The sequence below is a fragment of the Bos mutus genome, chromosome 4 (genome assembly GCF_027580195.1).
Source record: "Bos mutus isolate GX-2022 chromosome 4, NWIPB_WYAK_1.1, whole genome shotgun sequence".
Classification (NCBI taxonomy): domain Eukaryota; kingdom Metazoa; phylum Chordata; class Mammalia; order Artiodactyla; family Bovidae; genus Bos; species Bos mutus.
This window is the reverse complement of record NC_091620.1, coordinates 272,013-342,538: the sequence shown is the minus strand read 5'-3', so window position 1 is coordinate 342,538 and position 70,526 is coordinate 272,013. Positions and strand designations below refer to the sequence as shown.

General features: G+C 45.2%; 3 protein-coding genes and 1 non-coding gene across 10 annotated transcripts in view; 1 reads left to right on the top strand and 3 right to left on the bottom strand.

Annotated features, from left to right (window-relative positions):
* The window catches only part of AOC1 (amine oxidase copper containing 1), a 12,713-nt gene extending 8,743 nt beyond the window's left edge, over positions 1-3,970 (bottom strand). Inside the window, exon 1 of the mRNA XM_005910594.3 lies at positions 3,731-3,970. The gene's annotated coding sequence lies outside the window, so the exon portion shown is untranslated. The remainder of the gene's footprint in view (positions 1-3,730) is intronic.
* A 37,264-nt stretch (positions 3,971-41,234) lies between these two features.
* TMEM176A (transmembrane protein 176A) lies at positions 41,235-45,954 on the bottom strand. 2 transcript variants are annotated; one of them, XM_005908883.3, is made up of 7 exons: positions 45,662-45,954; positions 44,681-44,891; positions 44,103-44,213; positions 42,936-42,992; positions 42,551-42,760; positions 41,892-42,002; positions 41,235-41,537 (listed from the first exon to the last, which is right to left on the bottom strand). In XM_005908883.3, the coding sequence occupies exons 2-7, from the start codon at positions 44,873-44,875 to the stop codon at positions 41,496-41,498; spliced, it is 726 nt and encodes a 241-aa protein (XP_005908945.1). In that variant the 5' UTR covers positions 44,876-44,891; positions 45,662-45,954; the 3' UTR covers positions 41,235-41,495. The 2 variants fall into 2 exon arrangements, with proteins under 2 accessions (XP_005908945.1, XP_014338106.1); XM_014482620.2 differs by having other exon boundaries at positions 45,657-45,934.
* Positions 45,955-46,102: 148 nt separating this feature from the next.
* Positions 46,103-55,009, top strand: TMEM176B (transmembrane protein 176B). 6 transcript variants are annotated; one of them, XM_070368879.1, is made up of 8 exons: positions 46,103-46,235; positions 47,086-47,152; positions 48,563-48,794; positions 51,037-51,147; positions 51,774-51,830; positions 52,068-52,289; positions 53,175-53,294; positions 53,813-55,009. In XM_070368879.1, exons 3-8 carry the CDS (start codon positions 48,603-48,605, stop codon positions 53,903-53,905), a joined length of 795 nt encoding a protein of 264 aa, XP_070224980.1. In that variant the 5' UTR covers positions 46,103-46,235; positions 47,086-47,152; positions 48,563-48,602; the 3' UTR covers positions 53,906-55,009. The 6 variants fall into 6 exon arrangements, with proteins under 6 accessions (XP_070224980.1, XP_005908946.1, XP_014338105.1 ...); XM_005908884.3 differs by having other exon boundaries at positions 53,810-55,009; XM_070368881.1 differs by lacking the exon at positions 46,103-46,235 and adding an exon at positions 46,237-46,259.
* A 13,161-nt stretch (positions 55,010-68,170) lies between these two features.
* TRNAC-ACA (transfer RNA cysteine (anticodon ACA)) lies at positions 68,171-68,242 on the bottom strand. Its single transcript has one exon. It is a non-coding gene; the product is annotated as a tRNA-Cys (tRNA).
* Positions 68,243-70,526: the final 2,284 nt, after the last annotated feature.

The window sequence follows — 70,526 nt, the reverse complement described above, 5'->3', positions numbered from 1 at the left end:
TAAAGGATCATGTGATCCAGGATTAACTTTTAATGACTAAAAACCAGTTTAAATTGGTAGTTTGATTAATACAGACATGTCTTTAGAGTCTCACCATTAAGTATAACACTTTCATTGTACCTTGGTTTACTGAAAATCGATAAACACATATTATTTCTGTTCCAAAATTTGTAATGAGATAATTAATGGTATGATGATATTTTCATAAGTAATAGAAGAGAGATAAGGGGAACTGAACTGAACTGAAGGGGATAAAGCCTTTTGGGTAAACTTTCTTAAAATAATATGTTTTATGGTGTGTCCACCTAAGAACACTCTTGATGAAAGTGAAAGAGGAGAGTGAAAAAGTTGGCTTAAAGCTCAACATTCAGAAAATGAAGATCATGGCATCTGGTCCCATCACTTCATGGCAAATAGATGGGGAAACAGTGAAAACAGTGTCAGACTTTATTTTTTTGGGCTCCAAAATCACTGAAGATGGTGACTGCAGCCATGAAATTAAAAGACGCTTACTCCTTGGAAGGAAAGTTATGACCAACCTAGATAGCATATTGAAAAGCAGAGACATTACTTTGCCAACAAAGGTCCATCTAGTCAAGGCTATGGTTTTTCCAGTAGTCATGTATGGATGTGAGAGTTGGACTGTGAAGAAAGCTGAGTGCCGAAGAATGACGCTTTTGAACTGTGGTGTTGGAGAAGACTCTTGAGAGTCCCTTGGACTGCAAGGAGATCCAACCAGTCCGTTCTAAAGGAGATCAGTCCTAGGTGTTCTTTGGAAGGACTGATGCTAAAGCTGAAACTCCAGTACTTTGGCCACCTCATGCGAAGAGTTGACTAATTGGAAAAGACTCTGAGGCTGGGAGGGATTGGGGGCAGGAGGAGAAGGGGACAACAGAGGATGAGATGGCTGGATGGCATCACCAACTCGATGGATGTGAGTCTGAGTGAACTCTGGGGGTTGGTGATGGACAGGGAGGCCTGGCGTGCTGTAATTCATGGGGTCGCAAAGAGTTGGACACGAGTGAGTGACTGAATTGAACTGATTGTCTTAATCTGATGCTTTTCAAAAATGCCTGTAGGGAGATTTTCTGCTCCCAAAATAAGTTAGACTCAGTAGTGAAAGGACTTCCACCTTGTATGAGGGTTATTTTAGAAACAGCTCTCTCATGTAAGCCTGCTGAAGATGTAGTAATAGGATCTCCTTTAATTGCTTATGTCCCACATTCGGTTGAGTCTCTTCTAAACTGCCACATGCCGCACAATTCTGTAAGCCAGCTAACTTTTTAAGAAGTTGTTGCTTTCTCTTCCCAATACTACCTTGATTTGATGTAATAGCATTAACATTGCAACTTTGCTTCCAGTACCACAGGAAGAAAGCAACTATGATCACATCTTGTTAGCAGTTTATCTTCTTGCTCCCAGGAATGACTTATAAGAAGCCTATTGATAAGGCTGATCTAATTTACAGATGGGTCCTACTTATGGGATGAATGGGACATTATCAAGCCAGATATGCAATAAGATCCACAGTGGACATAACTGAAAACTTTCATTTGCCAGAAACAAAGTCAGCACCACAAGCCAAATTAATTACCTTAACTCTAGCTTGTCAGCTAGCTAAAGGCCAGGTAACAAATATTTATACTGATGTTCAGTATGCTTTTTGAGTGGCACACAACTTTGGAATGCTATGAAAGTAATGAGGTTTTAAACCTCATCATGACATCTTATACCAAAAATAGAAAACAGGTTGAAGAGTCATTAATCACGATCAGTTCAATTCAGTCGCTCAGTTGTGTCTAACACTTTGTGACCCCATGGACTGCAAGATAATGGATTAATGGTTAAATGGATTAACCATGATACAACTGCCAAAACAGCAATTATGAAAACAACAGAGCATTTCAAATTTGGCACTGTGGAAGCTGAAGGAAATCAACTTGCTGATGTTGCAGCCAAATGGGTAGCTTTAAATATTCATCCCGTCCAGCCTCCAGAATGTCCACTGCTCTCTGTTAACCCGGCAAACTCAATGAAAAATTTATTTCTATGAGCTCAAGAAATTACCACTAAAGAAGAGAGACAGATTAAGCAACAAAAAGGGGAAATTTTGACCCCACCACACAAATACGGGTTAGACCCGATAAAACAAAAAAAATAGTTTCGATAGACATGTGCGTGGTTAGTCACTCAGTTGTGTCCAATTCTTTGTGACCCCATGGACTTCAGCCCGCCAGGCTCCTCTGTTCTTGGGATTTTCCAGGCAAGAATACTGGAGTGGGTTGCTATTTCCTTCTCCAGGGGATCTTTCTGACCCAGGAATCAAACCTGTGTCTCCTGCGTTTCAGGCAGATTCTTTACCTCTGGGCCATCAGGGAAGCCTTGTGCCTCTCTATGTGTGTTCAAAATTCCTCCTAAAATAATGATGCCTGAATGACTATTGATCATATCTATTATTTGATATAAAATAGTGACCATGCATAGTGCACATATAAAGCAAAATTGGCGTAAGTCCCCCTGTACCACTTAGAGTTGACTGTCAGTCTGTGGCAAGCATTCTACTAGCTTAACCCCTTAAAAGGTAAGAAAGAACTGGGGTATTAAGATGGGGCATTGGGGGACATGATAGATCCAGGGCAGGTAAGCGACCACCATGGCATTGGGGGACCAAATACTGGTTCACCTAATGCTTTCTATCAAAAGATTAATGATCAAACCGGGGTGGGGATGATGAAATAAAACGTGCATTTCAAACCAGGACAAGAAAAAATTAAACATAGAAGTTGCTATCTGTGTTTTTTTTTGGCCTCTTCCCTCTGTCCCCCACTCCCTAATGTGCCAGATATGTCTGCATTACTCATTAACCAGAGTTCCTCAAAGATGGGGGTGCCCACTGGACTGTAAAGATCCATTTTCCCCCTTCTTCTGATGCTAGCAATGTAACTTCTTAAAAGATCAATGTTCTTTCCTAGCTCTGTAGGGGCCATGGTGACTTGCACCTTGCTTTATATGTGCTTACCTGGACTATGTATCTTTGGTGAACTTTTAGTAAAATATATTATTTTGATGGATGATCCCTTTGTCTTGAGGATGTATATGACTGTGCGTTCGATTTCTAACAAGTAGAAGAGTTCTCAGAGCTTTCTGAGAATCTGCTTCCTGGGTTATAATCCTTGGTTTAGCTCAAATAAAATCCTCCTCTTTTTCTTCTTAACTTGATAGTTAACTGAATTTTCATCCACAGTTCTTATCCCCAAATTGCCTTCTGCTCTGCTAAGGAGGGAGATGTGGAAGAGACCTGAGGTCCTGTAACCTGAGCTTGGCTATTCATTTAACCTTTCCCGGTACAATCCTTGGTTGCAGTGTCCAGATGGGCGGCGGCCGAGGTAGACTATAGCAATGAAGCCATGGCAGAAGGGAGAACTCAGTGGCCAGTGAGACCTCCACGCTGGGAGATACAAAACATACCCTCTCCTGCCCATGGCTCATCTCCAGTGCTTGGAGAACAGCGGCCACCTCCTGGCTGCACCTGTCCCATTTCAGCCCTGGGTGGTGTGTGCCTTGGAGTGATCCTTCTGGGCTCTCACCCCTCCCTTTGGCCCCCTACCTCTTGTGTCTTTGTTTCTTCTGACCCTCCACTCCATGTCCACCTTCCCTCACTGCCCCCCTCCCCTCCCCAGTTCACCGCTGCTTGGCTCTCCCTCAATACCCTCCCCTGCCCAGAACATACCTGTGTGCTCAGCTCCGGGCTCACCTCTGCTGCAGCCTTTGTCTCTGACTCCTTGAACTTTACAGCTGGACCTTGCCCCAGGGGGAGGGACGGAGTGAGGCTTGTGCTGACCAAGGTGGTGACCTACGGCTCAGGAAGCTCCACAGTGGGCAGGGGCAGTGCACGAGGAAGTGTGTGGGTCTCTCGTGGCAGTGGCCCAGCGGGCTCCTGTTACCCCAAGTTCCGAGTATGGAAACTCCCCAGTCTTTCACCACTTCAGCAGCTGTGTCCACTTCTGTTTTTCCCCAAACACCCATGCCGTCTATAATTCCCTGTCATTCCTTCTGCTGAAGCAGCACTTTTCACAAGAGTTGCCTGTGTATTCTCCACTATGATCTGCATTGGCATAGTCTGTTCAAGTAGGTGGTGAGTTTCTGAGGTCAGAGATAAAGATAAGGAGAAATTTCCTAGCAAGTACTTGCCAATGTGGACTTCCCAGGTGGTTCAGCGGTAAAGGATCCTGCGATGCAGGAGACTTGGGCTCGATCCCTGGGTCAGGAAGATTCCCTGGAGAAGGAAATGGCAACCCACTCCAGTATTCTTGCCTGGAGAATCCCATGGACAGAGGAGACTGGTGGGCTACTGTCTATCGGATTGCAAAGAGTCAGACATGACTGACTGCCTTTCACTTTCATACAGTTCGTGAGGTTCCCACGGCAAGTATACTGGGGTGGTTTGCCATTCTCTCCTCCAGTGGATCACATTTTGCCAGAATTCTCTGCTATGATCCGTCCATATTGGGTGGCCCTACATGGCATGGCTCATAGCTTCATCAAGTTACAGAAGCTCCTTTGCCACGACAAGGTCTTGATCCTTGAATGGGGTTAAGAAGCAACAGTTAGAACCCTGCATGGAACAACTGATTGGTTCAAGATTGAGAAAGGAGTGTGACAGGGCTGTCTGCTGTCACCCTGTTTTTTTTTTTTTTAACCTATATGCTGACAACATCATGAGAAATGCCAGGCTGGATGAGTTACAAGCTGAAATCAAGAAAGGTGGGAGAAACATCAACAACCTCAGATATGGGGATGATACCATTCTAATGGCAGAAAGCGAAGAGGAACTAAAGAGCCTCTTATGAGGGTGAAGGAGGAGAATGAAAGAACTGGCTTAAAACTAAATATTAAAAAAAGTAAGATCATGGCATTTGGCCCCATTCAGTTCAGTTCAGTCGCTCAGTAGTGTCCGACTCTTTGTGACCGCATGAATCACAGCACGCCAGGCCTCCCTGTCCATCACCAACTCCCGGAGTTCACCCAAACTCATGTGCATCGAGTTGGTGATGCCATCCAGCCATCTCATCCTCTGTCGTCCCCTTTTCCTCCTGCCCCCAGTCCTTCCCAGAATTAGAGTCTTTTCCAATGAGTCAACTCTTAGCATGAGGTGGCCAAAGTATTGGAGTTTCAGCTTCAACATCAGCCCTTCCAATGAACACCCAGGACTGATCTCCTTCGTTGCAAATAGAAGGGGAAGAGGTGGAAATAGTAACAAATTTCCTCTTCTTGGGCTCTAAAATCACTGCGGATGGTGACTGCAGCCATGAAATCAGAAGACAAACCTAGACAGTGTGTTGAAAAGCAGATACGTCACTCTGCCGACAAAGGTCTGTAGTGTTGAGGCTATGCTCTTCCTGGTGGTCATGTAAGGTTGCGAAAGCTGGACCGTAAAGAAGGCAGAGTGCCAAAGAATTGATGCCTTTGAACTGTGGTGCTGGAGAAGACTCCTGAGAGTCCCTTGGACTGCAAGGAGATCAAACCAGTCAATCTTAAGGGAAATCAGCCCTGAATACTCGTTGGAAGGACTGATGCTGAAGTTGAAACTCTAGTATTTTGGTTATCTGATGCAAACAGCTGACTCATCGGAAAATTCCCTGATGCTGGGAAAGATTGAGAGCAGAAGGAAAAGAGGGTGTTACAGATGAGATGGCTGGATGGATGCAATGGACATGAACTTGGGCAAACTTCAGGAGATAGTGAGGGGCAGAGAGGCCTGGCGTGCTGCAGTCCACGGGGTTGCAAAGAGTTGGATATGACTGGGTGACTGAACAACAACAAAATTAACTATCCAGAATAGGCAAATCTAGAGAGACAAAAGCAACTACAGAAGTAGCTGGTTCAGGCTGGGGAGCACAGGTTATATAAATGGTGCTACCTAGTGGACATGGGATTTCTTTTAGAAGTGATGAAAATGTTCTAAAATTGACTGTGGTGAGGTCTGCACATATTTGTGAATATACTAAAACCCATTGAATTATTCACTTTGTGGGTGAATTGTACAGTATGTGAATGATATCTCAAAAGGTGGTTTTTTAAAATAGCGAGAGGGACTACTATCTAGAAACACACACAAAACCCCTAAAAAATCAGCGAGAAATAGAAAATCATTCCTATTTCTTTACGTGAGTGAAGAATCTCAAGGGCATGTGATAAGCTTCCCATATGTAGTAGTTATTGGTGGTTTAGTTGCTAAGTCGTGTCTGACTCTTGTGACCCCATGGACCCGCCAGGCTGCTCTGTCCATGGGATTCTCCAGGCAAGAAGACTGGAGTGGCTTGCCATTTCCTTCTCCAGTAGTAGTAGTTATTAGAGTAGTGCAAATTATTCAACAATGAGATGTAGTTTTGTACCCATTGCTGGCAGGAATGAGAAAGCCACATGGCATAGAGGATGCCACGTGTTGGGAGATGTAGGGAAATAGGCTTGTGGGAGGGAACGCTGATCTTACAGGCCTTCTGGAATGCCGTCCCCAGTACATGGGCACATCACAGAGTAGAAACAGCCTCGGGAGCAGGTACCACTGCAGGGCTCACTCCTGGAGGGTGAAGAATGGTGAGGCTACCACTTACTTTTGTGTGGGCAAGGAGGGAGGGTGAACAAGTGTGCATTTCACATATTTATTTGAAAGAGTACACAAAATGTCCATAGAAAGATAATAATCTTGCAGAGTAGCACAGAACAGTGGCTTCCCGGGTGGATCAACAGTAATGAATCTGCTGTCAGTGCAGGAGATATAGGTTCAGTCCCTGGGTCAGGAAGATCCCCTGGAGAAGGGAATGGCAACCCACTCCAGTATCCTTGCCTGGAGAATTCCATGGACAGAGCATTCTGATAAGCCACAGTCCATGGGTCGCAATGAGTCAGACACGACTGAGAGACTAACACTTCCCCTCTTCACCACTTTTCCCCAGTTCACCGCAGTCTCTGCCTGCTGGTCCTTCCTGTACGTGACCTTGACTTCTGAGGTGCGGTTCCTCCCCTCTTGGTGTTAATGATTGGTGACAACTACAGATAACACTTGAGCAAAGATCCTGTCCTCTAAGTTCTGGGCTGCCCTCCCCTTTAAAGGGGCAGAAGCAATGGCTTTGGGAATGACGATGTTGTAGGAACAGGATGTCTGATCTTGGGGAGGGGCAGTGTGACAGGTGAGGCTGGATTCGGTGTCTATGATTACTGGGCCAGAGCTCACAGCTCACAGCTTTCCCCTTGCTCACTCTTGACAGTTTGTTTTCAGAGGAAAAAGTACACATCAGCCATCATGTGAGATAACCCGGGGTGTTTCCATAGAACCAGCAGAAAGAAATTGTTTGGCAGGGGCTGCCCCAGCTAAGTCACCAGGTTAGCTCTCTAGACTAATGAAGCCACCGTCACAGGTTTCACCCTGGTTAGGGAAGACTGGTTCACAAAGAGAAAAGTCTACTGTTTTCATCGGGAGTCCTGGCACTATTTGGTCTCCCAAATCACTGCAGACGGTGACTGTAACCATGAAATTAAAAGACACTTGCTCCTTGGAAGGAAAGTTGTGACAAATTGTTTTGCTGTTGTTCAGCTAAGTCATCTCTGACTCTTTGCGACCCCATGGACTACAGCACACCATGCTTCCCTGTCCTTCACTATCTCCTGGAGTTTGCTCAAACTCCTGTCCGTTGAGTCAGTGATGCTATCCCACCATCTCATCCTCTGTCGCTCTCTTCTCTTGCCCCCTATCTCTCCCAGCATCAGGGTCTTTTCTAATGTGTTGGCTCTTTGCATCAGGTGGCCAGTGTATTGGAGCTTCAACTTCAGCATCAGACTTTCTAATGAATATTCAGGATTGATTTCCTGTAAGACTGACTGGTTTGATCTCCTTGCTGTCCAGTGTTAGTCACACAGTCGTGTCTGATTCTTTGTGACCCCAGGGACTATAACCCACCAATCTCCTCTGTTCATGGAATTCTCCAGGCAAGAATACTGAGTGGGTTGCCATTTCCTTCTCCAGGGGATCTTTCCAACCCAGGGACTGAACCTGGGTCTCCTGCATTGCAGGCAGACTCTTTACCGACTGAGCCATGAGGGGGAGGATGGACTGGTTTGATCTTCTTGCAGTCCAAGGGACTCTCAAGGGTCTTCTGCAGCACCACAATTTGAAAGCATAAATTCTTTGGCCCTCAGCCTTCTTTATGGTCCAATTCTCACATCTGTACTTAACTACTGGAAAAACCATAGCTTTGACTATGCAGACCTTTGTCAGCAGAGTGATATCTTTGCTTTTTAATATACTGTCTAGTTTACTCATAGCTTTTCTTCTAAGAAGCAATCATCTTTTAATTTCATGGCTGCAGTCACCATTCGAAGTGACTTCAGAGTCCAAGAAAATAAAATCTGTCACCAGTTCCACTTTACCCCTTCTTTTTGCCATGAAGTGATGGGATTGGATGCCATGATCTTAATTTTATGAATGTTGAGGTTTTTTTTTTTTTAATTTATTTTTAAACTTTACATAATTGTATTAGTTTTGCCAAATATCAAAATGAATCCGCCACAGGTATACATGTGTTCCCCATCCTGAACCCTCCTCCCTCCTCCCTCCCCATACCATCCCTCTGGGTCGTCCCAGTGCACTAGCCCCAAGCATCCAGTATCGTGCATCGAACCTGGACTGGCATCTTATTTCATACATGATATTTTACATGTTTCAATGCCATTCTCCCAAATCTTCCCACCTTCCCCCTCTCCCATAGAGTCCATAAGACTGTTCTATACATCAGTGTCTCTTTTGCTGTCTCGTACACAGGGTTATTGTTACCATCTTTCTAAATTCCATATATATGCGTTAGTATACTGTATTGGTGTTTTTCTTTCTGGCTTACTTCACTCTGTATAATAGGCTCCAGTTTCATCCACCTCATTAGAACTGATGCAAATGTTTTCTTTTTAATGGCTGAGTAATACTCCATTGTGTATATGAACCATAGCTTTCTTATCCATTCATCTGCCGATGGACATCTAGGTTGCTTCCATGTCCTGGCTATTATAAACAGTGCTGCGATGAACATTGGGGTACACGTGTCTCTTTCCCTTCTGGTTTCCTCAGTGTGTATGCCCAGCAGTGGGATTGCTGGATCATAAGGCAGTTCTATTTCCAGTTTTTTAAGGAATCTCCACACTGTTCTCCATAGTGGCTGTACTAGTTTGCATTCCCACCAACAGTGTAAGAGGGTTCCCTTTTCTCCACACCCTCTCCAGCATTTATTATTTGTAGACTTTTGGATCGCAGCCATTCTGACTAGGGTGAAATGGTACCTCATAGTGGTTTGATTTGCATTTCTCTGATAATGAGTGATGTTGAGCATCTTTTCATGTGTTTGTTAGCCATCTGTATGTCTTCTTTGGAGAAATGTCTATTTAGTTCTTTGGCCCATTTTTTGATTGGGTCATTTATTTTTCTGGAGTTGAGGTGTAGGAGTTGCTTGTATATTTTTGAGATTAGTTGTTTGTCCGTTGCTTCATTTGCTATTATTTTCTCCCATTCTGAAGGCTGCCTTTTCACCTTGCTAATAGTTTCCTTTGTTGTGCAGAAGCTTTTAAGTTTAATTAGGTCCCATTTGTTTATTTTTGCTTTTATTTCCAATATTCTTGGAGGTGGGTCATAGAGTATCCTGCTGTGATGTATGTCGGAGAGTGTTTTGCCTATGTTCTCCTCTAGGAGTTTTATAGTTTCTGGTCTTACGTTGAGATCTTTAATCCATTTTGAGTTTATTTTTGTGTATGGTGTTAGAAAGTGTTCTAGTTTCATTCTTTTACAAGTGGTTGACCAGATTTCCCAGCACCACTTGTTAAAGAGACTGTCTTTAATCCATTGTATATTCTTGCCTCCTTTGTCAAAGATAAGGTGTCCATATGTGCATGGATTTATCTCTGGGCTTTCTATTTTGTTCCATTGATCTATATTTCTGTTTTTGTGCCAGTACCATACTGTCTTGATAACTGTGGCTTTGTAGTAGAGCCTGAAGTCAGGTAGGTTGATTCCTCCAGTTCCATTCTTCTTTCTCAATATCGCTTTGGCTATTCAAGGTTTTTTCTATTTCCATACAAATTGTGAAATTATTTGTTCTAGCTCTGTGAAGAATACTGTTGGTAGTTTGATAGGGATTGCATTGAATCTATAAATTGCTTTAGGTAGTACACTCATTTTCACTACACTGATTCTTCCAATCCATGAACATGGTATATTTCTCCATCTATTAGTGTCCTCTTTGATTTCTTTCACCAGTGTTTTATAGTTTTCTATATATAGGTCTTTAGTTTCTTTAGGTAGATATATTCCTAAGTATTTTATTCTTTCCGTTGCAATGGTGAATGGAATTGTTTCCTTAATTTCTCTTTCTGTTTTCTCATTATTAGTGTATAGGAATGCAAGGGATTTCTGTGTGTTGATTTTATATCCTGCAACTTTGCTATAGTCATTGATTAGTTCTAGTAGTTTTCTAGTGGAGTCTTTAGGGTTTTCTATGTAGAGGATTATGTCATCTGCAAATAGTGAGAGTTTTACTTCTTCTTTTCCAATTTGGATTCCTTTTATTTCTTTTTCTGCTCTGATTGCTGTGGCCAAAACTTCCAAAACTATGTTGAATAGTAATGGTGAAAGTGGGCACCCTTGTTTTGTTCCTGACTTTAGAGGAAATGCTTTCAATTTTTCACCATTGAGGATAATGTTTGCTGTGGGTTTGTCATATATAGCTTTTATTATGTTGAGGTATGTTCCTTCTATTCCTGCTTTCTGGAGAGTTTTTTATCATAAATGGGTGTTGAATTTTGTCAAAGGCTTTCTCTGCATCTATTGAGATAATCATATGGTTTTTGTTTTTCAATTTGTTAATGTGGTGTATTACATTGATTGATTTGTGGATATTGAAGAATCCTTGCATCCCTGGGATAAAGCCCACTTGGTCATGGTGTATGATATTTTTAATGTGTTGTTGGATTCTGATTGCTAGAATTTTGTTAAGGATTTTTGCATCTATGTTCATCAGTGATATTGGCCTGTAGTTTTCTTTTTTTGTGCGATCTTTGTCAGGTTTTGGTATTAGGGTGATGGTGGCCTCATAGAATGAGTTTGGAAGTTTACCTTCCTCTGCAATTTTCTGGAAGAGTTTGAGCAGGATAGGTGTTAGCTCTTCTCTAAATTTTTGGTAGAATTCAGCTGTGAAGCCATCTGGACTGGGGCTTTTGTTTGCTGGAAGATTTTTGATTACAGTTTCAATTTCCATGCTTGTGATGGGTCTGTTAAGATTTTCTATTTCTTCCTGGTCGAGTTTGGGAAAGTTGTACTTTTCTAAGAATTTGTCCATTTCTTCCACGTTGTCCATATTATTGGCATATAATTGTTGATAGTAGTCTCTTATGATCCTTTGTATTTCTGTGTTGTCATGATCTCTCCATTTTCGTTTCTAATTTTATTGATTTGATTTTTCTCCCTTTGTTTCTTGATGAGTCTGGCTAATGGTTTGTCAATTTTATTTATCCTTTCAAAGAACCAGCTTTTGGTTTTGTTGATTTTTGCTATGGTCTCTTTTGTTTCTTTTGCATTTATTTCTGCTCTAATTTTTAAGATTTCTTTCCTTCTACTAACCCTGGGGTTCTTCATTTCTTCCTTTTCTAGTTGCTTTAGGTGTAGAGTTAGGTTATTTATTTGACTTTTTTCTTGTTTTTTGAGGTGTGCCTGTATTGCTATGAACTTTCCCCTTAGGACTGCTTTTACCGTGTCCCACAGGTTTTGGGTTGTTGTGTTTTCATTTTCATTCATTTCTATGCATATTTTGATTTCTTTTTTGATTTCTTCTGTGATTTGTTGGTTATTCAGCAGCGTGTTGTTCAGCCTCCATATGTTGGAATTTTTAATAGTTTTTTCCTGTAGTTGAGATCTAATCTTACTGCCTTGTGGTCAGAAAAGATGCTTGGAATGATTTCTATTTTTTTGAATTTACCAAGGCTAGCTTTATGGCCCAGGATGTGATCTATCCTGGAGAAGGTTCCATGTGCGCTTGAGAAAAAGGTGAAATTCATTGTTTTGGGATGAAATGTCCTATAGATATCAATTAGGTCTAACTGGTCTATTGTATCATTTAAAGTTTGAATTTCCTTGTTAATTTTCTGTTTAGTTGATCTATCCATAGGTGTGAGTGGGCTATTAAAGTCTCCCACTATTATTGTGTTATTGTTAATGTCTCCTTTCATACTTGTTAGCATTTGTCTTACATACTGCAGTGCTCCCATGTTGGGTGCATATATATTTAGAATTGTTATATCTTCTTCTTGGATTGATCCTTTGATCATTATGTAGTGACCTTCTTTGTCTCTTTTCACAGCCTTTGTTTTAAAGTCTATTTTATCTGATATGAGTATTGCGACTCCTGCTTTCTTTTGGTCCCTATTTGCATGGAAAATCTTTTTCCAGCCCTTCACTTTCAGTCTGTATGTGTCCCCTGTTTTGAGGTGGGTCTCTTGTAGACAACATATGTAGGGGTCTTGTTTTTGTATCCATTCAGCCAGTCTTTGTCTTTTGGTTGGGGCATTCAACCCATTTACGTTTAAGGTAATTACTGATAAGTATGATCCCGCTGCCATTTACTTTATTGTTTCGGGTTCGAATTTATACACTGTTTTTGTGTTTCCTATCTAGAGACTATCCTTTAGTATTTGTTGGAGAGCTGGTTTGGTGGTGCTGAATTCTCTCAGCTTTTGCTTGTCTATAAAGCTTTTGATTTCTCCTTCATATTTGAATAAGATCCTTGCTGGGTACAATAATCTGGGCTGTAGGTTATTTTCTTTCATCACTTTAAGTATGTCTTGCCATTCCCTCCTGGCTTGAAGAATTTCTATTGAAAGATCAGCTGTTATCCTTATGGGAATTCCCTTGTGTGTTATTTGTTGTTTTTCCCTTGCTGCTTTTAATATTTGTTCTTTGTGTTTGATCTTTGGTAATTTGATTATTATGTGTCTTGGGGTGTTTCGCCTTGGGTTTATCCTGTTTGGGACTCTCTGGGTTTCTTGGACTTGGGTGATTATTTCCTTCCCCATTTTAGGGAAGTTTTCAACTATTATCTCCTCAAGTATTTTCTCATGGTCTTTCTTTTTGTCTTCTTCTTCTGGAACCCCTATGATTCGAATGTTGTAGCGTTTAATATTGTCCTGGAGGTCTCTGAGATTGTCCTCATTTCTTTTAATTCGTTTTTCTTTTATCCTCTCTGATTCATTTATTTCTACCATTCTATCTTCTAATTCACTAATCCTATCTTCTGCCTCTGTTATTCTACTATTTGTTGCCTCCAGAGTGTTTTTAATTTCATTTATTGCATTATTCATTATATATTGACTCTCTTTTATTTCTTCTAAGTCCTTGTTAAACCTTTCTTGCATCTTCTCAATCCTTGTCTCCAGGCTATTTATCTGTGATTCCATTTTAATTCCACGATTTTGGATCAATTTCACTATCATTATTCGGAATTCTTTATCAGGTAGATTCCCTATCTCTTCCTCTTTTGTTTGGTTTGGTGGGCATTTATCCTGTTCCTTTATCTGCTGGGTATTCCTCTGTGTCTTCATCTTGTTTAAATTGCTGAGTTTGGGGTGTCCTTTCTGTATTCTGGCAGTTTGTGGAGTTCTCTTTATTGTGGCATTTCCTCGCTGTGTGTGGGTTTGTACAGGTGGCTTGTCAAGGTTTCCTGGTTAGGGAAGCTTGTGTCGCTGTTCTGGTGGGTGGAGCTGTATTTCTTCTCTCTGGAGTGCAATGAAATGTCCAGTAATGAGTTATGAGATGTCTATGGTTTTGGGGTGACTTTGGGCAGCCTGTATCTTGAAGCTCAGGGCTGTGTTCCTTTGTTGCTGGAGAATTTGCTTGGTATGTCTTGCCCTGGAACTTGTTGGCCCTTGTGTGGTGCTTGGTTTCAGTGTCGGTATGGAGGCGTTTGATGAGCTCCTGTCAATTAATGTTCCTTGGAGTCAGGAGTTCCTTGGAGTCAGGGTTTGGACTTAAGCCTCCTGCTTCCAGTTATCGGTCTTATTTTTACAGTAGTTTCAAAACTCCTCCTTCTATACAGCACCATTGATAAAACATCTACATTAAAGATGAAAAGTTTCTCTACTGTGAGGGTCACTCAGAGAGGTTCACAGCATTACATGGAGAAGAGAAGAGGGAGGAGGGAGTTAGAGGTGACCCAAATGAGATGAGGTGGAATCAATAGTGGAGAGAGTGGGCTAGCCAGTAGTCACTTCCTTATGTGCACTCCACAACTGGACCACTCAGAGATGTTCATGGAGTTATACAGAGAAGAGAAGAAGGAGGAAGGAGACAGAGGTGGCCAGAAGGATAAAAGGGGGGAATGAAAGGGAGGGAGACAGATCCAGCCAGTAATCAGTTCCCTAAGTGTTCTCCACCATCTGGAACACACAGAAATTCACAGAGTTGGGTAGAGTAGAGAGGGGTTAGGGAGGAGACACAGGCGACCTGGTGGAGAAAAAGGAGAGTCAAAGGGAGAGAGAGCAGTCAAGCCAGTAATCTCGCTCCCTAGTGAAAAATGGGTCCTGAAGATTGGGTTCTTAAAGGTACAAAATTGGTAACAAATACATAGAAGCAAAAATTAAAAATCTAGAGTAGAGTTTGGAATTTCAAAAATACGATGTTGTAGAAAAGAAGGAAAAGAAAGAGAGAAAAAATGAACAAAGAAAAACAAACAAGGTCGCAAGAATTATAAAGAAAATACAGGTACAAAATTGATAACTAATACCAAAAAGCAAAGATTAAAAATCTAGAGTAGAGTTTGGAATTTCAAAGATACAATGTTAAAAAAAGGAAGAAGAAAAATAAAGAGAGAAAACAAACAAACAAACAAAAACAATGTCGCAAAAATTATAAAGAAAATACAGGTACAAAATTGATATCAAATACCAAAAAGCATAAATTAAAAATCTAGAGTAGAGTTTGGAATTTCAGATATACAATGTTATATAAAAGAAGAAGAGAAAGAAACAGAGGAAAAAAAAGTCACAGAAATTATAAAAAACTATAGGTACAAAATTGATAACATATACCAAAAAGCTAAAATTAAAAATCTAAAGTAGAGTTTGGAATTTCAAAAATACAATGTTAAAGAAAAGAAGAAGAAAAAAAAAAGGTCAAAAAATTATAAAATATATATATATGAAGTTTGCTGAAGAAGAAAAAAATAGGGTTTTTTTTTTTTTTTTGCAAAGTAGTAGGTTATAAAAGTGAAAATTAAAGAAACAATAGAGGACTTAAAAATTTTTTTTTTAATTAAGAAAAAAAAAGAAAGAAAGAATGATCGTAAAAATAGTAAAAATATATCTAGGACTTTCTCTGGTTTTGTTGTGAGTATTGTGGGTTCAGTTCATTTTTGGCTAGTTCCTTGGTCCGACTTATATTTCTCAAGATCTATAGGTCCCTTCCTATGTAGTCCGTAGTAACCACAGGGTTTTAATCTCCTAGGCGTTTCCCTCTGTTATAACTTCTTCTGTTTGCTGGTCTCTTCAGTGTCTGGTTTCCGCTCTGACACAAGAGGGACGGTGGAGGACACTTTTTTTTTTTAGGCTTGTTCAGTCGCTCTGTGGGGAGGGAGGGAGGGATGCTGCGAACAAATAATACTGGCGTGCGCTTGCAGTGCCTCAGCCACACTGGGTCTGCCCCTGCTCACAGCGGGTGTAGCCACCCTGCCCACACTGCTCGGGCTCTAGGTTGTTCCGCCGGGCACAATCCGAGGCCGGCCCTGGGCTGCATGTACCTCCCAGGTCCAAGCCGCTCAGGTTCAGGCACTCGGGTAGTCCTCAGAGGCTCAGACTCAGTTGGGCCTGCGTTTTGTGCTCTTCCCAGGTCCGAGCAGCTCAGGTGATGAGGTGTTTGGCGAGTGCCAATGCTGCGACTTATCGCCTCCCTGCCACTCGGTTATCTGGGTGTAAAACGGGCGCACCTTCTCAGGCAGATGTTGACCATCCAGACCCTCAAGAAGTTTTGGTTAGCAAAGAAGCCTGCTTACAGTTTTATAGATAATGTCTCTCTGGGGCTGCGATTGCCCCCTTCTGGCTCTAGCTGCCTGTCACCGGAGGGGGAAGGTCTGCAGCCGGCTATCTCTGTTCAGTCCTTTGTTCCGTGCGCGGGCCTGGTGGTGTCTTAGGTTAGGGCTGGCTTTTCGCGTGGTAGATATCCCACAGTCTGGTTTGCTAGCCCAAATTATTTCGCTCAGATAGCACTCAGGGTATTCAGGCCAGATTCTTATTCTAAGCGATGCAGCCCGCGCCGCGCCTCCCTGCCCAGCCCCTGCTTGTCAATGGCGTGTGCAGGCATCTGCGCTGCTTCTCCACTGGGGGAGTTACCATAGGGCTTGCAATCTGCGAGTTTTAATTGTTTATTTATTTTTTCTCCCTGTTAAGTTGCCCTCTGTGCTTCCAAAGCTCGGCACAGATTCGGCAGTGAGAAGGTTTCCTGGTGTTTGGAAACTTCTCTCTTTTTAAGACTCCCTTCCCGGGACGGAACTCCGTCCCTCACTCTTTTGTCTCTGTTTTTGTCTTTTATATTTTTTCCTACCTCCTTTCGAAGAGTTGGGTTGCTTTTCTGGGTGCCTGATGTCCTCTGCCGGCATTCAGAAGTTGTTTTGTGGGATTTACTCGACGTTTAAATGCTCTTTTGATGAATTTGTGGGGAAGAAAATGTTCTCCCCGTCCTACTCCTCCGCCATCTTGGCTCCTCCCTCGAATGTTGAGTTTTTAAGCCAGCTTTTTCACTCTCCTCTTTCACCCTCATCAAGAGGCTCTTTAGTTCCTCTTTGTTTTCAGCCATTAGACTGGTATCATCTGCATATCTGAGGTTGTTGATATTTCTCCTGGCAATCTTGATTCCAGCTTGTGCTTCATCCAGCCCGGCATTTCACATGATGTAATCTTCATGTAAATTAAATAAGCAGGGTGACAATATACAGTCTTGGCATACTCCTATCCCAGTTTTAACCAGTCCATTATTCCATGTCCAATTCTGTAGCTTCTTGACCTGTATACAGGTTTCTCAGGAGGCAGGTAAGGTGGTCTGGTATTCCCATCTCTTGAAGAGTTATCCACAATTTGTTGTGATCCACACAGTCAAAGGCTTTAGCATAGTTGATGAAGCAGAAGTATATGTTTTTCTGAAATTCCCTTGCTTTCTCTATGATCTAATGGGTATTGGCAATTTGATATCTGGTTCCTCTGCCTTTTCTAAATCCAACTTGTACATCTGGAAGTTCTCAGTTCCAGTACTGCTGAAGCCTAGCTTGAAAGATTTTGAGCATTACCTTGCTAGCATGTGAAATGAGCACAATTGCACAGTAGTTTGAGCATTCTTTGGCATTGCCTTTCTTTGGGACTGAAATGAAAACTAACTTTTCCAGTCCTGTGGCCATTGCCGATTTTTCCAAATTTGCTGACATATTGAGTGCAGCACTTTAACAGTATCAGCTTTTAGTATTTGAAATAGCTCAGCTGGAATTCTATCACCTCCCCTAGCTCTGTTTCTCATAATGCTTCTTAAAGCTTACTTGACTTCACCCTCCAAGATGTCTGGCTCTAGGTAAGTGACCATATCATTGTGGTTATCTGGGTCACTAAGGCCTTTTTCATATAGTTCTTCTCTGTATTCTTGCCACCTTTTCTTAATCTTTTCTGCTTCTGTTTGGTCCTTACCATTTCTGTCCTTTATCATATCCATCCTTGCACGAAATGTTCCCTTGATATCTCCAACTTTCTTGAAGAGATATCTAGTCTTTCTCTAGTTATAAGTTTCAGTGAAGCTATGAGCTACACCATGCAGAGCCACCTGAGATGGACAGGTCACAGTGGAGAGTTCTGACAAAACATCTCCGCTGAGAAGGGAATGGCAAACCACTCCAGTATTCTTGCCTTGAGAGCCCCATGAAGGATATGAAAAGGCAAAAACATATGACACCAGGAGATGAGCTGCCAGGCTGGGATGTGTCCAATATGCTACTGGGGAAAAGCAGAGAAATAGCTGTTGAAAAAATGAAGAGGCTTGGCCAAAGAAAAAACAGCACTCAGATGTGGATGTGTCTGGTGGTGAAAGTAAAGTCTCATGCTGTAAAGAACAATATTGCATAGTGACCCGGAATGTTAGGTCCATGAATCAAGGTGAATTGCATGCAGGCAAGCAGGAGATGGCAAGAGTGAACGTCGACATCTTAAGAATCAGGGAACTAAAATGAGATAACTGAGTTGCCTGTAAAATGGGGAAATCCCTTTGACTCTAACTGCACAAGGAAAATGCATGCTTGGTTCACTGGTGGATCAACTGTTGGAAATAGAATCCGCTTGCTATTAGAAAGTGGTGGCATATAATCTTGTCACTGCTAAACTGCTGACAATTACTAGGGAAGGTAAAAGTTGTCAATTTGCTGAGTCATATGTAGTATATCAGGCTCTAAAACAAGAGAATTTAACTGAATGTCATATATACACAGATTCTTGGTTGGAAGCCAATGGATTGGCCACTTGACTTCCCCTATGTGTAAAGGATAACTGGCAAATTCACTCCAAGGAGCTGTGCAGAAAGGAATTTTGGTCTGACATTTGGGAAATTGTTCAGATTTCCTGGGTGGCTCAGATGGTAAAGCATCTGCCTACAATGCAGGAGACCCCAGTTCAATCCCTGGGTCAGGAAGATCCTCTGGAGAAGGAAATGGCAACCCACTCCAGTACTGTTGCCTGGAAAATCCCATGAATGGAGGAGCGTGGTAGGCTACAGTCCATGAGGTTGCAAAGAGTTAGACATGACTTCATTTTCACTTTCACTTCAGACTACTAATGTTTCAGTCTTTCATGTAGATGCTCAGTCAGTCAGTCAGTTCAGTCGCTCAGTCGTATCTGACTCTTTGCAACCCCATGAATTACAGCACGCCAGGCCTCCTTGTCCATCACCAACTCCCGGGGTTCACTCAAACTCACGTCCATCGAGTCAGTGATGCCATCCAGCCATCTCATCCTATGTCGTCCCCTTCTCCTCCTGCCCCCAATCCCTCCCAGCATCAGAGTCTTTTCCAGTGAGTCAACTCTTTGCATGAGGTGGCCAAAGTACTGGAGTTTCAGCCTTAGCATCATTCCTTCCAAAGAAATCCCAGGGCTGATCTCCTTTAGAATGGACTGGTTGGATCTCCTTGCAGTCCAAGGGACTCTCAAGAGTCTTCTCCAACACCACAGTTCAAAAGCATCAATTCTTCGGCTCTCAGCCTTCTTCACAGTCCAACTCTCACATCCATACATGACCACAGGAAAAACCATAGCCTTGACTAGACGAACCTTTGTTGGCAAAGTAATGTCTCTGCTTTTGAATATGCTATCTAGGTTGGTCATAACTTTCCTTCCAAGGAGTAAGCGTCTTTTAATTTCATGGCTGCAGTCACCATCTTCAGTGATTTTGGAGCCCAGAAAAATAAAGTCTGACACTGTTTCCACTGTTTCCCCATCTATTTGCCATGAAGTGATGGGACCAGATGCCATGATCTTTGTTTTCTAAATGTTGAGTTTTAAGCTAACTTTTCACTCTCCTCTTTCACTTTCATCAAGAGGCTTTTGAGTTCCTCTTCATTTTCTGCCATAAGGGTGGTGTCATCTGCATATCTGAGGTTATTGATATTTCTCCCAGCAATCTTGATTCCAGCTTGTGTTTCTTCCAGCCCAGCATTTCTCATGATGTACTCTGCATAGAAGTTAAACAAGCAGGGTGACAATATACAGCCTTGACGTACTCCTTTTCCTATTTGGAACCAGTCTGCTGTTCCATGTCCTGTTCTAACTGTTGCTTCCTGACCTGCATACAAATTTCTCAAGAGGCAGGTCAGGTGGTCTGGTATTCCCATCTCTTTCAGATCCAGATTCTACGGAATGATGGTATAACTCTGTTACAGATGAGCAAACCTGAATCCAAGCAGTAGAAGTCGATCTAGACTCCAGCGACATAAAAGGTTTGACTTTGTGAGCACACCAAAAATGTGGCCATCTGGGAGAAAAAGCAACATACAGGTGACCTCTGGATCAAGGTATTTCCTTAACTATGTTGCTGTGTTCAGGTGCTCAGTCACTCAGTCGTGTTCGACTCTTTGCAGCCCCATGGACTGTAGTCCACCAGTCTCCTCTGTCCACAGGATTTTCCAGGCAAGAATACTGGAGTGGGTTGCTCCTTCCTATGGCAGGGGATCTTCGTGACCCAGGGATGGAACCTGAGTCTCCTGCATTGCAGTGGAATTCTTTACCATTGTGCCACTTGCCTTAGAAATCTGAACACAGACTTACTAAAAGATTGATATGTGCTATTTCACCTGGTATTGGTATCAATACCTCCCAGACACTTTGGATTAATCGAGGAATGCTCTAGTCTAGTTTTAAAAGGGATCTGTGTCTGTGGGGGAGTTATAGAACCAGACTGCCGAGGAGAAATCCAAACCCATTTTACAAAATGAGGGAAAGGATAACTTGTTTATTAACAAACATGATTGAACTGCCCAACTGCTGATTCTTCCCTGTGTAACTGGCAAAGTATAAAAAGGAGAACTCTGCACCCTACTTACAACAGAGGTGATGGAGGGATTGGGTCCACAAATGAAATACATGCAATTGGAGGTAAATTCTGGGTGAAGCTGCCTGGTGGTCCTCTCATACCTGCTGATGTCACTGCACAGGGGAGAGATAATACCATATTGGTCATGATTTCTGGACAGGAAAATGGAAATATGTGCTGTTAACCCATTATTATTCTCATGAATAGATTATTCTTGGAAGCCTGACTGTAAGGTGGACTGTCATCCATGCCTCAACCTTCAAGGATATGATACAATTAGAAAACTATTGGGAGATCTTCAGCTGGAGAAACATGTTGTTCAGTTGCTCAGTTGTGTCCAACCCTTTGCGACTCCATGGACTGCAGCACTCCAGGCTTTCCTGTCCTTCACCATCTCTTGGAGTTTGCTCAAACGCATATCCCTTGAGTCAGTGATTCTATCCAACCATCTCATCCTCTGTCGTCCCCTTCTCCTCTTGCCCTCAATCTTTCCCAGCATCAGGGTCTTTCCTAATGAATCAGCTCTTCACATCAGGTGACCAAAGTATTGGAGCTTTGGCTTCAGTATCAGTCCTTCTAATGAATATTCAGAGCTGATTTCCTTTAGGCTTAACTGGTTTGATTTCCTTGCTGTTCACGGGACTCTCAAGAGTCTTCTCCAACACCACAGTTCAAAAGCATCAATTCTTCAGTGCTTAGCCTTCTTTATGGTCCAACTCTCACATCCATCCATGACCACTGGAAAAACTATAGCTTTTTCAACTCCCATTCTGTAAGTTGCCTTTTTATTTTATTGATTATTTCTTCTGCTGTGCAGAAACTTTTCCCTCTGATATTACCCTTCAGTCAGGTCGCTATTAATATGACCACACTGATGGAGCCTGGGGTGGGTTCCTTGGGGCAAGGACAGCTGAGTGTGGTGTGAGTCAGCTTGGGCTTTGATGGCATGCAACCTGTGTGGTCTCCCAGGCCCCCAACTCAGGAGCACCCTGCCCTCCATTTAATGCTCTGCAGCAAGAGCTGTCTTGAAGTTCTTAACTTCTGAAAAGGGATCCCACATTTTCATTTTATATAGGACTCTGCAACTTCTGTAGTTGCTCCGATCTGTATAAGGACAAGATTTAGACCTGGCTTTAGGAGGCTAGACTTCCCTGGTGGCTCAGATGGTAAAGTGTCTATCTACAACCCTGGAGACCCGGGTTCAATCCCTGGGTCAGGAAGATCTCCTAGAGAAGGAAATGGCAACCCACTCCAGTATACTTGCCTGGAAAATCCCATGGACGGAGGAGTCTGGTAGGCTACAGTCCATGAGGTCGCAAAGAGTTGGATACAACTGAGCGACTTCACTTTAGGAGGCTAAGGAGGGGTAGGACAGGGACACAGGGTGGGGGGCAGTCAGGCTAGCCCATTGATGGTATCAATAGATGAACAGAGTTGATAAGACAAAGGCATGAGGCTGAATTGCAGAGGGATCCACATCAGGGATCAGGAGAAGCTCCAGAAAGACTGGTGACAGCAGTAAAAGTGTAACAGTTAATTGAGGCCAAAGTCTCAGATGTCTGGTTCTAGGCTTAACCCATGCTGACTCCTATTTCTTACTATTGTGTGCTCAGTTGCGTCTGACTCTTTTTGACTCCATGAACGGTAGCCTGCCAGGCTCCTCTGTCCATGGAATTTTCCAGGCAAAAATATTGGAGTGGTTTGCCATTTCCTACTCCAAGGAATCTTCCTGACCTAGTGATCAAATCCATGTTTCCTGCATTGCAGGTAGACTCATTACCACTAACACCATCTGGGAAGCCCATTTCTTACACTGATCAATGCTCTTTTAATCCTATTCTTCTCACATCTCTTTCTGTCTCTATTTTTTTTTAATTTTATTTTTTGGCTGTGCAGCACGGCATATAGGATCTTATTTCCCTGACCAGGGATCTAGCCTATGCCCTCTGCATTGCAAGCTCAGCGTCTCAAACATTGGACCACCAAGGAAGTCTCAGTCTCATTAATGCTTCATATACAACTCCCCATTTGCTGGAGTGCTGGACAAAGGCTTATTTCTCTCAAAGCAAATGCTGCTGCTCAGTTGCTAGGTCATGTCCAACTCTTTGTGACCCCATGGACTATATCCCGCTAGGTTTCTCTGTTCAGGGGCTTTTCCAGGCAAGAATACTGGAGTGGGTTGCCATTTCCTTCTGAAGGGAATCTTCCAGACCCAGGGATCAAACCTGTGACTCCTGCTGTGTCTCCTGAATTTCGGGTAGATTCTTTACCTCTGAGCCCCTCGGGGAAGCCCACTTGCAATGTTGATAGCCCCTGGTTCTGGAGGGAGATTGGAGGCTGAAGGAACAAGATTGGAGAGCCCGCTCTGAGCTGCTGACATTCGTGCTGGAAGCCACAGGAAGCCCCCCGGGGCTATTGGGAACCCACACTCCAGTCTGCAGCCAGCACCCGAAATGCAGACACCCTCGACAGACTCCTCCCCCACTGAAGCCGCTCCCTGGCTTCTGCTTCTCCTCTCCTCCGCCTTCCTGCTGGAAGCTGTAGGATTTTATAAACAGCAAGATAAAGAAACATCTATTATCATACATTATCCACATCACTGGAGGGATGAACGGGGTCCCAGCAGAGCTCGGATTAACAGACAGAAAATCAAGCTGTCAGGGCGGGGGTGGGGAGAGGACACAGTGAGAAAGGCTTCTCCAGCCCTGGCTCTGCTGGATCCACAAGCCCAGTCCCCCCGCACCATGCTCCATCCTTGCTATCCCTTTGATTTGTTCTCTGCTTGGTAGAGTTTTGTTTCACAGGTTTTTGAGGGTGAGGCTGGGCATGCTCATTAAAAGAAGGTGCAGTCCAGGGGCCCACAGGGGTGACATTCAGCGGGGCAAACAGGCTGCTGCCCAGCTTCTCTCTGCAGTGAGGAAGTTCTCTTCCATGTTACTGTGGAAGCTTCTGGGTTTCACTAAGGAGTGAATACCTCCATCAGGCCCACCACTCACCCAGGCCCAGGTGCCATTGTGCCAGGGACTCTGTGCAAGGCCTCAGGTAACCCCAGAGGTGGCCCTGCAAACAGGCCTCGTCCCTGAGGACACACTGTGGGTCAGTGGCAGAACTGGGATTTGCACCAGGGTTTCTCTGCCTCCCAAGGGCTTCCCAGGTGAAGAACCCGCTCAGCAATGCGGGAGACATTAAGAGACATGGGTTCCATCCCTGGGTCAGGAAGATCCCCTGGAGAAAGGCATGGCAACCCACTCCAGTATTCTTGCCTGGAGAATCCCATGGACAGAGGAGCCTGGCGGGCTACAGTCCATGTTGTTGCACAGAGTTGGACGTGACTGAAGTGACCTAGCACTCTCTGGCTCCCAAACCTGCAGCCATCCCTGTTCCCTGGTATCCAGTCCTGCAAGGGGCAGGGCAGGTGGGCGCCCTCCTTACAGAGGTGTGAATGAGCCTCTTTATGTGTGTGGGCAGTCCTTCCTTGTGTGTCTCAGGAATGGGGCTTTTGTGTCTAGGCCAGGATGGGTGTATGGGAAAAAAAGACCCACTGCTAGGATGCAGACACTTCTGCTCACATAGACTTAAAAAAATCTTCAAACAAATAGAGCATCTCTAGGATATCTTTTCGGAAAAGGCAATGGCACCTCACTCCAGTACTCTTGCCTGGAAAATCCCATGGACGGAGGAGCCTGGTAGGCTGCAGTCCATGGGGTCACTAAGAGTAGGACACGACTGAGCAACTTCACTTTCACTTTTCACTTTCATGCATTGGAGAAGGAAATGGCAACCCACTCCAGTGTTCTTGCCTGGAGAATCCCAGGGATGGGGGAGCCTGGTGGGCTGCTGTCTGTGGGGTCGCACAGAGTCGGACACGACTGAAGCGACTTGGCAGCAGCAGCAGGATATCTTTTACCACCTCGATGACATTATAACTTATCCTGGAAGGTAGAGCCTAGGTTGGAGAAATTCACTTCTTTGGTAAAGACTTTTGCACATAACAGGTGCTTAAATCTGGTGTTAAGCTATTGGAATCTGTCCAGGATTAACCCGGATTCCATACCCTGGAGGCTTCCTCTGACAACTCTGGATCCTGTTCTGGATGAGGAAGGACCCTCTTCAGTGGTTCAGCCATCCTTCAACCAGAAGGATGGCCTAGTGGGCCACACGTGACAAGGCTGCATACTGATGGAAGTTGGAGGAGTTCCCTGTCCCTCTCCCCCCTTCCCCTCCCCTAGGAAGGCACCGACTTCTCAGAGGAGGAGCTGAGTGGCTCTGCCCCTCATGGGCACTCAGGACTGTTAGCAGGCTGCCTTTGCTGTGGACGCAGTAAAGTAAAGGCTTCTTGAGAACTGTAGGAGCCTATGAACCAGTGTTTTTTATAGCCTTCAAGGCTTTGGAGATTTGTGAGCACCCAGGGTAGAAAGAGCTTTTCAGCCTTGGGGCTCTGATAACTTGCTCAAAGAAGCAAGATCTTGGCTCTTCTACCTCAAAGAGGCGGGAAGAAGAACTGAAAACAAATATGGAGTGCTAGTTCATGATAGTTCAAGTGTGCTAAAGTGTCTAGGGTGATGGGAACAGACGTCTATGCTTGCCTTAAAATGCATTAAGAACAAAATCCGTAAAGCGAGGGAGATATAGGCAGGTATGTGATGGGATCAAGTACATATTGGCAAAATGATAACTGTATAGTCTAAGTAATGGATGCATGTAAATTACCTGCCTCGGCCCCCATCCCCCTGCTTTTCTGTGGGCTTCCCTGGTGGCTCAGATGGTAAAGAGTCTGCCTGCAATACAGGATATGTAGGTTTGATCGCTGGGTCAGAGATATCCCCTGGAGAAGGGAATGGAAACCCACTCCAGTATTCTTGCCTGGAGAATTGAATGGATTTTCTACATGTTATGTTTGAAAAAAAATGTTTGCAGTAAGATGTTAGGCGGAAAAGCAGAAGCTCCCTTGGTGGTGGTTAGAGGCAGACAGCTGCTTTACACAGCGATGTTGTTTGTCTTGTTGAGGGAGCAGTTGGCACAGCCAGTAAAAATGCCAAAAAGTTGGGCGGAGGTCAGATATGGACTTTATCCCGGAGACAAGGAGTAAAATGTTTGAAATGGGAATCTTCAGACCTGGATTCTCATTTTCACCTCTCAATTCGAAAGTCATATCCCCAGATTGAATTTTCCCAACTGCTGGTGACTTGATTTGAAATGCAAATCATCTGGAATGGAGTTAGGAGATAATTCTGCAATAGTCAAAGCATTGCTTCCCCCGGTTTGCTTTCTCTTTAGTGGGTGGGGGCAAAGTCCAGGCTCTCTCAGGAACACATACAGATCGTTCTGAAGAGCTCAGGGTTGGCAGACAAAGGGCAGTGAATTCTCATTTTATCTTTAAGAACAGGTTCTTGGGTGTAAACAACATGAAGAAAAAAACAAAGCCCGAGTGTAGATCGAGCAGCTGAGGTGCTCATTCAGTGAAATGATTAACAAAAAGCCCCAGGTTAGGAGGCGGACTTTCTGGACGCAACTATTTTTTATGACGTTTTTCTAGCTGTGTGCCCTTTGGCAAGTTATGTACCTTCTCTGAGCCTTAGTTTCCTGTTTGTAAAATGAGGATAACACTAGTCAGTGCCTCAGAGGGTTGCTGTGAGGATTATAATAAGTGGTAAAGGTATTCATTTCCATAACATACTTGGTATAGTGCCGGGCATGTAGCCAATGCTAAAGAAGTGTTCAGCCTTATAATTATTGATCACGGGTCTGCTTCTCTACATGCAGCTTAGCTGTAGAGAAGCCATGCCATCCCTCCTATGTCTTTAAAATGATTGTTAAGGCAAGTCCCTGGTGGTCCAGTGGTTAGGACTCTGCGCTTTCACTGCTGAGGGTCTGGGTTCAATCCCTGGTTGGGAACTAAGATCCCACAAGTGGCCCAGTGAGGCCAGAAAAGAAAAAAACAGAAGATTATTAAGTGCCTATCTTTAGTCCAGACTATTTGGAGCTCCAGACCTATGGCTTCCTTCTCATGGGAATGCCCCTTCCACTCCAGCTGGGTGTCTGATGGGCTGCCAGCCTTGGGCTTCTTGACCTCTCAGTAACCCCCGCCCCACAGCCCACTGGCCAGTTCTGTTCCCAAGCAGCTCCCCAATCCATTGACTGCTCTTTACTCTTCCTGCTGTTGCCCTTGTTGTTGTTTAGTCCCTAAATTGAATCTGACTCTCTACGGTCCCATGGACTGTAGCCCACCAGGCTCCTCTGTCCTTGGGATTTCCCAGGCAAGAATACTGGAGTGGGTTGCCATTTCTCTCCAGGGGAAGCTTCCTGACCCAGGGATCGAACTTGAGTCTGCTGCGTTGGCAGGCGGATTCTTCCCGCTGAGCCGCATACATGTCACCTAAACTCCTGCAGTAGATGTGCCTCCCTGCTCCCAAACTTGCCTCCTCCGGTCTGTCTCCGCCAGACAACCTTTCCACATGGAAGGGCCCTTGCCTCCATTCCAGTCTTGTCCAAGTCCTCTAGAGACCCCCTGCTGAGGTACGAGGGCTTTATTGGGTCTCCCATTCCCGTGGCAGTGACTGCCCCCACCTCAGTCCCTGCAGCACTCAGCTCCCTGTGGTCCCCTCCCTCCTCTGTGAACCATCCTCTGCTTGGAGCATTTCCACCCTATCTCCCTGCCTTATCCACGCTGCCTTTAGACTCTGTGAGGCCCCCTTGACCGTCTCCCTTCTGAGGCCATGGCCCTGCCTGGTGCTGATCCAGCCAGCCTACTCCTCATGGTCTCAGACATGGGGGGACTGTCCTCTGCCTTCTGCCCCTGCTCCCCGAGTGCTTAGCTCATAACCAACAAATGGCAGAGTCTATGTTTGGACAGCGGGTGAAGATGATGGCAGGGTCAGAGAAGAGTAGAGCTGAAGAGAAGGAAAGCTCAGTGTGTCAGTTAGGGTCCTGTTGGGAGACAGATGGCATTCTCACAGCGGGGTGCAGGGAAGAGAGTTTAAAGAAGGGACTGTTCAGGGGCTTCCTTGGTGGTCTAGTGGTTAAGAGTCCGCTTTGTAATGTAGGGGAAAACCAGTTTGATTCCTGGTCCAGGAAGATCCCACATGCCAAGGAGCCCATGCACCACAACTACTGAGCCCACGTGTCGAAATTGCTGAAGCCCAAGCACCCTAGAGCCCATACTCTGCAACAAGAGAAGTCACTGCAATGAGATGCCCGCATGCTGGAACTAGAGAGTAGCCCTGCTCTCCAAAACTAGAGGGAGTCCACGTAGCAATGAAGACTCAGCACAGCCGAAAAGTAAATTTAAAAAAAAAAAAAAAAAGGAAGGGACTGTGAGGCTGGGGTAGGGGATGGGAGTCAACCCACTCCGGGGCCTGGCCCCGCAGAGTCACTGGGGTCATGAGAGACATACGACATCCAGTCTCTCCTGGATGGTCTCAGCTGAGACCAAGGCCTTTCCACGGTGAACCACGGTTCTCTTCTGAAAACATCGGAAAGCTGGAACAAGTTTCCCTCACTCGCAGAGGTCAGAAGTGAGTATAATCTTTTGCTCACTTGAGTAAACTTGAAGAGTGAACTTGAAGCACCTCTCTGTTATTTTTGTCTTCAGGTCTGGCCACATATGCTATGTTAGGAAAAAGGCTCATAAATTAAGTCTCTAGGGAAGAACCTAATTGGTTTCCATATTTTCTATTCTCAGCATCCAAATTCATCCCATGTGCCTCCAGGCAGAAAACATCATGCCCAGAATCATGGGCAAGACTAATCTAAAGAGTTTGGAGTCCTAAAGGAATTCGATGTCACCTGCCATCCTGCAGTTGTCTTCCCTGGGAGTGGAGTGATGGGAAAGTCTCATTCTATTCTGCATAGGCAAAGCGAACTGGCATTGCCCTAGGAATTAGATTGACCTGGGTAAAAAAAATTTTTCTCATGATGAAAACTCTTAAGATTTACTTTCCTAGTGATTTTCAAATTTGCAGTACAATGCAGGAGATGGAAGAAACCAGGCTTTGATCCCTGGATCAGGAAGATCTGAAGGAGGAAATGGCAACCCACTCCAGTACTCTTACCTGGAAAATCCCATGGACAGAGGAGCCTGGTGGGCTACAGTCCATGGGGTCGCAAAGAGTTGGACACGGCTGAAGCAACTAAGCATGCACACACGTTAGATTGAATCCTATGAAGGTGCTGGTGTTTGACCATTTTTGACTTACCCAAAGTGACACTTTCATATGGTTCAATGTGATACATTCTGAATACTGGTCCTTTGTTAATTACTCATGCCGACAAGTGTTTTATCATGGCTTATCTAAGTTTTATCATGGCTTATCTAAGTTTTCTATGTTTTTGAGGGTCAGAAGTTTTTAATTTTAACTCATTCAAATGTACCAGTCTTTTCTTTTATGGCTGGTGATTTTGGGGTCTTGTTCAAGAAATCCTTCTTGTCTTTTGTGCTGAGGGTGGCCAGAATGTGTTAGAGGCTGCAGCTGAGCTCTCGAGGTGTCCACCTTGGGGTCTGGGTCACACTGCTTCCACTGCAGCCAGGTTCCTCTGAAACCCCAGATTTGGCTGAGTGGGGGGAGGGAGAAGCCATTTCTGGGGACCCTGTACTGGGGAGCCCATTTCTAACAAGAGATTTTCCATGGACTGTTTCCCCATTACTCCTGTGAGCATGGAAGGTCTTCCCAGTGGATGGGCACATGCGTGTCCCCCTGTGCCAGGGTTTGGGCAGGTCGGGCTAACACCTCTGTGGATGCTTCAGGCTGGGTGGGCTGGGAGGGAGGCTGATTCCAGCTCAGAACTGGGATCTCTGGTTCCTGAACTATGTGTCCCTGGAGTGCATGATATGGGGTGGGGAGACAGCTGGCTGGAGACAGTGGAGCAATAGGAACTCTCCCATCTGTGCTGTAATTTTGGTTCTGGGGGGATGTCATTGCATGAATCTAACCAATTGACTCAAGCAGAGCGGGTGGTGGGGGCATGCCTGCAGGGGGAGGGGGAGGATAGCATGGTGTTTGGCCCTTATTCTTCAAGGTTGCTTGGGTTTCGGCGAGGCAGAGGACTGTCCCACTATTCACAGTTCCCTTCCCAGGACCCACAGTGTCTGCGACACGGAAAGTATTAGTAGATGTTTGGTCAATAATGCATTGGCAATTTTTAAAGAATTGTGTGAAAAAATTAATTTTTCTTTTCCAGTTTCTTCTGAAGAACACTGTTTGTAGCCACTAGCTGGCGGGGTCAAGCAGGTTTGTCAGGGAATTCTGATAGGAAGCAGATGCTCCTGTGTGCTAAGTCGCTTCAGTCATGTCTGACTTTTGGGGACCCTATGGGCTGTAGCCCACCAGTCTCCTCTGTCCTTGGGACTGTCCAGGCAAGAATACTGGAGTGGGTTGCCATGCCCCTCTCCAGGAGATCTTCCTGACCCAGGGATCGAACCTGCATCTTTTATGTCTCATCTCCTGTATTGGCAGGTGGGTTCTTTACCAGAGAAGGCGATGGCATCCCACTCCAGTACTCTTGCCTGGAAAATCCCATGGGCGGAGGAGCCTGGAAGGCTGCAGTCCATGGGGTCGCTGAGTGTCGGACACTACTGAGGGACTTCACTTTCACTTTTCACTTTCATGCATTGGAGAAGGAAATGGCAACCCACTCCAGTGTTCTTGCCTGGAGAATCCCAGGGACGGGGAAGCCTGGTGGGCTGCCGTCTATGGGGTCGCACAGAGTTGGACACGACTGAAATGACTTAGCAGCAGCAGGGCCACCTGGGAGGCCCAAGGAAGCAGGCAGGAAGCAGGCGTTTGAATTTAAATTCCATCTTGTTCTAATTCTATTTTTGAACTTGTTAATCACTAAGTTAAAAAAACACATTGTCATAAGAAATATTTGCAGAGTAAATCCAAGATAGAGACCCTGGAGGATTACTTTCTTCCTCAAGCTAAAGATGGTATGAGTTTCTCTTCTACAGTGTTTCTAAATTCAGTCCTTTTAGGGCTCCACTGAATGTAAATTCTTTCCACTCTTCATTCAGATAAATGAAAGTCAACTCAGTTTGCCCTTCTGCTCAGAAGCAGTCTTTTACTGTCCAAATGTGACAGTCTTCTTTGTTTATTGCATCTGGCAGGTCTGAGTCTCTGGGACGGATCCCTTCCCAAGGTCCCCCCACCCCCACCCTAGGTCCTCTTCTGCTTCCATCCCCCTTGGTTGCTCTCCCTTCCTTCCAAATACCTTCAGAGAATCCTGGGTCTTTGGTTTCCTTCTCTGTAGGAAATCAGATATCTCGGCAGCCCTGACTTTTGTTAAAATTTTTTTTTCAAAAGCATATTGTTTATTTGAAAATACAGCTAAAGTCACAGGCTTGCATTAAACAGGTTCCTGTTTTGGGGTAGGGATGAATATATTCAGTTAAGTTCAGTTGCTCAGTCCTGTCTGACTCTTTGTGACCCCAGTGGAATGCAGCACGCCAGGCTTCCCTGTCCATCACTAACTCCTGGAGCTTGCTCAAACTCATGTCCATTGAGTTCGATGGCAAGTTCAGTGATGCCATCCAACCATCTCATCCTCTGTCGTCCCCTTCTCCTCCAGCTTTCAGTCTTTCCCAGCATCAGGGTCTTTTCAAATGAATCAGTTCGAGGCGGTCCTAAAATGGCAGAGGAATAGGATGGGGAGACCACTTTCTCCCCCAAAAATTCATCAAAAGAACACTTGAACGCTGAGTAAATTCCACAAAACAACTTATGAATGCCGGCAGAGGACATCAGGCACCCAGAAAAAAGAAAAATGAATTAAAAGAAATGAGGACATTCTCAGAAACCTCTGGGACAATGTTAAACGCCCCAACATTCTAATTATGGGAGTCCCAGAAGAAGAAGACAAAAAGAAAGTCCATGAGAAAATACTTGAGATAATTGTTGAAAACTTCCCTAGAATGGGGAAGGAAATAATCACCCAAATCCAAGAATCCCAGAGAGTCCCAAATAGGGTAAACCCAAGGTGAAACACCCCAAGACACATATTAATCAAATTAACAAAGATCAAACACAAAGAACAAATATTAAAAGCAGCAAGGATGGGGAGGGAGGTGGGAGGGGGGTTCAGGATGGGGAACACATGTACACCCATGGCGGATTCATGTCAAGTATGGCAAAAACCACTACAGCATTGTAAAGTAATTAGCCTCCAATGAAAAAAAAAAAAAACAAAAAACAAAAAACAACAACACTAAATTCTTTTGCTGAAAAGAAAAAAATAAAAGCAGCAAGGGAAAAACAACAAATACCACACAAGGGGATTCCCATAAGGAAAACAGCTGATCTTTCAATAGGAACTCTTCAGGCCAGGAGGGAATGGCAGGACATACTTAAAGTGATGAAAGAAAATAACCTACAGCCCAAATTACTGTACCCAGCAAGGATCTCATTCAAATATGAAGGAGAAATCAAAAGCTTTACAGACAAGCAAAAGCTGAGAGAATTCAGCACCACCAAACCAACTCTCCAACAAATGTTAAAGGATCTTCTCTAGACAGGAAACACAAAAAGGGTGTATAAACTCGAACCCAAAACAATAAAGTAAATGGCAATGGGATCATAAAGTGAAGTCACTCAGTCATGTCCAACTGTTTGAAACCCAATGGTCTGTAGCCTACCAGGCTCCTCAGTCCAAGGGATTTTCCAGGCAAAAATACTAGAGTGGGTTGCCATTTCCTTCTCCAGGGGATCTTTCCAACCCAGGGATTGAACCCAGGTCTCCTGCATTGCAGGCAGATGCTTTACCCTCTGAGCCACCTTAAATGTAAATGGGTTGAATGCCCCAACCAAAAGACAAAGACTGGCTGAATGGATAAAAAAAAAAAGACCCCTATATATGTTGTCTACAAGAGACCCACCTCAAAACAAGGGAACACATACAGACTGAAAGTGAAGGGCTGGAAAAAGTTATTCCATTCAAATAGAGACCAAAAGAAAGCAGGAGTAGCAATACTCATATCAGGTAAAATAGACTATAAAATAAAGGCTGTGAAAAGAGACAAAGAAGGATACCACATAATGATCAAAGGATCAATCCAAGAAGATATAACAATTATAAATAATATGCACCCAATATAGGAGCACCACAATATGTAAGGCAAATGCTAACAAGTATGAAAGGGGAAATTAACAATAACACAATAATGGTGGGAGACTTTAATACCCCACTCACACCTATGGATAGAACAACTAAACAGAAAATTAACAAGGAAATACAAACTTTAAATGATAGAATAGACCAGTTAGATCTAATTGATATCTATAGGACATTTCACCCCAAAACATTTCACCTTTTTCTCAAGTGCACAGGGAAACTTCTCCAGGATAGATCACATCCTGGGCCATAAATCTAGCCTTGGTAAATTCAAAAAAATAGAAATCATTCCAAGCATCTTTTCTGACCACAATGCAGTAAGATTAGATCTCAATTACAGGAGAAAAACTATTAAAAATTCCCACATATGGAGGCTGAACAACACGCTGCTGAATAACCAACAAATCACAGAAGAAATCAAAAAAGAAATCAAAATATGCATAGAAACGAGTGAAAATGAAAACACAACGACCCCAAACCTGTGGGACACTGTAAAAGCAGTGCTAAGGGGAAAGTTCATAGCAATATAGGCATACCTCAAGAAACAAGAAAAAAATCAAATAAATAACCTAACTCTACACCTAAAGCAACTAGAAAAGGAAGAAATGAAGAACCCCAGGGTTAGCAGAAGGAAAGACATCTTAAAAACTAGGGCAGAAATAAATGCAAAAGAAACAAAAGAGACAATAGCAACAATTATCAAAGCCAAAAGCTGGTTCTTTGAGAGGATAAATAAAATTGACAAACCATTAGCCAGACTCATCAAGAAACAAAGGGAGAAAAATCAAATCAATAAAATTAGAAACAAAAATGGAGAGATCACGACAACACAGAAATACAAAGGATCATAAAAGACTACTATCAGCAATTATATGCCAATAAAATGGACAACTTGGAAGAAATGGACAAATTCTTAGAAAAGTACAACTTTCCAAAACTCGACCAGGAAGAAATAGAAAATCTTAACAGACCATCACAAGCATGAAAATTGAAACTGTGATCAGAAATCTTCCAGCAAACGAAAGCCCAGGTCCAGACGACTTCACAGCTGAATTCTACCAAAAATTTAGAGAAGAGCTAACACCTATCCTACTCAAACTCTTCCAGAAAATTGCAGAGGAAGGTAAACTTCCAAACTCATTCTATGAGGCCACCATCACCCTAATACCAAAACCTGACAAAGATGCCACAAAAAAAGAAAACTACAGGCCAATATCACCGATGAACATAGATGCAAAAATCCTTAACAAAATTCTAGCAATCAGAATCCAACAACACATTAAAGATCATACATCATGACCAAGTGGGCTTTATCCCAGGGATGTAAGGATTCTTCAGTATCCACAAATCAATCAATGTAACACACCACATTAACAAATTGAAAAATAAAAGCCATATGATTATCTCAATAGATGCAGAGAAAGCCTTTGACAAAATTCAACATCCATTTATGATAAAAACCCTCCAGAAAGCAGGAATAAAAGGAACATACCTCAACATAATAAAAGCTATATGACAAACCCACAGCAAACATTATCCTCAATGGTGAAAAATTGAAAGCATTTCCCCTAAAGTCAGGAACAAGACAAGGATGCCCACTCTCACCACTACTATTCAACATAGTTTTGGAAGTTTTGGCCACAGCAATCAGAGCAGAAAAAGAAATAAAAGGAATCCAGACTGGAAAAGAAGAAGTAAAACTCACTGTTTGCAGATGACATGATCCTCTACATAGAAAACCCTAAAGACACTACCAGAAAATACCAGAAAATACCATTACAAGAGCTAATCAATGAATATAGTAAAGTTTCAGGATATAAAATCAACACACAGAAATCTCTTGCGTTCCTATACACTAATAATGAGAAAATAGAGAAATTAAGGAAACAATTTCATTCACCATTGCAATGAAAAGAATAAAACACTTAGGAATATATCTATCTAAAGAAAGAAAAGACCTATATATAGAAAACTATAAAACACTGGTGAAAGAAATCAAAGAGGACACTAATAGATGGAGAAATATACCATGTTCATGGATTGGAAGAATCAATATAGTGAAAATGAGTATACTACCCAAAGGAATCTATAGATTCAATGCAATCCCTATCAAGCTACCAACAGTATTCTTCACAGAGCTAGAATAAATAATTTCACAATTAGTATGGAAACACAAAAAACCTTGAATTGCCAAAGCAATCTTGAGAAAGAAGAATGGAACTGGAGGAATCAACCTGCCTGACTTCAGGCTCTACTACAAAGCCACAGTCATCAAGACAGTATGGTACTGGCACAAAGACAGAAATATAGATCAACGGAACAAAATAGAAAGCCCAGAGATAAATCCAAGCACCTATGGACACCTTATTTTCAACAAAAGAGGCAAGAATATACAATGGAGAGAAGACAATCTCTTTAACAAGTGATGCTGGGAAAACTGGCCAACCACTTGTAAAAGAATGAAACTAGAACACTTTCTAACACTGTACACAAAAATAAACTCAAAATGGATTAAAAATCTAAACATAAGACCAGAAACTATAAAACTCCTAGAGGAGAACATAGGCAAAACACTCTCTGACCTAAATCACAGCAGGATCCTCTATGACCCACCTCCAAGAATATTGGAAATAAAAGCAAAAATAAACAAATGGGACCTAATTAAACTTAAAAGCTTTTGCACAACAAAGGAAACTATAAGCAAGGTGAAAAGACAGCCTTCAGAATTGGAGAAAATAATAGCAAATGAAGCAACTGACAAAGAATTAATCTCAAAAATATACAAGCAACTCCTGCAGCTCAATTCCAGAAAAATAAATGACCCAATCAAAAAATGGGCCAAAGAACTAAACAGAAGTTTCTCCAAAGAAGGCATACAGATGGCTAACAAACACATGAAAAGATGCTCAACATCACTCATTATCAGAGAAATGCAAATCAAAACCACAATGAGGTACCATTTCACCCCAGTCAGAATGGCTACTACCCAAAAGTCTCCAAGCAATAAATGCTGGAGAGGGTGTGGAGAAAAGGGAACCCTCTGACACTGTTGGTGGGAATGCAAACTAGTACAGCCACTATGGAGAACAGTGTGGAGATTCCTTAAAAAACTGGAAATAGAACTGCCATACGACCCAGCAATCCCACTGCTGGGCATACACACTGAGGAGACCAAAATTGAAAGAGACACGTGTAGCCCAATGTTCATCGTGGCACTCTTTATACTAGCCAGGACATGGAAGCAACCTAGATGTCCATTGGCAGACGAATGGATAAGAAAGCTGTGGTACATATATACAATGGAGTATTATTCAGCCATCAAAAAAATACATTTGAATCAGTTCTAATGAAGTGGATGAAACTGGAGCCTATTATACAGAGTGAAGTAAGCCAATACAGTATACCAATACAGTATAATAACACATATATAAGGAATTTAGAAAGACGGTAATGATAACCCTGTGTGCAAGACAGCAAAAGAGACACAGATGTATAGAACAGTCTTTTGGACTCTGTGGGAGAGGGCGAGGGTGGGACGGTTTGGGAGAATGGCATTAAAACATGTATATTATTATATGTGAACGAATTGCCAGTCCAGGTTTGAGGCATGATACAGGATGCTCGGGGCTGGTGCACTGGGATGACCCAGAGGGATGGTATGGGTAGGGAGGTGGGAGGGGGTTTCAGGATGGGGAACACATGTACACCTCTGGCAGATTCATGTCAATGTATGGCAAAACCAATACAATATTGTAAAGTAAAAAAAAAAAGTTCTTCTAAAAAATAATAAAATAAAAATAAAAAGCCTCGTAAAAAACAAAAACAAAAACAAATGAATCAGTTCTTCACATTAGGTGGTCAAAGTATTGGAGCTTCAGCTTCAGCACCAGTCCTTCCAATGAATATTCAGGGCTGATTTGCTTTAGGATGGACTGGTTGGATCTCCTTGCAATCCAAGGGACTCTCAAAAGTCTTCTCCAACACCACAGTTCAAAAGCATAAATTCTTTGGTGCTCAGCTTTCTTTATAGCCCAACCCTCACATCCATACATGACCACTGGAAAAACCATTGCTTTGACTAGATGGACTTTTGTTGGCAGAGTGATGTTTCTTCTTTTTAATATGCTGTTTAGGTTGGTCATAGTTTTTCTTCCAAGGAGCAATGCCTTTTAATTTCATGGCTGCAGTCACCATCTGCAGTGATTTTGGAGCCCAGGAAAATAAAGTCTGTCACTGTTTCCATTGTTTCTCCATCTTTTTGCCATGAAGTGATGGGAAAAGATACCACGATCTTAGTTTTTTGAATGTTGAGTTTTAAGTCAACTTTTTCACTCTCCTCTTTCACTTTCGTCAAGAGGCTCTTTAGTTCCTCTTCACTTTCTTCCATAAGAGTGGTGTCATCTGCATGTCTGAGGTTATTGACATTTCTCTCGGCAATCTTATTTCCACCTTGTGCTTCATCCCAGCCCAGCATTTCTCAACTTTGAGGTACTATTTTCCCAATTTTGAACTGGTCTGTTGTTCCACGTCCAGTTCTAACTGTTTCTTATCGACCTGTGTACAGGTTTCTCAGGAGGCAGGTAAGGTGGTCTGGTATTCCCATCTCTTGAAGAATTTTCCACAGTTTATTGTGATCCACACAGTCAAAGGCTTTGGCATAGTCAATGAGGCAGAAATAGATGTTTTTCTGGAGTTCTGTTGCTTTTTCTATGATCCAATGGATGTTGGCAATTTGATCTCTGGTTCCTCTGCCTCTTCTAAATCCAGCTTGAACATCTGGAAATTCTCAGTTCCAGTACTGTTGAAACCTATCTTGGAGAATTTTGAGCATTACTTTGATAGTGTATGAGATGAGTGCAATTGTGTGGTAGTTTTGAACATTCTTTGGCATTGCCTTTCTTTGGGATTGGAATGAAAACTGACCTTTTCCAGTTATGTGGCCACTGCTGAGTTTTCCATATTTGGTGTCATATGAGTGCAGCATCAACTTTTAGGATTTGAAATAGCTCAGCTGGAATTCCATCACCTTCACTAGATTTGTTCGAAGTGATGCTTCCTAAGTCCCACCTGACTTTGTGCTTGAGGATGTCTGGGTCTTGGTGAGGAATGTATGCACATCTGGAAATGACCTGGAAATGCTGAGATAGGGATGAACAAATAACCCCAGATTTGTCTCCTTATCATTATGAATTATCATGAGAATAAAACTGATATTTGTTTCTCTGTGTGTGGATCTTTGCATTTTAATACATTCATGTAACCAGTACCACGATCAGGACAAAGATCTAACCATCACCACCCCCTCCACCCCCACCCCCTGCCAAACTCCTGTGTGCCGGCTTCTTTTTTACTCACACTGGAATGTTGCTGCACAAAATTGTTCATATGTTAAATATAATTGTGTGTTAGTTGCTCAGTCATGTCTGACTCTTTGTGACCCCATGGACTGTAGCCCACCAGGCTCCTCTGTCCATGGAATTCTCCAGGCAAGAATACTGGAGTGGGTTGCCATTCCCTTCTCCAGGGAATCTTCCCAATTGAGGGATCGAATCTGGTTCTCCTGCATTGCAGGCAGATTCTTTACCATCTAAGCCACCAGGGAAGCCCAAATATAAATACAAATATAAATTTTAAAAATATTGTGCCACTTGGCTTGCCATCATGGTTTCTGATGAGAAAAGTCATTTGGTTTCTCTATAGGTAATAGGTCATTTTTGCCTGGCTTTTTTCAAGATTTTTCTTTGCCTTTAGTTTTTAGCCACAAGACAGCTCCTCCAGTGCAAGGTATGGGGTCCTGATTCCAGGAGGGAATGAGTGCAAGCAATGTGAGAAGGAAGGAGATCCTGACTGTACAATGGCCACAAGTGGCCTCTTTATCTCTAGGAATGCTCTTGGCTGAAAGTCTGATTTTAATGGCACTGTGTCAATCTAATTGTTAGATCTTTTCCCCCATCCTCTTATTTGCAATCTTTCCATACCCTTGTTTTAGATATGCTCCTTGTAAATAGTATATGGGTGAATTAAAAAAAAAAACCACAATCTATCTATGTGCTTTAAATGGACTATTTTGCCCATTCATATTTATTGCAGTTCCTCATATAACTTAATTTATAGTCATTTTCTATTTTTTGCTTCACTGATTGATTTTTTTCTCCAAACTGAAAGTTAAAATTGTAAGATTATTTCTGTTCTTTTTTTTTTTTTTGGTCTATTTTATTTTTATCAAACTCTAGTTGATTTACAATGTTGTGTTAGTTTCTGGTGTACAGCAAGCTGACTCATATATATATACATGTATAGTTTATTACAAGATACTGAATATAGTTCCAGGTGCTTTATAGTAAGACCTGGCTGCTTATCCATATTATATACAGTAGTTTGTATCTGCTAATCCCAAACTTGTAATTTATCCCTCTCCACCCTCTTTCCCCTTTGATAACTGTAAGTTTGTTTTCTATGCCTGTGAATCTGTTTCTGTTTCGTAAATAAGTTCATTTGGATAGTTTTTTAGATTTCACATATAAGTGATATCATACGATATTATCTTTCTCTGTCTGACTGACTTCACTTAATATGATAATCTCTAGGTCCATCCGTGTTGCTGCAAATGGCATTATTTCATTCCTGTTTGTGGCTGAGTTATATACATATATATGTATATATGTATGTACATATATATAAACATAAATATTATATATATATATATATATATACACACACCACATCTTCTTTACCCATTCATCTGTCAATGAACATTTAGGTTGCTTCCATGTGTTGGCTATTATAAACAGTGCTATGAATATTGGGGAGCATTTATCATTTTGCATGTGTGTAGCTTTTCTTTTTTATTGGCATGTATGATTTTGAATTAAAATTTTCTCCAGATATATGTCCAGCAGTGGGATTGCTGGGTCATATGGCAGCTCTATTTCTAGTTTTTTAAGAAAACTCCATACTGTTTTCCATAGTGGCTGGACCAACTTAAATACCCACCAACAGTGTCGGAGGGTTCCCTTTTCCCCTCACCCTCTCCAAAACCTATTATTTGTAGACTTTTTGATGATATCCATTCTGACTACTTTGAGGTGATATCTCATTGTAGTTTTGATTTACATTTCTCTAATAATTTGCGATGTTGAACATCATGTGTGACAAAGGTTAAATGTAATCAATATCTTTAGTTCTTTTCTCAACTAGACTCCAGGATTGTTTGCCTAGAGAAACCCGTGGACAGAGGAGTTTGGTGGGCTGCTGTCCATAGGGTTGCACAGAGTCGGACATGACTGAAGCGACTTAGCATGCACGCATGCATTGGAGAAGGAAATGGCAACCCACTCCAGTGTTCTTGCCTGGAGGATCCTAGGGACTGAGGAGCCTGGTGGGCTGCCGTCTATGGGGTCGCACAGAGTCGGACATGACTAAAGCGACTTAGCAGCAGCAGCAGCAGACAAAAGGGAGTCATGTAATGTTGCAATTTCTTTTTAGTTAATGCCATTTGACAGATTTAAGACATTCTCTTTGTCTTTTTTTAAAATTTACTTTGATGTGTTTAGATGATAATTTCTTTCTATTTACTCTGCTTTGTATTTGTCGTGCTTCCTTTCTCTGAGAATTCTTTCCCCTTGTTGACATTGTTGTGTATCCTTTTGCTCTAATAAAACTCAGCCGTGAGTACGACTAGATGTGGAGTTCGTTCCTCCAAGCGGAGCACTGAGGGTGTGGGTGGCTGTGGGGGTCCAAGTGGGCAGATGCTGGTTTCAAGACTCAGTTCTCTGAATTCATGCTCCTGCTTCTATTATGGCTTATTCAGGTTGGCCATGAATTTAAAAACACATGACTCCTATTTTATCCAGAAGTTATAGGTATCTTTTTTTGTGGGTGGTAGTGATTTAGTCGCTAAGTCATGTCAAACTCTTGCAACCCCATGGACTGTAGCCTGCCAGGCTCCTCTGTCCATGGGATTCTCCAGGCAAGAATACTAGAGTGGATTGCCATTTCCTTCTCCAGGGGATCTCCCTGACCCAGGAATCGAACCCTGGTCTCCTGCATTGCAGGCAGATTCTTTACCGACTGAGCTGTGAGGGAAGCCCCCCACTTTTTTTTTGTGGGACAAGTATCCAAGGTTTGTATTTCATCACACTGTTGGATGTTCTAGCTTTATAAAAAAGATTTCTGAAATGATTGCATCTCAGTGTTATCTTATCTAATTCTTAATATTTCCAAACAGTCAAAATAAAAAAAAGTACAACTCTCAAATAGTCAAGGATTTACCCTCTTAACTCTGAATTGTAAGTAGCTGGGCTCAGAGTCTCCATTCCTTTCATCCATCCCTGGGTATTTGGACCCACAGTTCCCGGTACCAGCCTTAAAGAGACTCTGTTTTCAGGGATGGCTACTCTAGCCCCAGAGAGGGGTTGTGAGCGGGAGGATCTTCCTAGCTTTGCTGTTGGCTCATTCTCCTCTGTCTCCCTCCAGCCAAGAGAAATACCCTAGGCAAGAAGCTGGGAGCAACAACACGGGAGTTTATTATCATCAGTGCTCAAGAGGGGCATGAGGCAGGCAGGTGGTGAAGGTGAGCCGGAAATAGGCAAGAACAGCTGAGACGGTGGAGCAGGCGGCGGCTGTGGCCATGAGGGAGGATCACTGGGTCAGACAGAGCCTCTCTTCCTGGCCTGGCTTTTCTCTCATGAGGCAGACGCTCGGACACCCAGTCCAGGCAGAAGCTCCAGGCACAAGTCCTCTGGAGAGGCAGGGCTGGATCTCACTCACTCCTGACAGTTTCTTCCAAGGGAAGGTCTCTTTTCTAAGGGAAAAGGAGAGGGTGAGATGGCCCACAGGGGAGAGACAGTGTAAATGCTCTCCTCCAGGGCAGCTCAGTTCTGGAGTCAACTGGATCTGACATCAGCCTCGTGCAAAGAGCCCTAGGTCCCACCATGGACCTGTGCATCCCTGGCTCCATGGGGTCTTTGGACTGGGTACCACTTAGTCAGGGATAGGAACTCCCTGGGCTGGGCCACCACGGGGGTAGCAAAACAGGAATCATGCCTGTTGAGACTCTCTGTAAGGACCCTTTTCTCCTCCCCAAACCACCCACTCTCCATTCCTGTTCCTGCCGGACAGTCTTGCTGCCCCCACCATGCAAGCTTTAGGGACTCACCTCCTTACGTCTGTATCTTCTCCAGCAGCACAGACACAGGGGCAGCAGAGATGCCAGAAGCAGTAGAACCCAGACCCCTAACAACATGGCATTGATGCTTATGAACAGGGCCTGGGGACAGAGGACCAAAGCTGTGAGCCCCCAGAGTGACTGTTGCCACGTGGAGTCTGTGTCCCCCTTCCACATGGCACAGGGTCACTCTCCACCCCATTTGTCCTGTTCCCCATGTCTGAGCTTCCAGGGTTGGGGGGTGGTGGGATGAAGAATGAGCCCTGTGTTGGGGGGTCTGTGAGTGTAGCATGGAGAGAGCAGCCAGAAGCCCCGTTGGTGTCCTCATCAGAACAGGGACAGGCTTGGGCTGTGACCCGTTTCCCTGACAACCCCGAGACCTGAACAGGCATCGAATCCCTTCACACCTCATCCCGTATGTGCAATATTAGCTCTATCGGCTCATTTATTCTGATTTCGAAGTTTGTATTTCCCACAGATCTGTAACTGCCCACAAACTGCAGGGACTGCTTGTGTTTTGTTCACTGCCACGTCTGTCTTTTGGGGCAGAACAGGGCACACCCTCTTCGATGGACGGCCTCCCTCCCATCCAGGGTCAGACTCCCCCCACCCCTTCCCCTGCCTGCTGCCCTGTGTCCCCGGCTGGCTACCTTCAGCATGTTCACGTAGGCGGTGCACTGTTGCAGCCTCTCGAGGTCTGGACTCAGGGTGGGGGCCCCGGTGGGCCTCCAGGAGGGGGAGACATTACAGACGCCCTTATAGAAAATAAAGTGGTACTCATAGAATCTTCCAGCCCCGATTATGGTGGCAGCAGTGGCCGTGGAGAAGGCTGCCAGGGCGAGCAGGGTCCTCAGCAGGGCCTGGTGAGGAGCAGATGCAGAGAGAGACCTTGGAGACTCAGTCTCTCTGGTGCCCACCCTGGGGCCAGGGGTGGGAGGGGGGGAGCCCAGGGGAGGGGCGTGTGATGGAGCCGGAGGCTTGGGAAGGCCTCCAGCTTGTGGGCCTGGTGTTCACCCTTGCCCTTCCCCAACTCACCCAGTAGATGCCACCTCGTTTCTCGTAAATGAAGGCGACAGCTCCAGCCAGCACAGCCTGGGGAGAGGTTGAAGCTGCACGGTTTGTGCAGAACCCCCAACTCCCGCATCCCCCGCCTCCTCCCCAGCTGCCCGCTTCCTTTTTCCTTCATGACTCCCGCAGTCGTCTAGCTGGCCCTTCCCCACAGCACTCCACACAGGCCCAAGGTCTGTGGTCTGTAAGGTCACGGGGAGAGTATTGAGGCCTGAATTAAAACTCCTGAGGCTGTAGGACCCTCTACTTAGGGGACATCAGACAAATGCTCATGGTCAAGCCAGGAGTGAGCCCTCTTTCCCTTCTCCAAACCCTCTCTTTCGAGGCAGCACCAGGGGCTTTACAAAAGCTCCAGGGTGGTGGGGTGGAACGTCCAGGTTGTTGGAGGAGCTCTCGGTACAGGATGAGGGTCAGCTGCCTCTGGGTGGGTGTGGGCGCCCATTCTAACAGCGCTCAGGCTCCCACCCAGTGAGCCTTCCAGGACAGGAAGCCTGGTCAATCCCGGAGGAAAGATGGATCAGGATCCTGTTTGGCTGTAGCTCACCTCAGTGTTTTTGCCATGGGGTGGATGAGGATGGTTACTTTTGGCTCCTCTCTTCATACGTGCGCTTTGTTGTTGTTCTGTGAGTGTGGGCAGGACACGGGGTGCCTCGGTCCTGCCATGACCCGCCCCCCCCATCTCCTGCTGCAGGTGGCATACCCTCTTCTGCTGACATCACCACTGTGGTCCAGGGGTCCCCCCTCCCCTGAGAGCCCGGTGTGCAGGACCCGCAGAGGATCATGCGAAGCCAGCAGGAGGTGCCCCTGGCTCATACACCCTCCTGCACGTCCTGCCTCCCCATCTCAAAGCAGCGCTGGAGTCTAGAGATGAGCCCGTCCAAGATCCTCAGCTGATCTGTTGAAGGTGGGAGAAGCGGTGGGAGAGGCCCCGGGCAGCAACCTGGGAGAGCTGACTGGTGGCCGTGGCCATCGCAGCCCTTGGCTTGCTGGTTGCCTGTCGGTAGAAGCAGGGCATCGGCCTGGAGGAGCCGGGGGTGTGTTCGGGTGCCAACAGTCCCTGTTTTGCTGGGGGCGATGGCAGTGGCCTCTCTCTCCTCGCATCCATTCTGCCTACCGTCCTCCTGTCCCACTCACCACAGCCCCTGTCCAGATGGGAGCTCCCGAGTTCCGCAGGGTGGTAGAGGAGAAGATGTAGAGGAATCCTCCCAGGACCCCACTCAGCAGCCCCAGCACGATCTGCATCACCTGAAAGATGAGAAACCTAAGCACACGGATCCTGGATCCCAGGAGCAACCCTCTGTGCCTAAGTCTCAGGGTAGCTTTGGAGACCTGCCACTCCAGCTATTAACAGTTAGAACCTCAAGAAAGAGAGAGAAAAAGAGGGGGGAAGGGAAGGCAGAGGAGAGAAAGGGAGACAAGGGGAGGGGAGAGAGAGGATGAACTCAGGGCTCCCCCAGCTGGGACTTTAAATGGTCAGGGGCTCCTTTGGCCTTTCAGCCCATAGCCTACCCTACCCACAGCTCTCATTGAGAGGTAAGTGGGGGGGAAAAGCAGGAACTTGATCTCCGGTTGGAAGATAAGACTGGCTTAGCCTCCTGTTTAGAGAGAGGCTGCCAGGGAGGGTGCATAGCGACAGAAGAGGGGCTTCCCCTTCCAGGTCTGGGGAGCCTGGGCATCAGTCTGTGCCCCTTGTGGCCAGCAGCCTTACTCACCCAGGAGGTCGCCAGCAGCCGGTGGCGGCCCAGGGCCCGGGAGGTGGCGCGGGGCCTGGGCAGGAGGAGGGGCTGCAGCAGGGAGCACCCGCCTAGCAGGAGCTTGGCCAGACCTGACTCGTGGTGGAAGTGCACCTGGATGCTGGCGGGCTGGGGAGCCCTGGGGGCTGCCTCCCCGCAGTCCACTGTCTCCATGCCTCTGGACACCCACCTGGCGGGGAGGAAGGGAGCGTCAGGGGCGAAGAGTGGGCAGGAGGAGGTTGGTATGGATTTCACAGGAGCTGGTGGAGACCCCCTACACCACTTCGGGTCACAGAGCAGCACCCAGGACCTGTCTTGAGGGGGCATCTCGTGAAGGATGCTTGAGTCTCCTGAGGCTGGGACCACTGCTCGGTCTATGGGGCCTCCCCTTCCCCCCAGACCTTCCCTTCATCCTCCTCCCACTGCCTTGGGGGCTGGACCAGGCTGTGTCCCAGAGTTCTCACTTCTCCCCTTTGCCCCCAGCAGGCTTGTGCCACCCCAGCCCCCCTGCCACCGGCTCCTCTCTCTGCCTCTTCCCCTTTGGAGCCCCCAGGCTGCTGGGCAGAACCGAGTCCTGGCTGCCTCCTGAATTTCTCTGGAAGCAGCTGTTCCCTAGCTGAGTCTGGGGACCCTCCAGCAACCCCTGAATATTCCTCTCCCCACCAATGGCTCCTCAGTCCTCCTGTTCTAACTGTGCCCCTCCCTTCAACCCCACAAACCCAGTGTGAAGGATGAAGCCATGGGTGGAGATGGAGACCAAAGGTGGGAACAACTTGGCATCAATGCACCTGGCCCCCCACTCCTGTACCTTTCTGGAGGCCCCTCCTCTGCAGGGGAGGTTGGTCCCTGCCCCTCCCTCCCTGCCCAGCAAGTTCTGGAGGGCCTGTGGCGGCAGGGTGGGGCCTCCTCTGAGAAGGGTCTTGGGGGAAAGGGCCCCCCCAGGCTATGGACCTACCTTACCTGCTCTCCTCAGGGACCGGCAGTGGAGAGTGGTGGGCAGGGCTGGGGAGACCCGAGCAGGCAGAAGCGGGAGGTACTTGGTGGAGTGCCAGCGGGGAAGGATGAGGCAACTTCCCAGCTGGAGCACAGGGCCCCTCCAAGGTTTTCCAGCTGCTGGGGAAAGCTGGGCTCTGGCATCCGGGAGAGCGCAAGGGCCAGGTGGGTGGCCTGGGAGACTGAAGAGCTGACCAGCCCTGGGAAACCCTAAGAGGCCATTCTGTCTCCTGTCCCCACCAGGGCAGGGGCTTTCTGATCAAGAATTCCCCCAGTGTGTGTACTGTCTGAGTAGGTATGGGCGTGCTGGAGTGTATGTGTGTGTGCCTTCTCCGGCCAGCCTGACTGTCTACTCAAGACCAAACCCCCCTAGAGGGGCCCCTTTGGCCCAGCTTCTTTCTGGGAAGTCAAGATGCTGAAGGTCAGGTCCTTATAACTCCATCCCTTCCTTCTGCTTTCTCCCACCCCCTGGTGGGTCTCAGCTCTGGGCAGCTCCTCCCAGCTCTGCCCGGCTTGGCCACTGGCTCCCAGAGGACAGCAGGTGAGAAGAGCCTTCACAGCCTAGGTGATCCCCCCTTCCAGGAGACACTCACTGCCAGACCCCAACCCCCAACTCTCTCTAGGAGGCTCCAAGACCAGTCCCCAAAGCCCCCATCCTGTCTCACAGGATGCCATTCTCCCCAGTTCCTGGTTCCCCTGGACCTGCTTGGAAGGCAGGGATACATTAGCGAGAGGAAGGGACCCTAGAAAAATGCCTGGGGAGGGCCGGGAGCCCACGTCTGGCCACATCAACTGGGCGGCTGTTCCTCCCTAGTGCCTCATGCCTCTATTCCAGGGGTAAGGCGGCTGAGGCTAAAGAGGGTTTGCAGTGAGAGGTCTTTTGGTAGGAAAGGTGGAAGGTGGAGGGCCCAGGGTATAGCATGGGCCCTGGCCCTTTCTCTCCAGCTTGAGGCGGTACTGGGAGGAGCCGGGCAGACAGGAGGATCCAGGGCTGCGAGGAAGAACTCCATAACCTGGAGTCAGGGTGGCGTGAAAGGGAACCTTCATGGGGATGGCCTGGCTCAGAGGAAGAGCAGGAATCTAGGCTGATCTGGGGACTGGAGTTGGGAGGTGGGGTAGAGGGGGGAAGTGGTGGTACCCAGAGGAATTGGAGGGAGTAGGGGGGAAGTGCTGGTACCCAGAGGCTTGGAGGAGGGTGGAGGGGGGAGGTAGCAGTACCCAGAGGACTTGGGGGTGGGGTGGGGCGGGGGGAAAGAGGTGGTACCCAGAAGACTTGGAGGCAGCTGGAGCCTAAGGCACATTCTGGGCCTTAATATGATGCTGATTCCTGGAGCCCAAGGATGATCTGGCTGGAATTCTGACTGCGCTTCCTGGGGTGGGTCTGTGAACAGGTCTGAACCTCCTTGTGCATCTGCAGAATCGCTGGACACCTGACTTGTATCCTTCACAGGAGGCCAGGTAGGTGAAGCGTGAAGCTGCTCTGAGAAGCTCATACAATACAGATGGGAAGACTTTAAGTTTATCGTCCTCGCCGATGTTATTAGAATCATTATTAATAATGCTATGATTTAAACAGTGATCATTAGGATGACCATGAGAATTGCTTGTAGGGGATTTCTTTTGGAATGAGGCAAGTTGATTCCAAAATATGCAAGGTGAAGTAATTCAGCAAAAGTGGCCATCAAAGAGAAAAGTAACATGGTGAGGGGGTCAATGAAATAGCTCAACTGAATATTAAACTCTGTATTTATAGTTAAAATTTATGGTCATGGTGCATGACTCATCAGATCCACCAATGGGCCAGTTAAAGACTCAAACAGGCTTGGTTTCCTATGGGAATTTCATTTTTGCTCCAGGGAGCATTTTAAATCAGTGGGAGAAAGATGATGCATTCCATAAACAGGATATATTTTCAAAAGTTTAGAATCTTAAAAAAAAAACAAAAAACAATTTGGATCCATTTTTTCCCAGCTTACAAGGTAAGTTCCAGACAGATCAACATTTAAATGTGAAAACTGAAAACATAAAAGCACTTAGAAGAAAACAGGGAAGAATTATTCTTTTATGATCTTGACATGGCAAAGTCCTTTTTAAGTATGATATAAAACTCAGAAATCATGAAAAATGAAAATTTTGATTATATAAAAATACAAGCTAAGTCAAAAATAAACTGCAAATATTAAAGCCCTATCTGCAAGTCATGTCACAGATAGTAATTTTTCAAACACACAAAGGACTCCTGTAAAGACCAAAACAAAACAATAAAACAAGGCAGTCATAGGATATGAAAGGGAAGCTCACAAAAGAAGAGGAGAAAGGCTCTTAAACATGAAAAGAAAGTCAACCTCAGTCATAATGGGAGAATTAACAATACTGGAATAGTCATAGAAGAGGATTGGAACAGTCACAGGAAGCATATTAGAAAATGGTAATATTTTTCCGCCTGGAAGGCAACTAGCTGGCTACGAGAGAAAGATAGGAGAGGATTTTAGCAGTATACACTTACTTATCTTTTGATTTTTTTTTACCATATAAAAGTATTATGTGTAAATATACACACCATGCTGCTAAAATAATTCAGATTCCTTTCTTTGTTAATCCCAAACCCCAGACAAACTGTATCTGACCATTTGGGGAAGAGATCCCAGGATACATATGGTGAAAACTCTACAGGTGATTCAGATCTGTATTCCAAATTAAGATCAGGGACTTCCCTGGTGGTTCAGTGGTTAAGACTCTGAACTTTCTAGGCTGGGGCATGGGTTCGATCCCTGGTCAGAGAACTGAGATCCCACATGCCGGGACTTGACATGGAGACTATTTTCTTACCCTGCACTCATGCTGTGTATTCCTCTTCTTCTTCCTCAGCTCTCAGACCTCACTCCTGTACATCTCCCCAGCAGGAAGAATGGCCCAGAACACGCTGACTGTGAATGGAGTTGATGTGGGCTCTGTGCTCTCCCAGCCCACCCACATTGACATCCACATTCACCAGGAATCTGCTTTGGCACAACTGCTAAAAGCTGGGAGTTCCCTAGTGGAGCGCCTGTCTCACCGTCCTGCCAAGGCCAGGATAGGCTATGGACAGCTGGCACTAGGGGTAAGAGTAGGCTGGCTGGAGAGGTGGGTTAGCAAGGTGACACAGAGGCAGGTAACACTCCTTCTCCAATATGATGTGAGGAAAGAAAGTGGGTAAAATCCCCATGAAAACTCACAACTTGTATCCCCGCTTGTTTGGAAGTTTTGACACAGAGATTGAGATGGAAAGAAGTAAGGGATTGCTTCTCTGGTGCAATATGAGCAGTCCCAGCCAGAGGTAGGGGTGGGCGGGTGGAAGGATCGCTGGAGGCTGTTGAACCCATGTTGAACCCATATCAGATGCCAGGCGATATGACAGGCACATTGGGGGAAAGGCCCTTGGTGATCACCTCAAGGTGCTCAGCATCCCTCAGAAGGGTCAGGCAACTACACAAACGCCTAGAGGTAAAGGTAGATCAGGTGGGCACCTGATGCGAAGAGCCAACTCATTGGTAAAGACCCTGATGTTGGGAAAGATCAAAGGCAAAAAGAGAAGAGGGTGGCAGAAGATGAGATGGTTGTTTGGTATCACTGATTCAGTGGACATGAGCTTGTGAGCAAGCTCTGGGAGTTGGTGATGGACAGGGAAGCCTGGCGTGCTGCAGTCCATGGGGCTGCAAAGAATTGGACACGACTGAGTGGCTGAACAACAATAGGTGACGTGCTTGGAAGACAGGATGGCCTCCTGCAGAGGGCCTCCTGCAGGGGATGGCATCTGAGCCAGACCTTGAATGGAGAAGCAATGTGTTTAACAGATAGAGGTGGAGGATGGGAGGAAAGGAATTTCAGGTTTTGAGAATGCCTAGAACAAAGGCAAAGAAGCCAAAAAGCATAGGGCAGGTTCTGTCAGAGTAAAGAGAATGGGACTCCTGGCTGATTAGACTGGAAATATACACCATTATTGCTGAGAGCCTTGAGTGACTAGCTGAGGAGTTTGTCCTGGATCAGCTTCTATAGTGGGAAGGATTGGACATGGAGGGATTCTGGGGCAGGCACCCGAGCTTCAGGCAGCCTCCCAGCCAGGTGGTGTCCAGGTAAGAAGTATGGAGGGTCGGCACCTGCAAGGTCACAGCAAAAATGAGGAGGAGAGAGAGGAGTCCAAGTCTTCGGTGGGTGGGGTCACTTGGGAGTGGGTGGACTTGGGGTACCAGGGAGGAGAGGAGTCCGAGAGGATGCTGAGGTTTGGAGTGAGAGTGACCAGAAGACTGGAGCCCTGGAAGTCAGTGAGGCAGACCCTGGTGGTGTGGGGGGTGGGGTCTGGCATTTGGATGCGATGAATCTGAGAGGCTGGCAGGACATGTAGATTACGATGTCCATGTAGGTGGTGATGTCCAAGAAGCTGTGATAGTCAGATCCTCCAGGAAACAGACACTGAGTTGGGTGTTGTTTGCACACCTTTTGAGGTATGCAAAAGGTTTACTGGGGTATAACATCATGCAGTGCAAAGGGCAGGAGTGGGCAGGGGGAGAGAGGAGGTCTTGATGGAGGCCTGATGAGGTCTGTAGTAGCCCAGTAGGGAGCTTGGGAGCAAAGACTGCCCGTCACAGAAGTCCCGTTCTAGGTGGAAATGGCCCTCGAACCACCGCCTTGCTTAGTCATTGCTGGGCAGCTATCCCTAAAGAATGTGCCTTTGGCTTGAAAGATGTGGGGACCCCGAAGATGGTGACCACTGCAGGCTGTCAGCTAGTGAAGTGTGCAAGTCGCTCAGTCGTGTCTGACTCTTTGCGACCCCATGGACTGGGGCTCACCAGGCTCCTCTGTCCATGGGATTCTCCAGGCCAGAATACTGGAGTGGGTGGCCATTCCCTTCTCCAAGGGATTTTCCTTACCCAGGGATTAAACCCGGGTCTCCTGCATTGCCAGAGGATTCTTTACCGTCTAAGCCACCAGGGAAGCCCAGGCTGTCAGCCAACCACACCTCCTTTCTGGAAGGAGGTCTTTGTGGCCCATCCTGGACAGGATGGTGGGCTTCCCATGGGAAAAAGAGGAGAAAAGAAGCAGGAAGCATCAAATGGGTATGACAAGGTGTGGAATTTAGGAAAACTTTGGGATTTAGGAAAGAATGAAGGATAAAATACTGTCAAGTCAGAGGGGTGAGGGAGAAGCAGGATGCATTGCTTCATGGATAGAACTTCCAGAATCCAAGCAGAGAAGTCAAGACAGGGCAAGAGAGGGGAGCCATGCCCAGGAGCTGGGAGCTGGGTGTCTGAGCCTGGAGCGTGAGGGCTCATGGGAAGGGGCGTGGCTTTCCCCATCTCTTGCAGGTGACCCAGCTGTTGCTCGGGGCTATCAGCTGTGCTCTTGGTGGGCTTCTCTACTTGGGACCCTGGATTCAGCTGCGTGCCTCGGGCTGTGCCTTGTGGGCAGGGTTTGTGGTGAGTAAGAAAGGGGTTATGAGTCTGTGGCCATACCATCCAGAAGGTGCCCGATCTCATCTGACCTCGGACGCTAAGCAGGGTCGGGCCGGGCTAATACTTGGATGGGAGGGAAGTGTTGTGATCTCCTTGGGAGGCAAGTGGTCATGGACAAGGAGAAAGAAAGTTCCTTTGGATCTGGGTCAGGGATCGGGGGAAGAGACCACAGACCCAGCGACCAAATGCCTTATGTTATGAGGAGGCTGGTGGGATGAGATGGTTGGATGGCACCACCAACTCAACGGGACAAGAGTTTGGGGAAGCTCGGGAGATGGTGAAGGACAGGGAAGTCTGGCGTGCAGCAGTCCATGGGGTCGCAAAGAGTCGGACACCTCTTAGTGACTGAACAACAGTGATGAGGAGGCTGCCTTAGGGGGTGGGCAAAACCTTTCTTTCCACCCTCCGTTTTCCTCTTAAAGGCATGGCTGGGAAGAGTCAGGCTGTTGTAAGCAGAGTCCTGTCTGTCTGCTAGGTTTCTTTGTCTGGCTCTTGGATCCTGCTTCAAACTGGCTGTTCTGGGGCCTGTTGGGAGAAGTGTGATGGGAGACGGTCAACTGGAGGGCTTTTCTGGTGTCTTCTCTTCCTAGGCCATTGCAGCAGGAGTTGGGGCCATTGTCCACGAGAAGCGCCGGGGCAAACTCTCCGTGAGTGAGGCATCCTCTGCCCCGCCTTGTCCTCTGTCCCCCTACTACGTCTATTTTCCTGCTCTACTTTTCTGTCTTCTCTCCTTTGGTTTCAAATATCCTAAGATCTTTCCTGGAGGGGTAGGGAGGGTTTATCCCGGACCAGGAAGCTGGGGAAGAGGAGATTGGTTTGAGGCTGGGACCCCATGGCTCTGCCATCCATGGAGGGGGACCGCCTCTTGAATCTCTCTCTTCTAGGGCTGCGTATCAGGTCTGCTCACCCTGGCTGGCATTGCCACGGCCGTGGCCGCTGTCGTCTTCTGTGTGAATAGCTTCATCTGGCAATATGATGGCTTCTATGACATCAGCTCTGTGTGTGATTCCTTAGTCCCTGTCACCCCCACTTCTTGGTACCAACGAAGAAGTTCCTATTCATCGTGGGAGGAGGAGAACTGCAGAAGATACATGCAAATGCTGATGGTGAGAAAGGAGAGTCAATCTCCCAAGAACACATCACAGCTGTAAACTGGGGGGACTGGGGCACCAGAGGGCAGAGATGGAGGCCCTCTGAGCATGGACCTCATCTGAGGCTGTTGGTTCAGGAGGTGTCTTAAATTGAAGACACCATTCAGATCTCTGGGCATGATCATTCCCTGAATCAAAGGGGATGAGGAGCAAAGAGGAGACAGGATATCATGAGCCACCCTTCTGTCTTTCCTGGTGTGTGACTGGTATCACTCATCCCCTTCCGGGTAACACACGGCCCCCAAATGCAGTGACTTAACACTGCAGTTGGTTAGTATGTCTCACATTCTGTGGGTTGACTAGGCTCACACGGGCAGTCCTCACTTGGGTTTTCTCAGGCAGTTGCAGTCATGGGTCAGTTGGGTGTGAAGTCATCCAGGAGCTTGATTGGCTGGACTGCCAAGATGGCGCACTCACATGTCAGGGGCTCAGCTGGGGAGTACCAGCCAGGGAGGCTACAATGGCTTCTCCGTGTGTCTTGGGCAACCGGGTTACAATAGACAGCATCCCACTGTGAGCATTTTAAGATGTAGGCAATGGAAGCTGCCAGGCCCTAGTGTCACTTCCACTGTATTTTGTTGATCAAAGCATTCCCAGGCTTTGATTCCAGAGTTCAGGGGGTTGAGCATTAGTCTCCACCTCTTCACAGGCTGTGGTAAAGTGACCCTGCAGACAAGCAAATGGGATGGAGACTGGCTGCCCTTGTGGTTGGAAAATGCAATCTGCTTCAGTGAGAAGGAGTTAGTTGAACAGACTCTGATACCTCCTAGCAAGATGAGAATAACAGAGGAATCACAGGAGCTGACTCCTGACTAACTTTTTTTCCCCCTTTATCTTCAGGATTTGTTCCTAGGAATCCGCGCTCTGCTCCTGGCTATCTGTGCTCTGCAGGTCATTGTGTCCTTGGCTTCCCTGGGCGTGGGTCTTCAAAGCTTCTGTGGCCAGAGCTCCCAGGCCCTGGTGAGCTGTTAGGGAGAAAGATCCCCTGGAGGAGGAAATGGCAACCCACTCCAGTATTCTTTTCTGGAGAATCCCAGAGACAGAGGACCCTGGCGGGCTACTGTCCACTGGGTCACAAAGAGTCAGACACGACTGAAGTGACTGAGCATGCACATCACGCAGGGAAAGGGCGGGTCTGGCTGGTGCAGCTCTAGGGAAAGACAGCGGGGCAGGAACACGGCTGAGCTGTGGTCATGCTCCCCTCATTCAGCCTTTCTCTGTGCTGGGCTCTGCCCTTCGCTGTCTGGGGAAGGTGACCCCATCATTTTGTCCTGGGTTAACATCTGCCTCCTCCGCTTCTTTGCTCTCAGTTCCCCACTTTCTCTCTTTTCTGGTCTAGATCTTGTCTAGCTCCCCTTCTTCCATCAGCTTTTCCTTCCCTCCTTCTTTCCTTTGCCTGATTGCCAAATGGAGCTGACTCTGTCCCATCCTTTTCCTCCCAAGAATTGATTTTCTTCCTGTTTTTCTTTTTCCAGCAGGATGAGGAAGGGTCAGAGAGGAATCTGCTGGGGGAGAATTCAGTGCCCCCTTCCCCCTCCAAGGAGAAGACCACGGCTGTCATTGTCCTGTGAGCAGCCAGAGACCCTTGCCTGGACCCTGCATGCCCCTCCCAAGTTGCCCAGGGCCCCTCACCGCCCTGTCCCACAGACTTGCTTCCTGTGCCCACTTTTCTTCTCCCCACCCTCACCTATTGTGGCCACTCCAGGGTCTTCCATTCAGTGAACAGGTATTGTCACGTTTCCCCCAGTGCTGACTAAACAGAAGCAACCCCAAAGAATGATTTTGTGTGGAAAAGATGTAGTCTTCGTTTGTTAATATACCTGGTACATCGATACTCATGAAATTGAATGAGAATTATGCATGAGATCCAACCAGTCCATCCTAAAGGAAATCAGTCCTGAATATTCATTGGAGGGACTGATGCTGAAGCTAAAACTCCAATACTTTGGCCACCTGATGAATAGAACTGACTCATTTGGAAAGACCCTGATGCTGGGAACGATTGAAGGCGGGAGGAGAAAGGGACGACAGAGGATGAGATGGTTGGATGGCATCACTGACTCAATGGACATGAGTTTGAATAAGCTCCAAGAGTTGGTGATGGACGGGGAGGCCTGGTGTGATGCAGTCCATGGGGTCGCAAAGAGTCAGACAAGACTGAGTGACTGAACTGACTGACTGACGTATCATATGGAAACCGGGTCCAAATAAGACTAAATTTTTGTTCTGCTCTATATCCCGAGTGCAAAAACTCCTTTTGACAATTTCCTTCTGTTCAATGTAAAGTGAAAATAGCTATCATAGACTTAGGATCTTTTTACCTATTGTCTTTAAGCATCTATAATGGATCTGTGGGCTTTATGGAGCCATGCAAGACATGGACCGAGATCATTGCCTCCCTCCCTCCCTTTCTTCCTTCCCTTCCTCTTCCTCCCCCTCCGTCTTTTTACTTTCTTTCCTTCCTCCCTCCATCCCTGCCTTCTTTTCTTTTTCTCTGTCTCCTCCATCTCTTTCTCATTCTCTTCTTTTTTGCGGTAATTACTGTTGGTTCTCTCGCTACACACACACACCACACACATATACCTGTTATTCACTTCTCATGGTAAATGATATGACCGATAAGCTTTTTACTTTTTAAGTTTTTTATGTACAATATAAATATATAGATATAAGCATTTCTGTTACGGAACCGGATTCATTTGTCCAATGCGCAGCAAGCATCACCAAATGCCAAGATGCTGAGGTCTGCATCAGAGAAGGCATTTATTTATGAGACAGCCAAGTGAGGAGACGGGAGAATGAATCTCAAATGTGCCTCTCGAAGACAAGGGGCTTGAAGTCTTTGTGGGGTAGAGAAGCAGGGTGGTCTTAGGTGTGGAGAAAGGTGACTCGAAGTGGGGAAGGTGAGGTAGCTGGCACTCTGTACCAGCGTGTCTGATTTATGGGCTTCGTCACGGGATACATGTTCAAAAATGGAGGCACTAGCATGACCAGAGGGTGGAGTTTTCTGATGTCAAAAGGTCGTTCACTGGACCCCCGTGCAGGCTGAGTTTTAGGGTTGGTGGTCCCAACCTGTCTTAGCCAGCTTGAACTGGACAGGGGCTGACTCCAAGTCCTGGAAAACAACTTACCCCATTTTTACTACAAGCTTCCCTTGTGGCTCAGACAGTAAAGAATCTGCCTGCTGTGTGGGAGACCTGGGTTCAATCCCTGGGTTGGGAAGATCCCCTGGAGAAGGAAATGGCCACCCACTTGAGTATTCTTGCCTGAAGAATTCCATGGACAAAGGAGCCTGGTGGGCTACAGTCCATGGGGTCACAAAGAGTCGGACACGACTGAGCGACCAGCATTGTTACTGCAGTGACCCATTCATCAGAGGTGTTATCTGTAGGGGACCATTAAGGAGTCCAAAAACAATTAGGATGAGCTTGGTCAGTGAAGGCAGCTTACAAGAGAAGGGGGTTTTAATAAGCTGTTTCCTTACCTGCTGTCCTGTAGGATGAGCCCCAGATTTCTGTGGATCACTGGTTTCTGTCAGCCTGGGCTTCCCTGGTGGCTCAGTGGTGAAAGAAGCCACCTGCCAACGCAGGCAATATGGGTTCGATCCCTGGGTCAGGAAGATCCCCTGGAGAAGGAAATGGCAAGCCACTCCAGTATTCTTGCCTGGAGAATTCCATGGACACAGGAGCCTGGCGGGCTACAGTCCATGGAGTCACAAAGAGTCAGACACGACTGAGCGAGTAACAGTTCTGTCAGCCTTATGGGGCATGGTTTCGTTCCTGAGGGGTAAAAGGCATGCCATGGTCTGAGAATTAAGATGTCATAGGGGTTCTCACATTTTTCTGATTCCAACATAATGAGGGGGCTTGCATTTCCATTGTGACTTGATGACATCTCTGACAGGTAGGTTTTATTCATACCTCTTAGCAGACTCATAGCAGAAGAACTGGCTGGGCACCTCCACCTCTACCCACTGCACAATCCTGCCCCACAACGTGGTGCTGACAGGGGCAGAGCTGCTGGGATGAGTGAGGCGTGGCCTCACCATGGGAGCTTCAGGACAGAACCAAGGATGCCCATGAGAGGAGGCATCTTTCTTCTCTTACTTGATTTAAGATGCTGTTAAGGTGCTTACTGCTACTGCTAAGTCACTTCAGTCGTGTCTGACTCTGTGCGACCCCACAGACGGCAGCCCACCAGGCTCCCCCGTCCCTGGGATTCTCCAGACAAGAACACTGGAGTGGGTTGCCATTTCCTTCTCCAATGCAGGAAAGGGAAAAGTGAAAGTGAAGTCGCTCACTCATGTCCAACTCTTAGTGACCCCATGGACTGCAGCCCACCAGGCTCCTCCGTCCATGGGAAGGTGCTTAAGAAGCTGTTAATTTCTGTGCTTTAGTATTTCTAAGCCAGCCCTTTTATGGCTAGATCTGATAGAAATTGTTTTCATGTTTCATTCTGGCAAATAAACCTCAACTTTATAGTTTGTTTCTTTTGTTGTTTTTTCTAGCATAAAGCGATCTCTTACTGTCAGAATCTGGCAGCTTCCTTTTTCTTCCCCTGATGTTTCTAAGTTTCTGAGGGAGGACCTTGCTCCTCCGTCTGACCCCCCTCCCCTCCCCCATTTCTTCTCTTCCATATCCCTCCCCTCCCCTCCCCCCATTCCCCGCCCTCCCTCTCCTCTCCCTGTGAATAGCCTTAGAAGTTTCATAATCTTTGTTTGCCTTTCCCATAGGAAATCAAATTACATCCCTCCCTCTCCTTGCTTTTGTTTACTTGGAAAAACCCAGCAGCCATCTGTCTCTTTGCACAACTCAGTCTTGGGGACCAAACTGTATATTCTCAACTGACTTCACAAGCCTGACCCACGATCTGGCAATTAATCCCAAGCCTATGTGTACTTACTGAAGGGTTTAAACTATTCTGAGTGTAAACAGAAAAAAAATAGTTCTATTTTTCTTTTCTCATCACTACTTTTCACTGTGTTTTGTCAACTCCCTGATTCCCCACTGGCTATTGGTCCTTGAACCTTGGCACCAGCATCCAGATTCCACAGCTTGGTGTTTGAGACCCAGTTCTGCATTTCATGATGGTTTAGGGGCAGTAGTTTCCAAGCTGCTTCATGCAGTGTTAGAGCCACCCCAAAGCCTGCTTCAGGGCTGTCAGGATATAAGTGTTGGTGTGAGGGCTGGAGGGCTCTGATGCCTCCAACCCCCTTCAGCTGGAGCTGAACATCACTTGTTAGAATACAAAGTGTTCCATTACTTGCGGAAAGAGTTCTGTATTTTAAAAGCTCTTTAAATAATCAACTGTATATATGTGTGTGTATGTACATATAAGTATATATGCTTCCCTGGTGTTGTTAGTGGTAAAAAACCTGCCTGCCAATGCAGGAGATGTAAGAGACATGGGTTCAATCCCTAGGTGGGGAAGATCACCTGGGGGAGGGCATGGCAGCCCACTCCAGCATTCTTGTCTGAAGAATCCCATGCACAGAGGAGCCTGGCGGGCTGCAGTCCACAGGGTTGCAGAGTCGGACAAGACTGAAACAATTTAGCGCGTGCGCACACACCCACCCACATACATATATGCGGGGCTTGCTTCCCAGGCAGCTCAGTGGTAAAGAATCCACCTGCCAACGCAGGAGACACTGGTTCGATCCCTGAGTCGGGAAGATCCCCTGGAATAGGAAATGGCAACCCTCTCCAGTATTCTTGCCTGGAGAATTCCATGGACAAAGGAGCCTGGTGGGCTATAGTCTGTGGGGGTCACGGAGAGTTGGACACGACTAAGCCACTGATGGCACTTAAATAAAAGACCCATGTTTTTTCCCCATGTTTAAAACTGCAATCATCAGAGCTAGGGTCCCCTCCCAGAGGAGACAAGCATTTGCACCAGGAAGGTTAGGGTTAGGAACGTCTGTCCTAGTGTGCGGCTCCTCTCTCTCACTGTGATTTCTTCAAGTGATTTCAGCAGGAGGCAGGGGAGGGGATGGGGGCTTTCTCGTCTGTGGGAAGGACCAGTGGCTGTTTGCCAGTGTGATGTGGGTGATGTTCATTCTTGCTCAACCTGGGAAACACCTGGGAGTTTCCTCACCCTCTGCTCCGCTAGCTGCCTGGCTCAATGAGGAAGACTTCCTGGAAAAGTACGTCCAAGCGGACAGTTGTGAGGTGCCAGGGAGGGGAGGGCTTTCCTGTAGTAGGAGGGTTAATTTACTATTTCTTGCCCCTTCAGAGCTATTTAAGTGTATGGGATAAAGCTGCATTGCCTCAAACTCCACAAAGAAGGTCCTGGAGCCTCAGATTCAAAGAAAAGCTAACAAAAATGGTTGCAATTAAGTTTTATGGAAAACTACCAACTCCGTTAAAAAAGAAAAAAAGATTCCTTTCTGAAGTAGGAAGCAGACATTATGAACCAGTGTTCCTTTCCCCCAGTAGATGCTGCTCTGAATTTCTTCAGCACTTACTGGTTAGTTTGCTTCTATCTTCAGCTCCCCACCAACTCCTCATTCAAGAGGATTTTTGCTTTGCTAGTGGTTTCCTTTGAAATCTTTCATTTTTTAAAAGCATGTGCACTTAACTAAGCAAATTCTAAAGGTAATCAATATCCTTATCTTCTACATGAAGAATACTGTGCCTTTAGAATGCTCTTTGTTAGGTGATATTCATCCTGAATTCTAGTTTTATCTTGATTTACTTTAACCCCCCCCAAGTTAGATTAAAAATATATATATATATATATTTATATACTCAAGTGTTTTTTTAAATTTACGTGATTTTTATTAGGAAAAAAGAACCCTCATTTTCTTCTTGTAGTTAATGCTTTCCTTTTGATATCCTTTATCTTCTTTTTTGAGGTACATTCTTTAAATGTTTCTTTTAAAAAAATTATTTATTTTAATTGGAGGCTAATTATTTTACAATATTGTGGTGGTTTTTGCCATACATCTACATGAATCAGCCACGAGTGTACATGTGTCCCGAACCGTACCCCCCCTACCTCCCTCCCTACCCATCCCTCTGGGTTGTCCCAGAGCACCGGCTTTGAGTGCCCTGCTTAATGCATGGAACTTTCATTGGTCATCTATTTTACATATGGTAATATACACATTTTGGGCTTCCCTCATAACTCAGTTGGTAAATCATCTGCCAGCAATGCAGGAGACCTGGGTTCAATTCCTGGGTCGGGAAGATCCCCTGGAGAAGGAAATGGCAACCCACTCCAGTATTCTTGCCTGGAGAATTCCACAGACAGAGGAGCCTGACAGGTTACAGTCCACAGGATCACAGGAGTCAGACATGACTTAGCGACGAGACCACCACCATAGCCAGTTAACAATGTTGTGATAGTTTCAGCACACTTTGCTTTGCACAGCAAAACGACTCAGCCATACATACACATGTATCCATTCTCCCCCAGACTCCCCTCCCATCCAGGCTGCCTATAATGTTGTCACACTCTTGTTTGTAAAACCTGGGAAACTCTCTGAATTATGCCTTTGAATAGCTCCTTTCCCACATTTTCCCTAATATTTCCTTCTGAAATTTGATTAACCGCATGTTCAACCCTCTCACTGTAACTTCCTTATCTCCTAACCTGGTTTGTATCTTTCAGTGTTCATCTCTTTATTTTCTCCCCACTGCACGCTTGTTAAATTCTTCATAATTATCCAACATAATTATCCAACTGGTTACCCAGTTTCTGTCTCAGTTGTGTACAATCTGCTTTCCCTATTCTATTAAATTTGAAGTTTCATTAAAAAGTTTCTAGGTATGGTGTTTCCTTCTTTTTCAAATCTTTCTATTCCTTTTTGATGCTCTTTTGTTCCTAAGTCATGACACTGATGATCTATATTATTTCTTTAAGCTAGCTACATTATTTATTTTATTTCTGTAAGAAAAACACCAAATTTGAACTCTTTGCTGTTTTTTCCTCCCCACTCTCCCAGCTTTCACTAATAATGTCTTGTTTTAATAACATCTATTTATTATTATTATTATTTTACCATTTTGGCTATTTTAAAGTGTAAAGTTCAGTGACATTAGTACATTCACATTGTTGTGCATCCGTCACCACCATCCATCTCCAGAGATTTTTGTTATCCTAAATGGAAGCTCTGTACCCATTAAATACTAACTCCCCATGTTCCCCTCTCTCCAGCCCTTAGTAACCACCATTCTGTTTTCAGTCTCTATGGATTTGACTACTCTAGGCACCTTAGTACTCTTGCCTGGAAAATCCCATGGATGGAGGAGCCTGGTAGGCTGCAGTCCATGGGGTCGCTAAGAGTGGACAGACTGAGCGTCTTCACTTTCACTTTTCACTTTCATGCATTGGAGAAGGAAATGGAAACCTACTCCGGTGTTCTTGCCTGGAGAATCCCAAGGACGGTGGAGCCTGGTGGGCTGCCGTCTATGGAGTCGCACAGAGTCAGACACGACTGAGGCGACTTAGCAGCAGCAGCAGGCACATTATATCAAATCCTGAAAGATGACTCTGTGAAAGTGCTGCACTCAATATGCCAGCAAATTTGGAAAACTCAGCAGTGGCCACAGGACTGGAAAAAGTCAGTTTTCATTCCAATCCCAAAGAAAGGCAATGCCAAAGAATGCTCAAACTACCGCACAATTGCACTCATCTCACACGCCAGTAAAGTAATGCTTACAATTCTCCATGCCAGGCTTCAGCAATATGTGAACCGTGAACTTCCAGATGTTCAAGCTGGTTTTAGAAAAGGCAGAGGAACCAGAGATCAAATTGCCGACATCCGCTGGATCATGGAAAAAGCAAGAGAGTTCCAGAAAAACATCTATTTCTGCTTTATTGACTATGCCAAAGCCTTTGACTATATAGATCACAACAAACTGGAAAATTCTTCAAGATATGGGAACACCAGACCATCTGACCTGCCTCTTGAGAAACCTGTATGCAGATCAGGAAGCAACAGTTAGAACTGGACATGGAACAACAGACTGGTTCCAAATAGGAAAAGGAGTACGTCAAGGCTGTGTATTGTCACCCTGCTTATTTAACTTCTATGCAGAGTACATCATGAGAAACGCTGGACTGGAAGAAGCACAAGCTGGAATCAAGATTGCCTGGAGAAATATCAATAACCTCAGATATGCAGATGACACCACCCTTATGGCAGAAAGTGAAGAAGAACTAAAGAGCCTCTTGATGAAAGTGAAGGAGGAGAGTGGAAAAAGTTGGCTTAAAGCTCAACATTCAGAAAACGAAGATCATGGCATCTGGTCCCACCACTTCATGGGAAATAGATGGGGAAACAGTGGAAACAGTGGCTGACTTTATTTTTCTGGGCTCCAAATCACTGCAGATGGTGACTGCAGCCATGAAATTAAAAGACACTTACTCCTTGGAAGGAAAGTTATGACTAATCTAGAGAGCATATTATAAAGCAGAGACATTACTTTGCCAACAAAGGTCCGTCTAGTCAAAGCGATGGTTTTTCAGTGGTCATGCATGGATGTGAGAGTTGGACTATAAAGAAAGCTGAGTGCCAAAGAATTGATGCTTTTGAACTGTGGTGTTGGAGAAGACTCTTGAGAGTCCCTTGGACTGCAAGGAGATCCAACCAGTCCATCCTAAAAGAGATCAGTCCTGGATGTTCATTGGAAGGACTGATGTTGAAGCTGAAACTCCAATACTTTGGACACCTGATGTGAAGAGCTGACTCATTTGAAAAGACCCTGATGCTGGGAAAGATTGAGGGAAAGATTGTCCAACTCAATGGACATGGGTGGACTCCAGGAGTTGGTGATGGACAGGGAGGCCTGGCATGCTGCAGTTCATGGGGTCGAAAACAGTTGGACACAACTGAGCGACTGAACTGAACTGACCTGAACTGAGGCACCTTATATAAGTGGAATTATGTAATATTTATTATTTCATGTCTGGCATATTTCACTTAGTATAATGTCTTTAAGGTTCACCTATATTGTAGCCTATATCAGGATGTTCTTCCTTTTTGAGGATGAACAGTGTTCCACTGAATACAGCACATTTTGTTCATCCATTCTTCTATTGATGGGCGATTTGGTCTGTATTACAATGAATTGCAGGGATGGTTGGATGGCATCACTTACTCAATGGACTTGAGTTTGAGCAAACTCCGGGAGATAGTGAAGGACCGGGAAGTCTGATATGTTGCAGTCCATGGGGTCACAAAGAGTTGAAAGTGACTTAGCGACTGAGCAACAATAACAACAACAATGAATTGCAATGGTAAACAAACCCTCTTGTTTTTGTATAAAAGAGTGATATTGGAGAGAGGTAGGGGGATAACTTCTAAATATTTGTTGGATGAATCAATAAGTGGCATGAATTATTTTTTTCCAGCTGTGATTAGAGTTTTGTGTGCATTGGGACCAACAGGACATATCTGCGGGGAACTGAGGAAGACAACGTTTCTCAATGTGGGATTAGAAGAACATTTCCACTAGGATGTGCGTGAGAACCGTCTGGAGGCTTTCTGAGTTATCCTACCATTCTTGGTTGGAATACATTCGTTCCATTTTTGGAACCGATGGGCTACTGTTAGCATGCAGTCCCATGAGTAGATGGTCCCCGCATTCATCAGTCCCCCTTTTCTAGGAGCAACCCTAAATTTCCATTCGGGGATCCACTTTTTTTCTCATTGGCTGTGTGCTTGTGGTGGGGCTTTATCCTCAGTTCTAGGCATATGACCTGTGACCCAAACTTAGATTAAGAAGCAGGTCATTTCCCTCAGACCATGGGTATTGTTTCAGAAGTGGGGACATGGCCAAAGTCCATCCCATCAGAATAAATCTTGGGGGCTACCAGAAAAGGCTCTTGCACTTGTTGCTGAACTTGAACCTACAAGGATGTAGAGTTGGAGCTGTAGCAGCACCTTGCGCCCATGAGGGTTTTCCTGGAGCTGCCAAAGACTCCCCTCCTCCATGGACTTGAGAATGATGACAACCTGTGGAAGGCAGAGCTGAGAGGAGGGAAAAAAAACACTGCTGATGGTGTTGCTCAAGGTCTGAATTCAGCAGTGTCTGAAGCCAGATTGCTCCTTGACCATTTGAGTATGTGCCCAGTAAGTAAGCTTTTGCTTAAGCCTCTTGGAGTTTGAGAGAATTCTAATTAATAGGCTGAGAGCCTGGGATAAGGTAACTGACATTTAAATGGATGTCCAGGAGTCTCCAAGTCCCAGACCCTAGAGGGCTAGAATTGAAGCCTCCTGGGTGGGTGTTGTTTCAGAGGGTGAACCCAGGTGTACTTACTCCATTGCTGTTATTTGGGAGGGGGGATAAATATTGTAGTGGGGGGAGGGGGGAAATCACATGTGCACCAATGTGATTTTTACATTCTACTGCCACCCTTCCCCTCATTTACCACACCCTTAAGAGTGAATTGGTTTATATTCATGCTTTGGAGAGAATGTACTTAAGTTATGCATAAATAAGTCCTCAAAACACATCACCCTAGTGTGCACCAACATTATCAATACATCAACGAAGCATTCAATTTTGACTAATCTTTATTATCTACATATTTTGTTTTATTTTAAATATTTATAATTTCAAAGAGCATTAACTTAAGGCTCACACCCTAAAAATACATTAAAAAACTAAGATCATGGTATCTGGTCCCATCACTTCATGGCAAATTGAATGTGAAAAAGTAGAAGGAGTGACAGATTTTATTTTCTTGGGGTCTCAAATCACTACAGACGGTGACCACAGCCATGAAATTTAAAGACATAGCTCCTTGGAAGGAAAGCTATGCCAAACCTTAGACATTGTATTAAAAAGCAAGGACATTACTTTGCTGACAAAGATCTGTATAGTCAAAACTATGGTTTTATTCAGTAGTTATGTATGGATACAAGAACTGGACTGGAAAGAAGGCTGAGTGCTGAAGAACTGATGCTTTCTAATTGTGGTGCTGGATAAGACTCTTGAGAGTCCCTTGGACTTCAAGGAGATCCAACCAGTCAATCCTAAAGGAAATCAACCTTAAATATTCATTGGAAGGACTGATGCTGAAGTTGAAGCTCCAGTACTGTGGCCACCTGATGAGAAGACCTGACTCATTGGACAAAACCCTGATGCTGGGAAAGATTGAAGAAAAAAGGAGAAGAGAGCAATAAAGAATGAGGTGGTTGGATGGCATCACCAACTCAATGGACATGAACTTGTACAAACTCTGGAAGATAGTGGAGGACAGGGAAGCCTGGAAAGCTGCAGTCCATGGGGTTGCAGAGTCAGACAGGACTTAGCAACTGAGAAACAACAACAAAGGACATTTTCAAGGACACAAAACTTGAGCAAGAGGAACACACCTCACCCATACCCCTCAGAATACTTTTCTACTTTCAGCAAGCATTTACCTTGATCAGATCTAGTTTCATCTATATCCCCCGTATAGTCCCTCCCTTTGGAGAATTTGTTTTGTTCTGAAGGTGTGTGCTGGTTTCTGTAGTGAAGAGCTGTGTTTAATACCAGATGAGACTCACGTTGTCTCAGCTTCCCAAACTGATCAGTCAGAGGACCTGGTTTCAGAAAATAATGCAGGGAGAATGTTCAAGTAGAATCTGCAAACCTTTAGTGACTATTTTTGATATTGAATTTTTCACCATTCACGGACCAGTGGCTGGTTATGGAAGGTGCCGAGAGTCAGAGGAAATCACTGGTACCCAACTAGAAGGATTATTGGACTGTGTAATTAACCAGGTTCAAATTGAGGCTTTAGCAACAGAGAAATGAACAGATATCACCTCAGTATGATACTATATTAAACCTGAACATCTTGTGGTATGTTGGGGGCTTTTAAAAAGTTTCTTGTGAGGGGAGTTTGGGGGATTTTCAATTGTGAACCGTTCATACTTGTTTTTATTTTTAGTGCAGAATTGTTCTTCTTTTTCTTTCTAAAACTCTTGGTTATTTCTTTGGCCAGCATTGATCTTCACTTACCTCTCCATTCGCAGGTGTCTCAACAACTGAAGTTCACTTGTATTTTTCTTGGTACTTGTTTATCTTTATTGAGGTATAACTGATGTATAATGAACTGTACATATTTACAGGATGCAATGAGTTTTGGCATATATACACCACGATTGTTATTTAGTTGCTAAATCATGTCTGACTCTTTTTGTGACCCCATGGACTCTAGAGACTGTAGCCTGCCATTCTTGTCTGTCCATGGGATTCTCCAGGCAAGAACACTGGTTGCCATTTCCTCCTCCAGGGAAGCTTCCCAACCAAGGGATTGAACCCAGGTCTCCTGAATTGCAGGCAGATTCTGTACTGCTAAGCCAACAGGGAAGCCCCACACCATGATTCAAGTAGTGAAAATATCCATCCCCTCCTGGAAGGGTCCCTGTGCTCCTTGGCAATCTCTCCCTCCTGGGTCTTCTCTCCCTGCATCACCAGGCAACCCCTGACTTGCTTTTTGTCAATGTAGATTAGTATACATTTTCTAGAGTTTTGTATAAGTGGAATCATGCAATGTATATTCATCTTGTCTGTTTGACTTCTTTCACTCAGACTAATGATTTTTTTTTTCAATGAATCTGATTTTGCTTTTTAAATTTAAGTTTTATCTTATATTGGAGTATAGTTGATTTACAATGCTGTATTAGCTTCAGGTGCTTTTTTATGTTTTGTTTTCAGTAAACTTGATTAAAAAAATTTTTACTTTTTATTTTACACTGAAATATAGTTGATCTATAATGTATTAGATTCAGGGTTTTTTGCTGTATTTTCAGTAAACTTGACTTACAAAAAAACTAATTTAATTTTATTTAAATTTTAAAATTTATATTGGAGTTTAGTTGACTTACTAAGTCTAATGATTTTGAGATTCATCCATGTTGTTGTGTATCAGTAGCTCATTTCTTTTTATTTAGAGGTTACATTCATTGTGTGGATATGCCGGAGTTTCTTCATCTGATCACCTGTTGATGGATGTTCGGGTTGTTCCTGGTTTTGGACCATCACAGGTAAAGAGTCTGTGAATAGTCAGGAGGTACAGGTCTCTATGGACACATGCTTTCTTTTCTCTTGGGAAATACCTAGGAATGAGATGGCTGAAAGATCACGGTGTATGGTTACTTTTAAGAAGCAACCAAGTGCTTTCCAAAGCCATGGTGCCACTTTACATCCCAACCATGTCCTCCACATGCTCACCAGCACTTGGTGTGGTCAGTGTATTTAGTCCTAAGCATTCTAGGAGTCCTCTTTAATGGCTGCACAGTGTTTCCACGAAATCGCTGTGCTATATGCTCAGTCACTCAGTTCTGTCCAACTCTGTGACCCCATGGACTGTGGGATCTTCTGTCTGTGGAATTCTCCAGGCAAGAATACTGGAGTAGGTTGCCATTTCCTTCTCCAGGGGATCTTCCTGACCCAGGGATCAAACCTGAATCTCCTGCATTGGCAGTTGGATTCTTAACCTCTGAGCCACCAGGGAAGCGCCTACTGATGAACTTTTACCTCGCTTCCTGTGTTTTTGTCTTTAGAAACAAAGCTGAGATCCTGGGTTGTGTAACTGGAGCTCTTATTTCTGTGAGATGGAGTCTTTGGAATAGAATTGCTCACTGAACAGTATAAATATTTAAAAATGCAATAAATATTATCAGAGTGCTTTCCAAAAAAGGCTGGAATTGCTTACATTTTACCCGCAGTGCATTAAAATGGCCTTTGTCTTTCTCCTTAACCTCACTACTAACTCTTCACAGTAGTAGATACAGAACACACTTTAATTTGTGCAAATTGTTTTGATGTTTATCTTCTTGACTATTTGTGAAGTTGAGTATCTTTTCATATAAGTATTGGCTATTTGTTGTTCTTATTGAACAATCTCCACATATATTGCACATTTTCCTTGATTTCTGTGAGCTTTTTTTATAATATGGATTTTAAGATTTTATTTTTTTTTCAGATCTTGTCTTTTTTGTCTTTAACTTTGATATCATAATAATATATTAATGGTATCTTTTTTCGGATAACTCTGGCTTCATGTGTTGGTTAAGAAAGTATACCCAACTCTTGTCATTTTATTTTTTACAGATAAGAATTTAATCTTCCTTGGACTTTTATGTGGTGTGGGGTAGGAGCTCAGTTTTATCAGCTTCAAGTTAGAAACCCATTTGGGTAAGCACCACTTACTACATAAATCATTGTTTCTCTGCCTTTGTCTTAATAATCCCATTATTAACTGGGATTCTGCTTACTGGTTTGTCTTTTCTTTTTTTAAGGAAAATATTTATTTATCTGGTTGTGCTGGGTTTTAGTTGCAGCATGCAGGATCTTTTAGTGTGGCATGTGAACTCTTTGTTTTGGCCTGTGGGATCTAGTTCCCTGGCCAGAGATCGAATCCAGACCCCTGCATTGGAAGTGTGTATCTTAGCCACTGGACCACCAGGGAAGCCCCTGATTTGTCCTTTATGTCAATACCAGATGGATTTGATTATGCCAGGCATTTTTCATCCAAAGAAAATACTTAATAAATATTAATGTTGAGAAAGTATTAGTTAATTCTTCATACAAAATGTTGGGATTTCAATTGAATTAAATTACATATATAGCAATTTTGGAAGAATGTGTGTTTTTATACTAGTGTAATATTTTCATACAAGAACATAGTGTTGTTGAAACTGGGTCTCTGTACATGGGTACTGAGCTGAACCTCTAGACAGGGTTTTGGGTGAAGCAGGAAAGAATAAGTGAAGTTGCTCAGTTGTGTCCGACTCTTTGCGATGCCATGGACTGTAGCCTACAACGCTCCTCTGTCCGTGGGATTATCCAGGCAAGAATACTGGAGTGGGTTGCCATTTCCTTCTCCACAGGATCTTCCCAACCCAGGGATCGAACCTGGGTCTCCTGCATTGTAGGCAGATGCTTTACCATCTGAGCCACCAGGGAAGTCCAAGAATAGAAAAGAAAAGAAAAGAATAGTTTTACTGCAAGATGCCAAGCAAGGAAACTGGGGCAGATTGTCCTTAAAAGACCCAAACTCCCTGCAGCTCTCAAGGAAAGGTTTATAAAGACAAGGTGAGATGGTCCTAAGATGGTGGAGGAATAGGACAGGGAGACCACTTTCTCCTCCACAAATTCATCGAAAGAACATTTGAATGCTGAGCAAATTCCACAAAACAACTTCTGAATGCTGGCAGAGGACATCAGGCACCCAAAAAGGCAGCCCATTGTCTTCAAAAGGAGGTAGGACAAAATATAAAAGATAAAAAGAGAGACAAAAGAGGTAGGGATGGAGATCCATCCTGGGAAGGGAGTCTTAAACAAAGAGAGAAGTTTCCAAACACCAGGAAACACTTTCACCAGAGGGTCTGTGGCGAGTCTTGGAATCTCAGAGGGCAACATAACAGGGAGGAAAAATAAATAAATAAATAAACCCCACAGATAACATGCCTAACGGCAACTCCCAGCGGAGAAGCAGCCCAGATGCTCGCATCTGCCACTAGCAAGCGGGCTGGACAGGGAGGCGCGGGCTGCATTGCGTAGGGTAAGGACCAGGCCTGAATGCCCTTGAGATAGCAACCCAGACTGTGGTATAGCATCCTGTGAAAACCCCTAACCTAAGACACTGACAGGCCTGGTCACAGAACAAAGGACTGAGCAGAGCTAGCTGGCTGTGGACTGGCCCATCCCCTGCTGGAGACAGGCAGGCAAGGGCAGCCAGAGCTGGAAGGGGGCAATCGTGGCCCCAGAGAGGCATCCCCTACCAAACTGCAAAGAGGCTTCGTTGCTAACCAAGACTTCTTGGGATTCTGGATGGTTGACATCCGCCGGGAGGGTTGCAGCCAGAGATCAGCTCCCCAGAAGAGACACAGAGCACACCTGAGAAGGCGTGCCCATTGTACACCGAGAAAACCGAGCGGCTGGGACAGGGGAGGCAATAAGATGCACCCCCCAACTGGGGGTGACTGTGCTCGCCAAGCACCTGGTCACCTGAGCTGCTCTGACCTGGGAAGGGCACAAAACGCAGGCCCAACCGAATCTGCGCCTTTGTGGAGTACCCGAGAACCTGAACCTGAGTGCCTTAGACCTGGGAAGTGCACACAACCCAGGGCCTGCCTCAGACAGTTCCCCTGCAGAGCAACCTGGAGCCTGAACAGTGTAGACTGGGAAAGAACACACGCCATGAGTGGGGCAAACCCGGTGGGGCTGAAACACTGCGAGCACTCCCCACACACGCCAGTGATATTTGTTTGCAGTGTTCCTCCCTCCTCACAGCACGACTGAACAAGTGAGCCTAAAAAAGTGACCACCACTGCCCCCTTGTGTCAGGGTGGAAATTAGGCACTGAAGAGACCAACAAACAGAAGAAGCTAAATTAACAGAGGGAACTGCTTTGGAAGTGACAGGTGCAATAGATTAAAGTCCTGTAATTAGCGCTGACTACATAGGAAGGGGCCTAAAGATCTTGAGAAGTAGAAGCTGGATCAAGGAACTATCTGAAAATGAACTGACCCCACACTGTCTGCAACAGCTCCAGAGAAAGTCCTAGATATATTTTTACTATTATCATTTTTAAATTAAAAGCCTTAAAAAATTTTTTTTCTAAGTCCTCTCAGTTCAGTTCAGTTCAGTTCAGTCACTCAGTTGTGTCCAACTCTTTGCAACCCCATGAATCGCAGCACGCCAGGCCTCCCTGTACATTGCCAACTCCTGGAGTCCACTCAAACTCACAGCCATCGTGTTGGTGATGCCATCCAGCCATCTCATCCTCTGTCGTCCCCTTCTCCTCCTGCCCCCAATCCCTCCCAGCATCAGGGTCTTTTCCAATGAGTCAACTCTTCGCATAAGGTGGCCAAAGTATTGGAGTTTCAGCTTTAGCATCAGTCCTTCCAATGAACACCCAGGACTGATCTCCTTCAGAATGGACTGGTTAGATCTCCTTGCAGTCCAAGAGACTCTCAAGAGTCTTCTCCAACACCACAGTTCAAAAGCATCAATTCTTCGGTGCTCAGCTTTCTTCACAGTCCAACTCTCACATCCGTACATGACTACTGGAAAAACCATAGCCTCGGCTAGACGGACCTTTGTTGGCAAAGTAATGTCTCTGTTTTTGAATATGCTATCTAGGTTGGTCATAACTTTCCTTCCAAGGAGTAAGCATCTTTTAATTTCATGGCTGAAGTCACCATCTGCAGTGATTTTGGAGCCCCCCAAAATAGTCTTACACTGT

Bases quoted from the DNA above. Each gene is read 5' to 3' on its own strand.
- TMEM176A (XM_005908883.3), bottom strand. From the start codon at position 44,875: ATGGAGACAGTGGACTGCGGGGAGGCAGCCCCCAGGGCTCCCCAGCCC. The intron at 42,003-42,550 runs GTAGCCAGCCGG...CTCTGTCCCCAG, and splicing joins CCTACGTGAACATGCTGAAG to GCCCTGTTCATAAGCATCAA. The intron at 41,538-41,891 runs GTGAGTCCCTAA...CTTTTCCCTTAG, and splicing joins GAAGATACAGACGTAAGGAG to AAAAGAGACCTTCCCTTGGA.
- TMEM176B (XM_005908884.3), top strand. From the start codon at position 48,603: ATGGCCCAGAACACGCTGACTGTGAATGGAGTTGATGTGGGCTCTGTG. The intron at 48,795-51,036 runs GTAAGAGTAGGC...CATCTCTTGCAG, and splicing joins ATGGACAGCTGGCACTAGGG to GTGACCCAGCTGTTGCTCGG. The intron at 53,295-53,809 runs GTGAGCTGTTAG...TTCTTTTTCCAG, and splicing joins GCCAGAGCTCCCAGGCCCTG to CAGGATGAGGAAGGGTCAGA.